Source organism: Xiphophorus maculatus, chromosome 4 (genome assembly GCF_002775205.1).
Source record: "Xiphophorus maculatus strain JP 163 A chromosome 4, X_maculatus-5.0-male, whole genome shotgun sequence".
Lineage (NCBI taxonomy): Eukaryota > Metazoa > Chordata > Actinopteri > Cyprinodontiformes > Poeciliidae > Xiphophorus > Xiphophorus maculatus.
The window spans coordinates 12,622,540-12,683,487 of NC_036446.1; the positions used below are offsets into that span (position 1 = coordinate 12,622,540).

Consider the following 60,948-nt stretch of genomic DNA (forward strand, 5'->3'; position numbering starts at 1 on the left):
AAAGTCTCTAACCTCCAGGCAAACATCCTAAAAATGGTTAATAGTATTTCACAGAAGAAAAAGGGTCAAGTAAACATCAAACAAAATAATAATATGAAAACATAACCTTTCAAGTAAACTCACAAGTAAATGAACTTAGATCATTTTTCTAGCACCTGTTCTTTTTATTTGATTCTACAGCTTGGTTAGCTAAGCAAAATGTTATTTCACTTCAAATTAGAATCACATGGATGCTAACAGTGGAGCATAGCTTATGATTTTGAAGCTTACGAAGACTGGTGTAACAGAGAGAAAAGTGTGTATGAATGTGTATGTGAATTTTGCCCAAAATAATAATAATAGTGTGTATGTGTTTGTAATGAGATTGTTGTATCCATGTGTTTGGAGCCACCTAGTGGTGTGATGAGTGGCTGCATGCAACGGGTCCTTCAGACGCTCTCGCGGCTTCTCCCACCAGAATTCTGAGGAACGCTGGTGGAGGTAGGTGCGAGAGAGGCAGCTGTTCGCTTTTGGTTTTACTTGGGGCCATATTTTTCTAGTTCAACAATTAACGAAATACTGTAAGATCATTTAACAATTACAAATATAATTTATAAAGTTTTCTTGTGGTTGGGCTGGAAAAATATGACCCTATGAGTGGGAGCTGCAACAGTTGGTGTTTGTGGCTGACCGCTCAGTCACGACGTTAACTGTGTCTTTTATTTTTCAGCTGTTGGACCACTTGCATGCAGTCAATCACATTGTGAGAATTTCATTTTATATCACACTAGGTGGGTTCAAAGTGTAAATTTATGAATGTATATATATATTTAGAGAAAAAAAAATTGTTTTGTGAATGTAACTGTTAAATGTTAACTGTTAACTGCTGTAGCAGTTGTCTGTTATTTTACTGTTTGATTTTTGGAATAAGAATGTTTTGTTTTGTTTTTGAAGAATTGTTAAACTATACGATCACATCTAAAAAAAAAAAAAAAAGAAGAAAAATAAAGAATTCTGGGGAACGCTGGTGGAGCTGTTGGACCACTTGCATGCAGTCAATCACATTGTGAGAATTTCATTTTATATCACACTAGGTGACAACAACCAACCAAGACTATACTGGCGTTGTGAAAAGCAAGAAGGGTTACACTGGTGCCGTGACTCCGTGATCCCTGATCGGCTTGATGCTGTTCGCCCGGGTTGCTGTGTCATCTACCTACAAGCTGCCTCTTCACTTCAAGTCGTGTCAACACACCTGTGTTACAAGGTTAAAGGACTGAGAGGAGAATATTTATTGCCAATAAGTGACTGATTTTTACTCGAGTGTGTTTTATTTTCATTATTCCATTTTGTAATGGCAGAAAGATTCCAACCAAACGTTGAAAATGTGAACAGTCAACGCTCCTTTGGGAGAGGTAGAGGTGTAATGGGTCTCACTTTAGAGTCAGGAGTGGCAGTTGGGTCGGATTTTTGTGCCTCACCCATGTTACCTGCAAGTAATAGGCCTCAGAGATTAGCTTTCTATCCAGCTGAGACACCTATGGGACAGATGTCGTTGGGGGGCCCGAGCCACTCTACATTTAATGCTGGCCATGACTTACAAATATTAAATGACATGATTTATCAGTTAGGTTCACAGATTGGAGAGTCCATTGCAAATAGATTGTTGTCTTCTGGTGTTGTTGAGGAAAAAGAAACCCAAAATGCCACCTGTTTGAAACAAGATGGTGCACATATTGGAGACACTTCTGTCTTTGATAGTCAAAAATTCAATATCATTGTAAAATCAGAAACACCACCACCAATTTTTAGAGGTGAGAATACTGACAAACATACTGTTACTGAGTGGGTTGAAATGATGAGAGGTTACTTTAGAAGGCAGAACTATAATAGTTCTATACAAACAGAGGAGATTATGGGGAGGCTAATGGGCAGAGCCAGAGATGTGGTTAAGATTGGTTTTAAAAGTGACCCTTTTTTAAATGCTACATGCTCCCCAGATGTAATTTATAACATGCTGATTCAATACTTCAGTCACACATCCTCCTGTCTGCCGCTGCAAGACTTCTACTCCACACTGCCATTTCAAAAAGAGGACGCCTTTGACTACTGGATTCGCCTCAACAAAGCTGCAGATATGGCTGAAGAAGGTTTAAAGCGTCAGGGGAAACAAACTGATGATATGAGCAGTGAAATTGCTAAAATGTTTGTAAAGCACTGCCCTGATGCAGAACTGGCTTCAGTATTTAAGTACAAGCAAATACATGAATGGACCTCAAAAGACATTCAGGAGAGGCTAGATGAGCACCAGAGAGAGCGTGTGTCCAGGATCACAACACCAATCCACAAACCATCTGCAGCCCCACTGTTCTGCTATGACACACACGTTGAATCCCAAGTCTCTGGTGGTGCACAAAGATCAAATAATGTTTTGTCCTCTTACAATGTACAGCCTGCCTCTGAGGCTCCACCAAATTCATGTTCTCCTGTGATGGTACAGAACCAGCAGCTGGCCACTACATTAGATTCCCCTTCTTCACAGTCTTACATTCCTGCCCTGCAATCTGCAAAGCAGAACAGCCAGTTCTCACAAGTGCAGTGCCAACCTTTCGCTCCAGTCCCACAAAGTCAGCCGCTCAGTCTGCCACAAGAAGGTGCCATGCTTGGAGAGATGATGTCTATGCTCAGGCAGGTACTTGATAAAGTTCAGGTTGGTGGCCAGGTATCATCTGCTCGCCACAAGCGCACATGGGGTCGAGCCAGACCTGTTATAAACTGTCGCATATGCAATGATGACAAGCACACCACTGAAGCCCACTGCCGTTCAGACCGCCTTTGTTTCACATGCTTCAGCCCTGACCACATGAGGCGCTCTTGTCCAAACAGAGCTGTCCCAACAGAAAATGTGCAGGGAAACTAAGTGACCTGTGCCTGGAGGGAGGCCGCATGGGTCAAAGTGATTCCTCCCACATACTTGATGCTGCTGAACTGTACCAAAATATTCAAAGAATAAATGAGTCTGAGAATATTATTATGCAAGACACACAAAAAGTAAAAGAAAGTGACAGTTTATTTTACACAAATGTCAAACTTAATGACAAATTAATTCTTGGTGCCATGCTAGATAACGGCTCGATGGCATGCTCTTTGAGCGATGTAGCCTTACAGTCAATGATTAATGCTGGTGTTGTAATCTCTCACCAGGAGGCTACCAACATTGTATTTGTGGGATGTGGTGGTTCTAGAGTAAGACCGACCTCAATAGTGGATCTGAATATGGAGATCTATGGATGCCAGTTGTCGGTCCCCACCTTTGTAGTGAAAAACCAACAGACTGATCTGCTTCTGGGCTCCAATGTCATCAGGCGACTATTGCACCTGTTAAAGAAAGACTCCTCCTACTGGGCAGCAGTTTCCACACCTCACATAGGTCTCCCAGAACTCGAGGAGTTCCTCTCTCTTCTTGCTGGCCTGGACCGTTGGTCTGGTGAGAATGTCCCAGACAAAGTTGGCACAGTGAGATGTAACACAGCTGTTACTCTGGAGGCTGGCACTGAGTATCTTATATGGGGCAAACTTCCCAAGGGCACAAAGTTATCACCTGGTTTGACTGTGATGTCTGAGCCCACGTCATCACATTCCGCTCCCCGTGGCATTTTGGTGGCGAAAGCTGTGATACCACTCTGGGGAGACAGGTTAGTCCCTCTCAAGATTTTAAATGCTTCCAGTGGTCCTGTCACCATACGTAAGAATGCTAGACTGGCCGATATATACACCTGTCTTGCTATGGAGGACCTAGATATACAAGATGTAACATGCTCATATCAGGCTACCTCTGTCAAACGCACTGAAGTTGATTCTGCAATAGAAAACAATGACAATATACAGGAAAGACTGAGAAGTGCTGGTCTGGGGGATCTGGACCTACAGTCTTGTGATGTGTCAGATGATTGGCGGAGAAAACTAGCAGATCTAGTGATCAGTTATGAGGATGTCTTCTCCCGCCATCACTTAGACTGTGGAGAGGCAAAAGAATTTGTACACAGGATCCGGCTCACAGATGAGAGACCCTTTCGGCTGCCCTATCGCCGCGTGCCTCCTGCTGAGTACCAGAAACTCCGTCAAGTCCTGAATGAGATGGAGGAGAAAGAAATTATACGAAAATCAACGAGTGAATTTGCCTCACCTCTTGTCCTCGTTTGGGAAAAGAACGGTGATTTAAGGATCTGCACAGACTTCAGATGGCTCAACAGACGGACCCTGAAGGATGCTCATCCCCTACCACATCAGGCTGATTGCTTGGCTGCCTTGGGAGGAAACATGTTCTTTAGCACAATGGACCTCACGTCTGGCTTTTACAACATGCCACTCCATGAAGATGACCGTAAATACTCCGCCTTTACAACACCCATGGGGTTGTATGAATACAACAGACTTCCCCAAGGCCTGTGCAACAGCCCAGCCAACTTTATGAGGATGATGACCTCAATATTCGGTGACCAGAACTTTCTCAGCCTGCTATGTTACCTCGATGATTTGCTGGTGTTTGGACCATCTGAGGAGGTGGCTCTCGAGAGGTTAGAGATGGTGTTCGGTCGTCTCCGTTACCATAACCTCAAACTGGCTCCAAAGAAATGTTGGCTGCTGAGAAGATCTGTGAAGTTTCTTGGTCACATAATTGACAAATCTGGTGTTTCTACAGATCCTTCTAAAGTTGAGTCCATCAGCAACATGCTCATTACAGATCTCATGGAGCCAGATGGTATCACTCCATCCCATTCATGCATCCGATCATTTCTCGGCATGGTCAACTACTACCAACATTTCATCCCAAACTATTCTGCAATTGCCAGACCACTGTTTGACCTACTGGCTGGTGCAAAACAGAAACGCAAACCAAAGATACCCACCAAGCGAAAACTCCAGTTCCGCAAACTGACTCCAGCTGATTGGACAGACGAGCATCTCTCTGCATTCATGGAGCTTAAAGCAGCTTTGGTTAACTCAGTAATTCTGGCCCACCCAGACTTTAACCGCCCATTTGTCCTGTCTACCGATGCATCACTAGATGGTTTGGGTGCAGTCCTCTCACAAGTCCAAGAGGGCGAAAGTGTGGCTCGTCCAATAGCATTCGCTAGCAAGTCTCTCACACGCACTCAAAAGAAATATCCAGCCCACCGTCTCGAGTTTTTAGCACTGAAACGGTCGGTGTGTGACAAATTTAGCCACTGGCTGAAAGGACATGTATTTACAGTGTGGACAGACAACAACCCACTCACCCACATTCTCACAAAGCCACGTCTGGATGCCTGTGAACAGAGATGGGTGGCAAAGCTGGCTTCTTACGTCTCTGATATTAAATATATCCCTGGCTCTAAAAATGTGGTGGCAGATGCCTTAAGTCGCCATCCCTTTGTCAAATCTGCTGTGGGAAGGAGGCTGTTGCAGAGCCCATACAGCCAGCTACTTAATGAGGCCCTCCCTGTTTCATCTGGTTCAGTACAAGAGGCTTTCAGACAGTCAAGTGCCAAAGACCAGGACTCCAACGTGTTGCACTTACCTGACAGCACAAAGTTTCAGTCCTTCACAAAAGATGATGTTCATGCTCTTCTTGAGACACACAGTGCATGGGAGTCTGCTGCTAGAGTGCGAGCTGTTGACACCCTTGAACATCTGCCCCAACTGATCCTCCCATCTCAAGATAATCAACCTGTGTTTTCAGAAACTGTATTGAGAGAAAAACAGCATAATGACCCTGTGTTATCAAGAGTGTTATACTATGTTAATCGTGGCCGTCGTCCGTCAAGAAGAGAAAGGTCGAATGAACAAACAATGGTCATTAAATACCTCAAACACTGGGAGAAGTTTGCTGTGTCCAATGACATCCTCTACAGACTGTCTAAAGACCAAATTACCCGTAAGAGACGCCACCAGTTCGTGGTCCCTTATTCTCTCAAGGCTGATGTTCTCAAAGGGATACACGACAATGCTGGTCATCAAGGGCAGTTCAGAAGTTTGGCTATTGCTCGTCAGAGGTTCTTCTGGCCCCATATTGACCGTGATGTCAAAGAGTATGTTCGCCAGTGTCCCAGATGTGTCATCGCAAAGTCCCCCGATCCAGATGGTCGAGCACCTCTTGAGAGTATAAAAACATCTGTACCACTGGAGATTGTGTGTATAGACTTTTGGACAACGGAGGATTCTAACAACAAGTCTATTGATGTGCTGGTTGTAACTGATCATTTTACGTGGCTTGCTCAGGCCTTTCCTTGCCGTGACCAATCTGCAAAACAAGTGGCGAGGCAGCTTTGGGACAAGTACTTTTGCATCTATGGTTTTCCTGAGAGAATCCATTCTGACCAAGGCCCATCCTTTGAAAGTCAGCTCATAAGCGAACTGTTGAAAGTTGCTGGTGTGAGAAAACCCCATACGACCCCCTATCATCCAATGGGTAACAGCAGTGTGGAACGCTTCAACAGAACACTGGGAAACATGATAAGAGCACTTGCATCAGATGCAAAACAGAATTGGCCACAACAACTTCAGACATTGACCTTCATGTACAACTGCACAGTCAATGAAACCACAGGCTATGCCCCTTTTTATCTGATGTATGGGAGAGTGCCATGCCTCCCTGTTGACGTGCTTTTTAAGAACATTCTCCAAGATCCTGAAATTGGTGGATATGATAAGTATGTACTGTCCCTGACTAAAGATCTTCAAGATGCTATGGCCATAGCTCAAAATCATGCAAACAAGGAACAAGATCGACAGGCTGTTCTCTACAATCGCCAAACTAAAGGGAAATCTATTGGGGTTGGCGACCGTGTTTTAGTATCAAACAAGCGTGAAAGAGGCAAATGCAAAACTGCTGACCGCTGGGAGTCTACTGTGTACACCGTTGTGGGCGTGAACCCTACAACTCACACATATCAAATAAAACACCCCACCACCGGTCAAGTTCGAGTTGTGCATCGTAACCTCTTGATGCTAGTGAACTTCCTTCCTGTTGAACATCCAGTCAGCCTGTTGACTCTGCTGCCCTCACAACTGAAAGCTCTGACATTAACTCTATTTCAGATGTTCTGGGATCAGTCATGCAGGAAACGATTCAAGAATCAGAACACAAGACTGGGTCAGCTCCCTATCTGATGAGCCCCTTGATGTTGCCCCTGTGAATGACTCTGATGGAGATGTTGTCTCTGCAGCACAGGCAGACGGGGAATCTCTGTTGCCCCCTAGTGAGATGGACTGTGACAATAATCCCTCAAATGCTTCAGTTGACACACAGAGTGTTTGTCCACACACTTCACTAGTTGCTCAGTCTGTTACTGACACTGACCATGACACTATTTACACAGTCAGAACCCGTGTTGGTAGGATAGTCAAGCCTGTCAATAGACTGATCCAGGTGATGACCAACATAGCTGTTAACGACAATGCTAATCAGCTTTTTGACAGGGTTTCTAATTCAGTTTTTCAAATGTTCCAGCAGAGACATTTATAGTAATACGTTCTTTTGTAAACTGACCTTTCCTTGTTCTGAGTTTATTTATTTATTTATTTATTTTAGTAGTGTATATCACCACTGTTGGTACAGGTCCAGGTTTAGTGACCCCATCTACTTTTTGGGCATGGATTATGTGGGATGTAGGCTGCATCCTGCTTCCAGGAGCTGGCAAGGAATAAGGCGCCACTTTCTTGCCACTTCATCCTTTGTAAAGGATACTATTTCAGTTAGACTTTGTATATCCATATCAGTCTATTCATGTGATTTATTTATTCATTTATTTATTTTCCATTATGGTGATAATTCAGCACTTTAATCATTTTGGTCAAAATTCAGCAGGGGTGGGTGTAACAGAGAGAAAAGTGTGTATGAATGTGTATGTGAATTTTGCCCAAAATAATAATAATAGTGTGTATGTGTTTGTAATGAGATTGTTGTATTCATGTGTTTGGAGCCACCTAGTGGTGTGATGAGTGGCTGCATGCAACGGGTCCTTCAGACGCTCTCGCGGCTTCTCCCACCAGAATTCTGAGGAACGCTGGTGGAGGTAGGTGCGAGAGAGGCAGCTGTTCGCTATTGTTTTTACTTGGGGCCATATTTTTTTAGTTCAACAATTAACGAAATACTGTAAGATCATTTAACAATTACAAATATAATTTATAAAGTTTTCTTGTGGTTGGGCTGGAAAAATATGACCCTATGAGTGGGAGCTGCAACAGTTGGTGTTTGTGGCTGACCGCTCAGTCACGACGGGTTACACTAGTGAGATTTGTTGAGTATCAGTGACGTTAACGTCTGACGAACACGGCCTTTAAGATTCAGGTCACATTTGAAAAGATCGGATACGAATCAAATACACAAGTTGCCTGGGTCGCTTTCGAAAAAATGCGACCTGTATTCAGACTATCAGCTATAGGTCGCATTACAGCAAAAAAAAAAAAAAAAAAAAACAGGAAGTGGAAACTGCAGTGCTTATGATGAGCGTAATATGCTTCACTTAGCTCCTTGATATGAAAAATAGGAAGTTGAATTTTGGGTTTAAATTCAAGTTCCTATCGCTATGCAAACCCTCCACACCTTCTGACCTCCTGTATGCAAAAATCTACATATAATTGCTTTGAATTATACTATTATACTCAATAGCAATCATTGCATGTACACATGCACATAATCACACAAAGAACCGTTGTTCACTTGGAGTTTTCAGGATTTCAACAGGTGATTGTTTTAACTGCAGTTAAATATGAACAAACTGTCTTCAAAAACTCAATAAAGTTCACAGTTTCCTAACGTTGAAGTCCAGAATGAACGTGTTCAAAGCATCCAAGTTTATAGAAAGCCATCAAGCTCACATATACATAAAATATGACTTTTAGCACCTAAACAGCTCTTTATCTGTGAGCGGCACATGTGGTTTTTGTGTTCAACGTCTGCAGGCTGTTCTTGAGAAAACATCTCAACTCATTATCGTTTCTTCCCGTGTGAAGAACTACAGCTAAGCTCCCTCAGCACATTCAGGCTAGCTTGGCTCCGCTTAACCGATCCTAGGAAGACGCCGCTGACCGCAGTACCAGGACAGGCCTGCGCTGTGCTCGGTAAGTGCTTGGAAAGAAACATTTCTTCAGTTAAACAGGCGTTTGAAGCAGCTACCGCGTAAAGGCGGGCTGCTTTTATAGCTACTTTGTTTTAATTAACGGAGCAACTAGCATTTGTGTTGGCTAAGCTAACGCGTTAAGGCGGGCTTGGGCACTTTTAATATTTTTTGCTGCAATAATTAAATACTCAGACTTATAAAAACAATCTAGACAAACATCAAGGATTTTACCAGATAATTATTTTTTCAGAAGAGCTCATATCATACAGCATTTTCCTTGTATTCAATTAGAGCGCTGTGATTGGATAAAAAAATGGCCTGTTTTTCATTGTGCTTCTTTTTGCATCCACTACAAATCTGCCAGTCACAAACAGGAGGATCTGCTTATTTAGGGGAGGTGTAAAACTGGGAGTAGATCCCCTCCAAGGAAATCCTGTGATCCATCAGCAAAATGTTCCTCTTCACTTTGGTGCTGGTGGTGCTGTTTCTACCGGAAGGCAAGTTTTTGATTACGATTAATATTATTCTAACATTGCATTATTTAGTGTGATTTCATTATATTTAGATTTTCTCCCATTAAAAATTACAATAATAATCTCTTTTCTACTTTTCTTGTTAAACCTTTCAAACTTTTTCTTTCCCCTCTCTATTTTGTGCTGATGTGATTCAGCCATTTTGTCTTGGTTAAGAAAAGGATTTTGGCATTTAGAAATAATTTTATATAATAGTTTCCTTCATACTTTTGTTGACAATAAATGTTCATTTTCTCTTTGTTTTAATTAGCTGACAACCTGAAATGTAAATGTGAATCTGACTCCGATGAAACTTGCGCTAATGAAATAACTGAATGTTCCTCAAAGAACGATAGTTGTTCAGTAACAACACAAGTCTATTATTTAGGTACGTATTTGTGAGGTTTCCTGTTGATGATTCTTAGTTTGGGAACTCATCAGTTTAAAATTTGTGTTCTTTAATTACAGGTGGTGCAAAGTCTGAGCACATCTCCAAAGGTTGCATTACGTCTGAACTGTGTATTAATTACTCTGTCAGCTATGGAGCTTACAGAGTTGTACAAAACAGCAAGTGCTGCAGTGAAGATCTCTGCAACGCCCAGATTAACTACACAAAACTTGGTAATTAATTCATTGATTATGTTTTTCAATACTTTGCACAATTTGAATTTGCAGTGCTCACAAACGTTTTTTAACTAACTATAGATTTGGATTAAAAAACAGAATACACGTAGTTTTGTAATTCCAGCTTCATATACATGTTTTAGAAGAAACAAGTTGGTGACAAAAAATTAAAGCTTTTAAGAAAAAATTATAATAATTCTTAATTTCTTTTCAACTGAATAACTATCTCTGTATTTTAGTCTCCACTCCAAATAGAAAAAAGTGCTACAGCTGTGATGAAGAAAACTGCATGAAAACCCTTAAATGTGTAGGGGATGAAAACTACTGCATTGATGTAAAAGGTAAGAGGCCAACATGTTTGCATGCTTCATATTTATCATCACAAGAACATTAAGACCAGATACAAATGTGTTACTTGTATCATAACTTTATTTTCATTTTCGCAGGACATGCAGTAGGAGTAACTATGATGTCGAAGGGATGTGCCTCTAAGTTGGTGTGCTCAGGTCATTATTTTTCAGTGTTGAATCCGTCAGCTTCACGGCCCCCTGGAGCAAAGGTTAGCTGCTGCCGGGGCAACTACTGCAACAGCGCTAGCAGCACCATCAGCCCAGGAAGCAAAAGCAGCGCCAGCAGCACCAGTCCCACCCTGCTGCTCCTGTTGGTGCCTCTGTTGTTTTCTAACTTATTTTCTTAGCTCACAGAAGCTACTGAATTGCTGCCATGTTTTCTTTTTAATCACAATTCATTTTATAAACCTGTTCTTTTTATTTGATTCTATAGCTTGGTTAGCTAAGCAGCATGTTATAATCAACAACATCCTCTATACTTTGTTGTTCTATACTAAAATAATCTTCCTCAATAAACACAATTTTTTTTAATTCTGGGTCCAGTACCGATCTGATTCTAAATGTTTAGTTTTGAAAAAAATAAAATGACTTGAAGTTACAGATGTGGAATAAACATGTTTCATTTTCTTTGATTTAATATTAAAACTTTTTATTAATCAAAGAAAAGTTAAAAGCTTTCAGAGCCCAAGATTGTAGAGTTTGAATGGAAAACTAACCAACATGAATGTAAAATTCAACCTGGAGAGACTCAGAGAGAAAGTAGCTGTCTTACTTTCTTAGCTGATAGAAATAATTGCATTGCTACCAGGTTTTCTTTTTATGCATAATTCATTTAATAAATCAGTTTTTTCTTTTCATTGATTCTCTATAAATTCACTAAGATAAGACCAAGCAAAATTCTGTAAACATCCTCAATACTTCACTGCTGTTGTTCTCTAAAAACAAATCCTGCTGAATAAATGCATTAAAAAAAATTCTGTGTACTTTTCTGATTCTAAATGTTTATTTTTTAAACTGATGCAACTGAGGAAGATTGACTGAAATGATTTAAAAACATGAACTGAAAGGCTGGGGGTAAAAGGAGAGAGGGAATAAAATTAGGTGTGAGTGAAGGATTTTTTTAAGATAACTGAATGGCTGTTGCCACATGAATAATTTGCTTTGTCAAAAAAATGCGTCCCTCCTCAAACATGAAGAAATAAAGAGTTAAGAGTGAAATAGCTTTTTCTACATAATCACCTGTTCTCTGAGCTAAAGGTATGAGTTTCATACCAACAGGACAATATTTGGGGAATATCGTCCAGCTTTAACCTTTTACAATCTAAAATTCTCACCACTTTCAAATACATAATGTTTTGCATTTACTCAATTTAAATAGATTAATTTATCAAACATGTTTTATCCAAATGTTCAGAGGATCTTTGGACACTAATCCTGTCATTAGTGCATAAGTCCTCTATTTGTGCCAGACATAATCTAATTCAATGCAAACTTGTTTATTGCACTTATTATATAAACACGTCTGGCCAAGTTTTACACCAACGTTTCTCCTGCCTGTGATAGAGGCCAACATTCTCCAGGCAAGTTGATCCACACTATCTGGCTTTGTCCTCAGCTTATTGGTCCAAAGCTTCTGATGATGCACATTTATTTAATTTTGAAGCATTTTATGTTAAAATGTGTAAAAACTATTATCATTTTCTGTTTGATCTCTTTAATTAAACAGAATATTGAATAACTTGCTGTTTCTATACGTTTTGGTTAATTCAAGGTTCAAACTACTAACCTTGAGCTATCAAGGTTAGTAGTTTGTTATAAACAACCAGACTACATGGCAAGATGTAATCATGGAACTCTGCTAATAAATATTCAAACTATATCAGTTTTTCCTGTAAAATCAGATCGTTTTGTTATTTTGGGGATCAAACAGATTATTTGTGCTTAAAGTCACAAATGTCTTGAAATGGCTCTTGGCTCACACCTCTGCTTTATTCTCTAACTGCAGCAAAGTGCTGGAAACTGGTTTCACTGGACACAAGATTTCCTCTTCTGCAAGACTAAAGGACCAACAATGAATCATGTTCATTTAAAAATCTGTGAGCTGTAATCATCAGTCTTTAAAATTAAAGCATAAAATGCACTGTGATGAACCTTGGTGTAAATTCAAACTGGAAGATGCTTTTCTTTTCATCTGCTCAGTCAATCACCTCATCATGCGCCTCCTTCCCATCTACGCCGATCTCGTCTGGGTCGGGCCTGGTTAATACTTGAATGGGAGACTGCCTGGGAATACCAGGTGCTGGAAGCTTTTACTGGCTCTTTTACTAAAATGTGAAAGATGATACTAAAGCAAAAATGTATCACAGCAGAGGTAAGAATACATGTAGAAGTGGTCAGTGGTGAGTTAAAGAGTGTGAAAATGCAAAAGTCTTTAGTGCCCCCTGGTGGTGACAAAAGCACCTGATATAGTAATACCAGGTGCGGTAAGATGTAGTCACCACCAGGGGGCACTAACAACTCTTTAACTCCACATTTTCACACTTTATAAATTCGGCACAGATCAAAAACTTCTGCATTTATTCATACCTCTGACACATGTTGCTTCAATGTTATCTTTCACAAAATATATTTTTGCTAATAAACATTTAGAATCAGAATTTTTTATATATATTTTGGTCTTTGTTTACTAAATTTATAGAGAATCAGCTCAAAGAAAAAGAGCAGACTTATTAAATGAAATTTGCTTAAACAGAAAACATGGCAGCATTGCTGTTGTTTCTATAAGCTACGAACATGAGACAGAAAATAACAGTGACAGCAACAGGACCAGCAGGGGGCGTACTGACACTGCTGGTCCTGTTGCAGTAGTCGTCCTGGCAACAGCTAAACTGTTCTGCATCTAATAGATCCATCTCCTGCTGCATTCACTGTGAAGATGAAAATAAAGTTATGTTGTCAGTAACATGTTTGTTTCTGGTCTTAGCAGGATAAATACTCATTATGTAAAAACATGATATTCTTTTTCCTGATACTGTGATGCAGGAGTTTTCATTCCCTTCACAGTTGAGGGATTTCATGCAGTTTTCTCCTTCACAGCTGAAGAACTTTTTTCCATTTGGGTTGAACTTCTAGTCTAAAGAACTGCAGAATCATAACATTTTTTTCTTCACAGCTCTCACTTTTTTTATTGTCACCAGCTCCTTTCACCCAAAATATCTGCATAGGTATGGAGCTAAATTGGGACCACAAAGGTTCTTCAGAAGAAAAAAAAATGAAACTGGGAAAAACGTTTGAAATTAAAAAATAACATTTGAAACTAAGAAAATGTTCAAAACTACTTTTTAGATTTAAGATATTTTTGAGCTTCAGATATGTCCATTTTTTCAGATTCAAACTTCTGGCCCTGTTTTGGCCTGGGTGGCTGGACCTCGGATGACAAGGACATGGACTCATGACTGACAGCTGGACAACTGCAGTCATTGTGTTTGAATCTGTAAAAAATAATAATAATAAATCTCTGGAATCAAAAAAACCTTTAAATCTGAAAAGTAGTTTGGAGTATTTCTGTCAGGTTCAAATCTTTTTCTCCTATTGAACAAACTTTATGGCCCCAATTTAACTTCAAATTAGAATCACGTGGATGCTAACAGTGGAGCATAGATTATGATTTTGAAGCTTACGAAGACTAGTGAGATTTGTTGAGTATCAGTGACGTTAACGTCTGATGAACACGGCCTTTAAGATTCAGGTCACATTTGAAAAGATCGGATACGAATCAAATACACAAGTTGCCTGGGTCGCTTTCGAAAAAATGCGACCTGTATTCAGACTATCAGCTATAGGTCGCATTACAGCAAAAAAAAAAAAAAAAAAAACAGGAAGCGGAAACTGCAGTGCTTATGATGAGCGTAATATGCTTCACTTAGCTCCTTGATATGAAAAATAGGAAGTTGAATTTTGGGTTTAAATTCAAGTTCCTATCGCTATGCAAACCCTCCACACCTTCTGACCTCCTGAATGCAAAAATCTACATATAATTGCTTTGAATTATACTATTATACTCAATAGCAATCATTGCATGTACACATGCACATAATCACACAAAGAACCGTTGTTCACTTGGAGTTTTCAGGATTTCAACAGGTGATTGTTTTAACTGCAGTTAAATATGAACAAACTGTCTTCAAAAACTCAATAAAGTTCACAGTTTCCTAACGTTGAAGTCCAGAATGAACGTGTTCAAAGCATCCAAGTTTATAGAAAGCCATCAAGCTCACATATACATAAAATATGACTTTTAGCACCTAAACAGCTCTTTATCTGTGAGCGGCACATGTGGTTTTTGTGTTCAACGTCTGCAGGCTGTTCTTGAGAAAACATCTCAACTCATTATCGTTTCTTCCCGTGTGAAGAACTACAGCTAAGCTCCCTCAGCACATTCAGGCTAGCTTGGCTCCGCTTAACCGATCCTAGGAAGACGCCGCTGACCGCAGTACCAGGACAGGCCTGCGCTGTGCTCGGTAAGTGCTTGGAAAGAAACATTTCTTCAGTTAAACAGGCGTTTGAAGCAGCTACCGCGTAAAGGCGGGCTGCTTTTATAGCTACTTTGTTTTAATTAACGGAGCAACTAGCATTTGTGTTGGCTAAGCTAACGCGTTAAGGCGGGCTTGGGCACTTTTAATATTTTTTGCTGCAATAATTAAATACTCAGACTTATAAAAAACAATCTAGACAAACATCAAGGATTTTACCAGATAATTATTTTTTCAGAAGAGCTCATATCATACAGCATTTTCCTTGTATTCAATTAGAGCGCTGTGATTGGATAAAAAAAATGGCCTGTTTTTCATTGTGGTTCTTTTTGCATCCACTACAAATCTGCCAGTCACAAACAGGAGGATCTGCTTATTTAGGCGAGGTGTAAAACTGGGAGTAGATCCCCTCCAAGGAAATCCTGTGATCCACCAGCAAAATGTTCCTCTTCACTTTGGTGCTGATGGTGCTGTTTCTACCGGAAGGCAAGTTTTTGATTACGATTAATATTATCCTAACATTGCATTATTTAGTGTGATTTCATTATATTTAGATTTTCTCCCATTAAAAATTACAATAATAATCTCTTTTCTACTTTTCTTGTTAAACCTTTCAAACTTTTTCTTTCCTCTCTCTATTTTGTGCTGATGTGATTCAGCCATTTTGTCTTGGTTAAGAAAAGGATTTTGGCATTTTGAAATAATTCTATATAATAGTTTCCTTCATACTTTTGTTGACAATAAATGTTCATTTTCTCCTTGTTTTAATTAGCTGACAACCTGAAATGTAAATGTGAACCTAGCCGCTACGGAACATGCGCTAAGGAAACAACTGAATGTTCCTCAGAGGACGATAGTTGTTCAGTAAGAACACAAGTCTATTATTTAGGTACGTATTTGTGAGGTTTCCTGTTGATGATTCTTAGTTTGGGAACTCATCAGTTTAAAATTGGTGTTCTTTAATTACAGGTGGTGCAAAGTCTGAGCACAATTCCAAAGGTTGCATTACGTCTGATCTGTGTCTTAATTACTCTATCAGCTATGGAGCTTACAGAATTGTACAAAACACCAAGTGCTGCAGTGAAGATCTCTGCAACGCCCAGATTAACTACACAAAACCTGGTAATTAATTCATTGATTATGTTTTTCAATACTTTGTACAATTTGAATTTGCAGTGCTCACAAACGTTTTTTAACTAACTATAGATTTGGATTAAAAAACAGAATACACGTAGTTTTGTAATTCCAGCTTCATATACATGTTTTAGAAGAAACAAGTTGGTGACAAAAAATTAAAGCTTTTAAGAAAAAATTATAATAATTCTTAATTTCTTTTAAACTGAATAACTATCTCTGTATTTTAGTCTCCACTCCAAATAGAAAAAAGTGCTTCAACTGTGATGAAGAAAACTGCATGAAAACCCTTAAATGTGCAGGGGATGAAAACTACTGCATTAATGTAACAGGTAAGAGGCCAACATGTTTGCATGCTTCATATTTATCATCACAAGAACATTAAGACCAGATCCAAATGTGTTACTTGCATCATAACTATTTTCATTTTCACAGGATATACACAAGGAGAACGTTTCATGATGAAGGGATGTGCCTCTGAGTTGGTGTGCTCAGATCATTTTTCTTCAGTGATGAGTCAGTTTACTACACGGCCCCCTGGAGCAAAGGTTAGCTGCTGCCGGGGCAACTACTGCAACAGCGCTAGCAGCACCATCAGCCCAGGAAGCAAAAGCAGCGCCAGCAGCACCAGTCCCACCCTGCTGCTCCTGTTGGTGCCTCTGTTGTTTTCTATCTTATTTTCTTAGCTCACAGAAGCTACTGAATTGCTGCCATGTTTTCTTTTTAATCACAATTCATTTTATAAACCTGTTCTTTTTATTTGATTCTATAGCTTGGTTAGCTAAGCAGCATGTTATAATCAACAACATCCTCTATACTTTGTTGTTCTATACTAAAATAATCTTCCTCAATAAACACAATTTTTTTTAATTCTGGGTCCAGTACCGATCTGATTCTAAATGTTTAGTTTTGAAAAGATAAAATGATTTGAAGTTACAGATGTGGAATAAACATGTTTCATTTTCTTTGATTTAAAACTTGTTTTAATCAAAGTTAAAAGCTTTCAGAGCCCAAGATTGTAGAGTTTGAATGGAAAACTAACCAACATGAATGTAAAATTCAACCTGGAGAGACTCAGAGAGAAAGTAGCTGTCTTACTTTCTTAGCTGATAGAAATAATTGCATTGCTACCAGGTTTTCTTTTTATGCATAATTCATTTAATAAATCTGTTTTTTTCTTTTCATTGATTCTCTATAAATTCACTAAGATAAGACCAAGCAAAATTCTGTAAACATCCTCAATACTTCACTGCTGTTGTTCTTTAAAAACAATTTTTGCTGAATAAATGCATTAAAAAATAATTCTGTGTACTTTTCTGATTCTAAATGTTTATTTTTGAAACTGATGCAACTGAGGAAGATTGACTGAAATGATTTAAACACATGAACTGAAAGGCTGGGGGTAAAAGGAGAGAGGGAATAAAATTAGGTGTGAGTGAAGGATTTTTTTAAGATAACTGAATGGCTGTTGCCACATGAATAATTTGCTTTGTCAAAAAAATGCGTCCCTCCTCAAACATGAAGAAATAAAGAGTTAAGAGTGAAATAGCTTTTTCTACATAATCACCTGTTCTCTGAGCTAAAGGTATGAGTTTCATACCAACAGGACAATATTTGGGGAATATCGTCCAGCTTTAACCTTTTACAATCTAAAATTCTCACCACTTTCAAATACATAATGTTTTACATTTACTCAATTTAAATAGATTAATTTATCAAACATGTCTTATCCAAATGTTCAGAGGATCTTTGGACACTAATCCTGTCATTAGTGCATAAGTCCTCTATTTGTGCCAGACATAATCTAATTCAATGCAAACTTGTTTATTGCACTTATTATATAAACACGTCTGGCCAAGTTTTACACCAACGTTTCTCCTGCCTGTGATAGAGGCCAACATTCTCCAGGCAAGTTGATCCACACTATCTGGCTTTGTCCTCAGCTTATTGGTCCAAAGCTTCTGATGATGCACATTTATTTAATTTTGAAGCATTTTATGTTAAAATGTGTAAAAACTATTATCATTTTCTGTTTGATCTCTTTAATTAAACAGAATATTGAATAACTTGCTGTTTCTATACGTTTTGGTTAATTCAAGGTTCAAACTACTAACCTTGAGCTATCAAGGGTAGTAGTTTGTTATAAGCAACCAGACTACATGGCAAGATGTAATCATGGAACTCTGCTAATAAATATTCAAACTATATCAGTTTTTCCTGTAAAATCAGATCGTTTTGTTTTTTGGGGATCAAACAGATTATTTGTGCTTAAAGTCACAAATGTCTTGAAATGGCTCTTGGCTCACACCTCTGCTTTATTCTCTAACTGCAGCAAAGTGCTGGAAACTGGTTTCACTGGACACAAGATTTCCTCTTCTGCAAGACTAAAGGACCAACAATGAATCATGTTCATTTAAAAATCTGTGAGCTGTAATCATCAGTCTTTAAAATTAAAGCATAAAATGCACTGTGATGAACCTTGGTGTAAATTCAAACTGGAAGATGCTTTTCTTTTCATCTGCTCAGTCAATCACCTCATCATGCGCCTCCTTCCCATCTACGCCGATCTCGTCTGGGTCGGGCCTGGTTAATACTTGAATGGGAGACTGCCTGGGAATACCAGGTGCTGGAAGCTTTTACTGGCTCTTTTACTAAAATGTGAAAGATGATACTAAAGCAAAAATGTATCACAGCAGAGGTAAGAATACATGTAGAAGTGGTCAGTGGTGAGTTAAACAGTGTGAAAATGCAAAAGTCTTTAGTGCCCCCTGGTGGTGACAAAAGCACCTGATATAGTAATACCAGGTGCGGTAAGATGTAGCCACCACCAGGGGGCACTAACAACTCTTTAACTCCACATTTTCACACTTTATAAATTCGGCACAGATCAAAAACCTCTGCGTTTATTCATACCTCTGACACATGTTGCTTCAATGTTATCTTTCACAAAATATATTTTTGCTAATAAACATTTAGAATCAGATTTTTTTATATATTTTGGTCTTTGTTTACTAAATTTATAGAGAATCAGCTCAACGAAAAAGAGCAGACTTATTAAATGAAATATGCTTAAACATAAAACATGGCAGCAATGCTGTTGTTTCTATAAGCTACGAACATGAGACAGAAAATAACAGTGACAGCAACAGGACCAGCAGGGGGCGTACTGGCACTGCTGGTCCTGTTGCAGTAGTCGCCCTGGCAACAGCTAAACTGTTCTGCATCTAATACACATGTGTCAAACTCAAGGCCCGCGGGCCACATGTGGCCCGCTACGTCATTGTATGTGGCCCTCTCCCCCCACCACCGTTTTACAACCCCATTGATTGACTTAAAATAGGTTTTGAGCTAGAATTGACTACAAACTACATCTCCCATAATGCCTTCCGATGGTTACCAGCCAACATTACGGCTTCTCGCCACTAGAGTGCAACAGAGTCACCTCAAGCTGATTATTTATTTTCCCAGCGAATAAAACATCGACAAGCTAACAAGCTGAAGAGCGAAGTTCCCGTGATGTTTCAATCGAGGACTTTTACCGTCTCCTGCCCCCTGATTTGATGCCGCAGCTTCGACTCCATGCAGCTCGTGTGTTTTGTCCATGTTTGGAAGCACCTATCTGTGCGAACAGATGTTTTCAATAATGAATTTAATCAAGACCAAGACCAGATCGCGCATTACTGACGAAAACCTACATGCCGTTTTGCGGATCGCCACAGCACAAGAACTAAAACCAGACATGACAACTGACCAGGGGAAAACGGTGCCAGACATCCGGCCAGAAAACATTGGTAAGCACAAACAAACTAAATTTAAATAGAATTAATGTAAAACCAAAACTCAGTATACTGGAATATAGTGATGGTGAGATGAAGCCTCATGAGGCATTGAACCACTTGAGCCAACTGGTTCGAGAAAGGGTTCATTTCTTGAGGCTTCATGTGCACACGAAACCACCTACTGGCCAGGTGTATAATCACAGCCAGCTGTATCTTAACACGTGTGATCCATTGAATTTTTGTCTGTTATGGCTCTTGGGAATGACTTCACAAAAGGTGTAGGACGAAATCATTTGTCTACATAAATTATGTATACACATATGTGTATAATAAAATATTGTTTGAATGTATCCTCTGTGTGTAATTATTCCCAAAATAGTCATGTGTCATGTGATGTGGCATGTTGTGTAATAAAGTTTTTCTGTGACTCTAGAAAAATGGCCTGGGCTTAATCAGGCAGAGGACAGTGAAAGTGCTTGTGGAACTAGGGAGGGGTAGTGAATAGGCTAATGCTTGTGTAACTTGGATGATTTCATGCATTTTTATTAAGAAACAACAATTTCTCCACAGATTTTGGTTTCAAACGACTTCTCTTTTTTGACACTACATGGATGAGGTGTTATTATTGTACCCCAACTCCTTGGAGCACAATAAACACCTCACCTTTACAGAAAATAAGAAACAGTGAAAAATACAGTTCCTCATAAGCAAACCTAATGCATCTGCAAATGTTCAGTTCACCTTACCTTGTTAGGGCTTATCAAATCAAAATGTTCCCACATAGGGGAAATCCTCCTCTTTCTCGCCGGCTCCATCCTACTCCTATCCTGTCCTCCTGCTCCTAAATCTCCTATCTACCTATCTATCTCTCTCCTAAACTCTCCAAACACCAAACTAACTGTCTCAAACTAAATAACCACTATCCAAACTCTGCTATCCAAACTATCAAAACTCTATCCACTCTCTCAACTGACCGCAACTCGCCTACAACAACCCACATTTTGAATGGAGCCTGTGGGGTTTCTAAAGCTGTCAAAACCCGCGCCAACATCTGAGCCACTTCCCGAAGCAGTCACGTGGTACAGCCGGGCAGCGAGGCTTCGGACGTCATCGTTTTCGGCTCCTCCCCTAAATGAAGCAAGCCTCGATACGCGCTTTACGGAAACGCCCCCTCCATTACTCGACACACGCCTCGGCACATCACGTAACATCACTACTGGAATATGTTTAATAGTTTATTGATTTTGCTTGTGTTTTGTTTTGTGTTTATTTACAGAACACAACACAATAGGATGTGTGTGAGTTGGTGACAGGGTGAAAAGGATCAGCTTTGTGTTCAAGGACAGGCAGCATCACCTCATTGTTTTGTTCTTATGTGAAATACATGTTCGTTGTGTAATAAATAACGAAAAAGTTTTGTGAATGAAGTTGAGAGTTAATATCGAAACTTGTTTTTAGTCTTTGTCTGCTTATCTTTAAAGCAGACAAAGATTAATTTTCCCAGCGAATAAAACTGAAACATCGACAAGCTAACAAGCTAAAGGGCGAAGTTTAGCTGAGCAGTTTAAAAATACTGAGCATATTTTTAAAGTGCTCAGTTTAAAAATATTGTAATTTTTAAACTAAGCAGTAATTTTACATCCATGCAAACTCAAATGTAATATTTAAAACTTGAATACATAAAATCAGTTATTTAACAATATGAGGTGTTGTTTAATTTATTTTTAACATTGTATTTTCATACATTTATGCTAGGGTTGCCCAAGTCTAGTTTTCCAGACCTATCACTCTGCAACTTTAGATGCGTTCTTTCTCTAACGCACCTGGATCATTGACTCATTCATAGGGCTCTACAGAACTGAGTTGCTGCTAATGAGGGAAGTCAACTTTTTGTCCGGCAAATGTTTTAGCAGGGACGCATCTAAAAGTTGCAGTCTGGAGGACTGCACTTGGGCATTCCTGATTTATACCGTCAATGTCGCCCGTTGAGGGTGGCCAATATGCTGAAGTGGCCCTTGGTGAAATTGAGTTTGACACCCCTGATCTAATAGATCCATCTCCTGCTGCATTCACTGTGAAGATGAAAATAAAGTTATGTTGTCAGTAACATGTTTGTTTCTGGTCTTAGCAGGATAAATACTCATTATGTAAAAACATGATATTCTCTTTCCTGATACTGTGATGCAGGAGTTTTCATTCCCTTCACAGTTGAGGGATTTCATGCAGTTTTCTCCTTCACAGCTGAAGAACTTTTTTCCATTTGGGTTGAACTTCTAGTCTAAAGAACTGCAGAATCATAACATTTTTTTCTTCAAAGCTCTCACTTTTTTTTATTGTCACCAGCTCCTTTCACCCAAAATATCTGCATAGGTATGGAGCTAAATTGGGACCACAAAGGTTCTTCAGAAGAAAAAAAAAATGAAACTGGGAAAAACGTTTGAAATTAAAAAATAGCATTTGAAACTAAGAACATGTTCAAAACTACTTTTTAGATTTAAGATATTTTTGAGCTTCAGATATGTCCATTTTTTCAGATTCAAACTTCTGGCCCTGTTTTGGCCTGGGTGGCTGGACCTCGGATGACAAGGACATGGACTCATGACTGACAGCTGGACAACTGCAGTCATTGTGTTTGAATCTGTAAAAAATAATAATAATAAATCTCTGGAATCAAAAAAACCTTTAAATCTGAAAAGTAGTTTGGAGTATTTCTGTCAGGTTCAAATCTTTTTCTCCTATTGAACAAACTTTATGGCCCCAATTTAACTTCAAATTAGAATCACGTGGATGCTAACAGTGGAGCATAGCTTATGATTTTGAAGCTTACGAAGACTAGTGAGATTTGTTGAGTATCAGTGACGTTAACGTCTGATGAACACGGCCTTTAAGATTCAGGTCACATTTGAAAAGATCGGATACGAATCAAATACACAAGTTGCCTGGGTCGCTTTCGAAAAAATGCGACCTGTATTCAGACTATCAGCTATAGGTCGCATTACAGCAAAAAACAAAAAACAGGAAGTGGAAACTGCAGTGCTTATGATAAGCGTAATATGCTTCACTTAGCTCCTGTTAAGGAATCATGGCTATTTTTGATGGTTTAATATAGTTAAGCTAATGCCATGTGCGTATAAGTAGACCAACATTCCATTTGGACAAAAGCAGATGCAAGGCAGGAGTTCACAGATAAACATTCTTTTGGCAAGGCTGTAATTTAGACCAGCCATAAAACACAAAGCTCTTGAAAGGTTTTAAATTAGGAGGCCATAAAGAATATCTTCCCCGGCTCGCAGGTCAGAGGTCGGGGGTTTCTCAGGAGCTCAGAGTTGCATCTGGAGTTGACCACAACTTAGGAATCTTGGAAAACACTTAGTTTAATTTCTGATATACCTTTTAATATTAATAGCAATAGTGTGTTAGATTAAAATATATTACCCAAGTTACAAGTACTAATCTAGTTAAATTAAATGTATTTGAAAATGTACTAACTATGACAATATCGGAAACCAAAAGGGAATGGTTTGAATGTTATGTTTTACAGGATGAAAAAGACTTCTATCTCATTATTGTTTGTGATAAGGTAAAGATTCAAATCTTTGGAGAAGCTGACTGCAGAGGAGCAAGATAGGTTTTGTGAAAATAACTTATAATTTTAATAACTAAAATGACTCTTGATATTTGTCATTAAAACTCAGGGAAGGTCTAAGTATTTGCCAAGGTAGCTCTTGGTTGGTCAAAACAGAGGTACGCCCTATTTGCATATATTAACAAAGAGAAACGCCTTCACTAGAAAAGGGAATGCTCAGTAATAAGAATTCAGACAACTGCCCTGTTTTGCTTTTAAGCATCAGCTGTCTCCAAAAGCGCTTTTGTTCTTTTTCTTTTAATTCTTTTGTCTCAGGTAAAGAATGTACTTCTGTGTACTCTGAAGTTTTCTTGTTAAATTCATACGGTGTTTTCTATTGAATTAAACTCTGCATTTCTGTGACATCATTGTGCCTCGCCGTCTCCTTGCCAGCCGTGACGACATCCGCTCGCGACCCGGCGAACAGGAGGGAAAGCAGAGCCATGCTGTTTCCAAAACTTAAGCTAACCAAATAACTTTCCTTCCTTAATACTCCTTGATATGAAAAATAGGAAGTTGAATTTTGGGTTTAAATTCAAGTTCCTATCGCTATGCAAACCCTCCACACCTTCTGACCTCCTGTATGCAAAAATCTACATATAATTGCTTTGAATTATACTATTATACTCAATAGCAATCATTGCATGTACACATGCACATAATCACACAAAGAACCGTTGTTCACTTGGAGTTTTCAGGATTTCAACCGGTGATTGTTTTAACTGCAGTTAAATATGAACAAACTGTCTTCAAAAACTCAATAAAGTTCACAGTTTCCTAACGTTGAAGTCCAGAATGAACGTGTTCAAAGCATCCAAGTTTATAGAAAGCCATCAAGCTCACATATACATAAAATATGACTTTTAGCACCTAAACAGCTCTTTATCTGTGAGCGGCACATGTGGTTTTTGTGTTCAACGTCTGCAGGCTGTTCTTGAGAAAACATCTCAACTCATTATCGTTTCTTCCCGTGTGAAGAACTACAGCTAAGCTCCCTCAGCACATTCAGGCTAGCTTGGCTCCGCTTAACCGATCCTAGGAAGACGCCGCTGACCGCAGTACCAGGACAGGCCTGCGCTGTGCTCGGTAAGTGCTTGGAAAGAAACATTTCTTCAGTTAAACAGGCGTTTGAAGCAGCTACCGCGTAAAGGCGGGCTGCTTTTATAGCTACTTTGTTTTAATTAACGGAGCAACTAGCATTTGTGTTGGCTAAGCTAACGCGTTAAGGCGGGCTTGGGCACTTTTAATATTTTTTGCTGCAATAATTAAATACTCAGACTTATAAAAAACAATCTAGACAAACATCAAGGATTTTACCAGATAATTATTTTTTTGAGAAGAGCTCATATCATACAGCATTTTCCTTGTATTCAATTAGAGCGCTGTGATTGGATAAAAAAAATGGCCTGTTTTTCATTGTGCTTCTTTTTGCATCCACTACAAATCTGCCAGTCACAAACAGGAGGATCTGCTTATTTAGGCGAGGTGTAAAACTGGGAGTAGATCCCCTCCAAGGAAATCCTGTGATCCACCAGCAAAATGTTCCTCTTCACTTTGGTGCTGATGGTGCTGTTTTCTACCGGAAGGCAAGTTTTTGATTACGATTAATATTATCCTAACATTGCATTATTTAGTGTGATTTCATTATATTTAGATTTTCTCCCATTAAAAATTACAATAATAATCTCTTTTCTACTTTTCTTGTTAAACTTTCAAACTTTTTCTTTCCCCTCTCTATTTTGTGCTGATGTGATTCAGCCATTTTGTCTTGGTTAAGAAAAGGATTTTGGCATTTAGAAATAATTTTATATAATAGTTTCCTTCATACTTTTGTTGACAATAATTGTTCATTTTCTCTTTGTTTTAATTAGCTGACAACCTGAAATGTAAATGTGAACCTGGCCAATATGGAACTTGCGCTAAGGAAATAACTGAATGTCCCTCAAAGTACGATTGTTGTTCAGTAACATCACAACTCTATTATTTAGGTACGTATTTGTGAGGTTTCCTGTTGATGATTCTTAGTTTGGGAACTCATCAGTTTAAAATTTGTGTTCTTTAATTACAGGTGGTGCAAAGTCTGAGCGGAACTCCAAAGATTGCTTTATGTTTGATCTGTGTCTTAATTACTCTATCAGCTATGGAGCTTACAGAATTGTACAAAACAGCAAGTGCTGCAGTGAAGATCTCTGCAACGCCCAGATTAACTACACAAAACTTGGTAATTAATTCATTGATTATGTTTTTCAATACTTTGCACAATTTGAATTTGCAGTGCTCACAAACGTTTTTTAACTAACTATAGATTTGGATTAAAAAACAGAATACACTTAGTTTTGTAATTCCAGCTTCATATACATGTTTTTAGAAGAAACAAGTTGGTGACAAAAAATTAAAGCTTTTAAGAAAAAATTATAATAATTCTTAATTTCTTTTAAACTGAATAACTATCTCTGTATTTTAGTCTCCACTCCAAATAGAAAAAAGTGCTTCAACTGTGATGAAGAAAACTGCATGAAAAACCCTTAAATGTGCAGGGATGAAAACTACTGCATTGATGTAACAGGTAAGAGGCCAACATTTTGCATGCTTCATATTATCATCACAAGAACATTAAGACCAGATACAAATGTGTTTATGACATCATAACTATTTTCATTTTCACAGGATATACACAAGGAGAACGTTTCATGATGAAGGGATGTGCCTCTGAGTTGGTGTGCTCAGATCATTTTTCTTTAGTGGTGAGTCAGTTTACTACACGGCCCCCTGTAGCAAAGGTTAGCTGCTGCCGGGGCAACTACTGCAACAGCGCTAGCAGCACCATCAGCCCAGAAAGGAAAAGCAGCGCCAGCAGCACCAGTCCCACCCTGCTGCTCCTGTTGGTGCCTCTGTTGTTTTCTAACTTATTTTCTTAGCTCACAGAAGCTACTGAATCGCTGCCATGTTTTCTTTTTAATCACAATTCATTTTCTAAACCTGTTCTTTTTATTTGATTCTATAGCTTAGTTAGCTAAGCAGCATGTTATAATCAACAACATCCTCTATACTTTGTTGTTCTATACTAAAATAATCTTCCTCAATAAACACAATTTTTTTTAATTCTGGGTCCAGTACCGATCTGATTCTAAATGTTTAGTTTTGAAAAGATAAAATGATTTGAAGTTACAGATGTGGAATAAACATGTTTCATTTTCTTTGATTAATATTAAAACTTGTTTTAATCAAAGTTAAAAGCTTTCAGAGCCCAAGATTGTAGAGTTTGAATGGAAAACTAACCAACATGAATGTAAAATTCAACCTGGAGAGACTCAGAGAGAAAGTAGCTGTCTTACTTTCTTAGCTGGTAGAAATAATTGTATTGCTACCAGGTTTTCGTTTTATGCATAATTCATTTAATAAATCTGTTTTTTTCTTTTCATTGATTCTCTATAAATTCACTAAGATAAGACCAAGCAAAATTCTGTAAACATCCTCAATACTTCACTGCTGTTGTTCTTTAAAAACAAATCCTGCTGAATAAATGCATTAAAAAATAATTCTGTGTACTTTTCTGATTCTAAATGTTTATTTTGAAACTGATGCAACTGAGGAAGATTGACTGAAATGATTTAAAACATGAACTGAAAGGCTGGGGGTAAAAGGAGAGAGGGAATAAAATTAGGTGTGAGTGAAGGATTTTTTTAAGATAACTGAATGGCTGTTGCCACATGAATAATTTGCTTTGTCAAAAAATGCGTCCCTCCTCAAACATGAAGAAATAAAGAGTTAAGAGTGAAATAGCTTTTTCTACATAATCACCTGTTCTCTGAGCTAAAGGTATGAGTTTCATACCAACAGGACAATATTTGGGGAATATCGTCCAGCTTTAACCTTTTACAATCTAAAACTCTCACCACTTTCAAATACATAATGTTTTGCATTACTCAATTTAAATAGATTAATTTATCAAACATGTTTTATCCAAATGTTCAGAGGATCTTTGGACACTAATCCTGTCATTAGTGCATAAGTCCTCTATTTGTGCCAGACATAATCTAATTCAATGCAAACTTGTTTATTGCACTTATTATATAAACACGTCTGGCCAAGTTTTACACCAACGTTTCTCCTGCCTGTGATAGAGGCCAACATTCTCCAGGCAAGTTGATCCACACTATCTGGCTTGTCCTCAGCTTATTGGTCCAAAGCTTCTGATGATGCACATTTATTTAATTTTGAAGCATTTTATGTTAAAATGTGTAAAAACTATTATCATTTCTGTTTGATCTCTTTAATTAAACAGAATATTGAATAACTTGCTGTTTCTATATGTTTTGGTTAATTCAAGGTTCAAACTACTAACCTTGAGCTATCAAGGTTAGTAGTTTGTTATAAACAACCAGACTACATGGCAAGATGTAATCATGGAACTGTGCTAATAAATATTCAAACTATATCAGTTTTTCCTGTAAAATCAGATCGTTTTGTTATTTTGGGGATCAAACAGATTATTTGTGCTTAAAGTCACAAATGTCTTGAAATGGCTCTTGGCTCACACCTCTGCTTTATTCTCTAACTGCAGCAAAGTGCTGGAAACTGGTTTCACTGGACACAAGATTTCCTCTTCTGCAAGACTAAAGGACCAACAATGAATCATGTTCATTTAAAAATCTGTGAGCTGTAATCATCAGTCTTTAAAATTAAAGCATAAAGCATAAAATGCACTGTGATGAACCTTGGTGTAAATTCAAACTGGAAGATGCTTTTCTTTTCATCTGCTCAGTCAATCACCTCATCATGCGCCTCCTTCCCATCTACGCCGATCTCGTCTGGGTCGGGCCTGGTTAATACTTGAATGGGAGACTGCCTGGGAATACCAGGTGCTGGAAGCTTTTACTGGCTCTTCGCTAAATGTGAAAGATGATACTAAAGCAAAAATGTATCACAGCAGAGGTAAGAATACATGTAGAAGTGGTCAGTGGTGAGTTAAAGAGTGTGAAAATGCAAAAGTCTTTAGTGCCCCCTGGTGGTGACAAAAGCACCTGATATAGTAATACCAGGTGCGGTAAGATGTAGCCACCATCAGGGGCACTAACAACTCTTTAACTCCACATTTTCACACTTTATAAATTCGGCACAGATCAAAAACTTCTGCATTTATTCATACCTCTGACACATGTTGCTTCAATGTTATCTTTCACAAAATATATTTTTGCTAATAAACATTTAGAATCAGATTTTTTTATATATATTTGGTCTTTGTTTACTAAATTTATAGAGAATCAGCTCAAAGAAAAGAGCAGACTTATTAAATGAAATTTGCTTAAACAGAAAAACATGGCAGCAATGCTGTTGTTTCTATAAGCTACGAACATGAGACAGAAAATAACAGTGACAGCAACAGGACCAGCAGGGGGCGTACTGGCACTGCTGGTCCTGTTGCAGTAGTCGCCCTGGCAACAGCTAAACTGTTCTGCATCTAATAGATCCATCTCCTGCTTGCATTCACTGTGAAGATGAAAATAAAGTTATGTGTCAGTAACATGTTTGTTTCTGGTCTTAGTAGGATAATACTCATTATGTAAAAACATGATATTCTCTTTCCTGATACTGTGATGCAGGAGTTTTCATTCCCTTCACAGTTGAGGGATTTCATGCAGTTTTCTCCTTCACAGCTGAAGACTTTTTTCCATTTGGGTTGAACTTCTAGTCTAAAGAACTGCAGAATCATAACATTTTTTTCTTCAAGCTCTCACTTTTTTTTATTGTCACCAGCTTGTTCACTTCCAAAATATCTGCATAGGTATGGAGCTAAATTGGGACCACAAAGGTTCTTCAGAAGAAAAAATATTGAAACTGGGAAAAACGTTGAAATTAAAAAATAACATTTGAAACGAAGAACATGTTCAAAACTACTTTTCAGATTTAAGATATTTTTGAGCTTCAGATATGTCCATTTTTTCAGATTCAAACTTCTGGCCCTGTTTTGGCATGGGTGGCTGGACCTCGGATGACAAGGACATGGACTCATGACTGACAGCTGGACAACTGCATCAGTGTGTTTGAATCTGTAAAAAATAATAATAATAAATTTCTGGAATAAAAAAAAACTTTTAAATCTGAAAAGTAGTTTTGAGTATTTCTGTCAGGTTCAAATCTTTTTCTCCTATTGAACAAACTTTATGGCCCCAATTTAACTTCAAATTAGAATCACTGGATGCTAACAGTGGAGCATAGCTTATGATTTTGAAGCTTACGAAGACTAGTGAGATTTGTTGAGTATCAGTGACGTTAACGTCTGATGAACACGGCCTTTAAGATTCAGGTCACATTTGAAAAGATCGGATACGAATCAAATACACAAGTTGCCTGGGTCGCTTTCGAAAAAATGCGACCTGTATTCAGACTATCAGCTATAGGTCGCATTACAGCAAAAAAAAAAAAACAGGAAGTGGAAACTGCAGTGCTTATGATAAGCGTAATATGCTTCACTTAGCTCCTTGATATGAAAAATAGGAAGTTGAATTTTGGGTTTAAATTCAAGTTTCCTATCGCTATGCAAACCCTCCACACCTTCTGACCTCCTGTATGCAAAATCTACATATGCTTTGAATTATACTATTATACTCAATAGCAATCATTGCATGTACACATGCACATAATCACACAAAGAACCGTTGTTCACTTGGAGTTTTCAGGATTTCAACCGGTGATTGTTTTAACTGCAGTTAAATATGAACAAACTGTCTTCAAAACTCAATAAAGTTCACAGTTTCCTAACGTTGAAGTCCAGAATGAACGTGTTCAAAGCATCCAAGTTTATAGAAAGCCATCAAGCTCACATATACATAAAATGACTTTTAGCACCTAAACAGCTCTTTATCTGTGAGCGGCACATGTGGTTTTGTGTTCAACGTCTGCAGGCTGTTCTTGAGAAAACTCTCAACTCATTATCGTTTCTTCCCCGTGTGAAGAACTACAGCTAAGCTCCCTCAGCACATTCAGGCTAGCTTGGCTCCGCTTAACCGATCCTAGGAAGACGCCGCTGACCGCAGTACCAGGACAGGCCTGCGCTGTGCTCGGTAAGTGCTTGGAAAGAAACATTTCTTCAGTTAAACAGGCGTTTGAAGCAGCTACCGCGTAAAGGCGGGCTGCTTTTATAGCTACTTTGTTTTAATTAACGGAGCAACTAGCATTTGTGTTGGCTAAGCTAACGCGTTAAGGCGGGCTTGGGCACTTTTAATATTTTTTGCTGCAATAATTAAATACTCAGACTTATAAAAAACAATCTAGACAAACATCAAGATTTTACCAGATAATTATTTTTTGAGAAGAGCTCATATCATCAGCATTTTCCTTGTATTCATTAGAGCGCTGTGATTGGATAAAAAAATGGCCTGTTTTTCATTGTGCTTCTTTTTGCATCCACTACAAATCTGCCAGTCACAAACAGGAGGATCTGCTTATTTAGGCGAGGTGTAAAACTGGGAGTAGATCCCCTCCAAGGAAATCCTGTGATCCACCAGCAAAATGTTCCTCTTCACTTTGGTGCTGATGGTGCTGTTTCTACCGGAAGGCAAGTTTTTGATTACGATTAATTTATCCTAACATTGCATTATTTAGTGTGATTTCATTATATTTAGATTTTCTCCCATTAAAAATTACAATAATAATCTCTTTTCTACTTTTCTTGTTAAACTTTCAAACTTTTTCTTTCCCCTCTCTATTTTGTGCTGATGTGATTCAGCCATTTTGTCTTGGTTAAGAAAAGGATTTTGGCATTTAGAAATAATTTTATATAATAGTTTCCTTCATACTTTTGTTGACAATAATTGTTCATTTTCTCTTTGTTTTAATTAGCTGACAACCTGAAATGTAAATGTGAACCTGGCCAATATGGAACTTGCGCTAAGGAAATAACTGAATGTCCCTCAAAGTACGATTGTTGTTCAGTAACATCACAACTCTATTATTTAGGTACGTATTTGTGAGGTTTCCTGTTGATGATTCTTAGTTTGGGAACTCATCAGTTTAAAATTTGTGTTCTTTAATTACAGGTGGTGCAAAGTCTAAGCGGAACTCCAAAGATTGCATTATGTCTGAACTGTGTGTTAATTACTCTATCAGCTATGGAGCTTACAGAATTGTACAAAACACCAAGTGCTGCAGTGAAGATCTCTGCAACGCCCAGATTAACTACACAAAACTTGGTAATTAATTCATTGATTATGTTTTTCAATACTTTGCACAATTTGAATTTGCAGTGCTCACAAACGTTTTTTAACTAACTATAGATTTGGATTAAAAAACAGAATACACTTAGTTTTGTAATTCCAGCTTCATATACATGTTTTAGGAGAAACAAGTTGGTGACAAAAAATTAAAGCTTTTAAGAAAAAATTATAATAATTCTTAATTTCTTTTAAACTGAATAACTATCTCTGTATTTTAGTCTCCACTCCAAATAGAAAAAAGTGCTTCAGCTGTGATGAAGAAAACTGCATGAAAACCCTTAAATGTGCACGGGATGAAAACTACTGCGTTGATGTAAAAGGTAAGAGGCCAACATGTTTGCATGCTTCATATTTATCATCACAAGAACATTAAGACCAGATCCAAATGTGTTACTTGCATCATAACTATTTTCATTTTCACAGGATATACACAAGGAGAACGTTTCATGATGAAGGGATGTGCCTCTAAGTCGGTGTGCTCAGATAATTTTTCTTTAGTGATGAGTCAGTTAACTTCACGGCCCCCTGTAGCAAAGATTAGCTGCTGCCGGGGCAACTACTGCAACAGCGCTAGCAGCACCATCAGCCCAGGAAGCAAAAGCAGCGCCAGCAGCACCAGTCCCACCCTGCTGCTCCTGTTGGTGCCTCTGTTGTTTTCTAACTTATTTTCTTAGCTCACAGAAGCTACTGAATTGCTGCCATGTTTTCTTTTTAATCACAATTCATTTTATAAACCTGTTCTTTTTAATTGATTCTATAGCTTGGTTAGCTAAGCAGCATGTTATAATCAACAACATCCTCTATACTTTGTTGTTCTATACTAAATAATCTTCCTCAATAAACACAATTTTTTTTAATTCTGGGTCCAGTACCGATCTGATTCTAAATGTTTAGTTTTGAAAAATAAAATGACTTGATGTTATAGATGTGGAATAAACATGTTTCATTTTCTTTGATTTAATATTAAAACTTGTTTTAATCAAAGTTAAAAGCTTTCAGAGCCCAAGATTGTAGAGTTTGAATGGAAAACTAACCAACATGAATGTAAAATTCAACCTGGAGAGACTCAGAGAGAAAGTAGCTGTCTTACTTTCTTAGCTGGTAGAAATAATTGTATTGCTACCAGGTTTTCTTTTTATGCATAATTCATTTAATAAATCTGTTTTTTTCTTTTCATTGATTCTCTATAAATTCACTAAGATAAGACCAAGCAAAATTCTGTAAACATCCTCAATACTTCACTGCTGTTGTTCTCTAAAAACAAATCCTGCTGAATAAATGCATTAAAAAATAATTCTGTGTACTTTTCTGATTCTAAATGTTTATTTTTGAAACTGATGCAACTGAGGAAGATTGACTGAAATGATTTAAAAACATGAACTGAAAGGCTGGGGGTAAAAGGAGAGAGGGAATAAAATTAGGTGTGAGTGAAGGATTTTTTTAAGATAACTGAATGGCTGTTGCCACATGAATAATTTGCTTTGTCAAAAAATGCGTCCCTCCTCAAACATGAAGAAATAAAGAGTTAAGAGTGAAATAGCTTTTTCTACATAATCACCTGTTCTCTGAGCTAAAGGTATGAGTTTCATACCAACAGGACAATATTTGGGGAATATCGTCCAGCTTTAACCTTTTACAATCTAAAACTCTCACCACTTTCAAATACATAATGTTTTACATTTACTCAATTTAAATAGATTAATTTATCAAACATGTTTTATCCAAATGTTCAGAGGATCTTTGGACACTAATCCTGTCATTAGTGCATAAGTCCTCTATTTGTGCCAGACATAATCTAATTCAATGCAAACTTGTTTATTGCACTTATTATATAAACACGTCTGGCCAAGTTTTACACCAACGTTTCTCCTGCCTGTGATAGAGGCCAACATTCTCCAGGCAAGTTGATCCACACTATCTGGCTTTGTCCTCAGCTTATTGGTCCAAAGCTTCTGATGATGCACATTTATTTAATTTTGAAGCATTTTATGTTAAAATGTGTAAAAACTATTATCATTTTCTGTTTGATCTCTTTAATTAAACAGAATATTGAATAACTTGCTGTTTCTATACGTTTTGGTTAATTCAAGGTTCAAACTACTAACCTTGAGCTGGCAAGGTTAGTAGTTTGTTATAAACAACCAGACTACATGGCAAGATGTAATCATGGAACTCTGCTAATAAATATTCAAACTATATCAGTTTTTCCTGTAAAATCAGATCGTTTTGTTATTTTGGGGATCAAACAGATTATTTGTGCTTAAAGTCACAAATGTCTTGAAATGGCTCTTGGCTCACACCTCTGCTTTATTCTCTAACTGCAGCAAAGTGCTGGAAACTGGTTTCACTGGACACAAGATTTCCTCTTCTGCAAGACTAAAGGACCAACAATGAATCATGTTCATGTAAAAATCTGTGAGCTGTAATCATCAGTCTTTAAAATTAAAGCATAAATGCACTGTGATGAACCTTGGTGTAAATTCAACTGGAAGATGCTTTTCTTTTCATCTGCTCAGTCAATCACCTCATCATGCGCCTCCTTCCATCTACGCCGATCTCGTCTGGGTCGGGCCTGGTTAATACTTGAATGGGAGACTGCCTGGGAATACCAGGTGCTGGAAGCTTTTACTGGCTCTTTTACTAAAATGTGAAAGATGATACTAAAGCAAAAATGTATCACAGCAGAGGTAAGAATACATGTAGAATGGTCAGTGGTGAGTTAAAGAGTGTGAAAATGCAAAAGTCTTTAGTGCCCCCCTGGTGGTGACAAAAGCACCTGATATAGTAATACCAGGTGCGGTAAGAGTGTAGTCACCACCAGGGGGCACTAACAACTCTTTAACTCCACATTTTCACACCTTTATAAATTCGGCACAGATCAAAAACTTCTGCCATTTATCATACCTCTGACACATGTTGCTTCAATGTTATCTTTCACAAAATATATTTTTGCTAATAAACATTTAGAATCAGAATTTTTATATATATTTTGGTCTTTGTTTACTAAATTTATAGAGAATCAGCTCAAGAAAAAGAGCAGACTTATTAAATGAAATTTGCTTAAACAGAAAACATGGCAGCATTGCTGTTGTTTCTATAAGCTACGAACATGAGACAGAAAATAACAGTGACAGCAACAGGACCAGCAGGGGGCGTACTGACACTGCTGGTCCTGTTGCAGTAGTCGTCCTGGCAACAGCTAAACTGTTCTGCATCTAATAGATCCATCTCCTGCTGCATTCACTGTGAAGATGAAAATAAAGTTATGTTGTCAGTAACATGTTTGTTTCTGGTCTTAGCAGGATAAATACTCATTATGTAAAAACATGATATTCTTTTTCCTGATACTGTGATGCAGGAGTTTTCATTCCCTTCACAGTTGAGGGATTTCATGCAGTTTTCTCCTTCACAGCTGAAGAACTTTTTTCCATTTGGGTTGAACTTCTAGTCTAAAGAACTGCAGAATCATAACATTTTTTTCTTCACAGCTCTCACTTTTTTTATTGTCACCAGCTCCTTTCACCCAAAATATCTGCATAGGTATGGAGCTAAATTGGGACCACAAAGGTTCTTCAGAAGAAAAAAAAATGAAACTGGGAAAAACGTTTGAAATTAAAAAATAACATTTGAAACTAAGAAAATGTTCAAAACTACTTTTTAGATTTAAGATATTTTTGAGCTTCAGATATGTCCATTTTTCAGATTCAAACTTCTGGCCCTGTTTTGGCCTGGGTGGCTGGACCTCGGATGACAAGGACATGGACTCATGACTGACAGCTGGACAACTGCAGTCATTGTGTTTGAATCTGTAAAAAATAATAATAATAAATCTCTGGAATCAAAAAAACCTTTAAATCTGAAAAGTAGTTTGGAGTATTTCTGTCAGGTTCAAATCTTTTTCTCCTATTGAACAAACTTTATGGCCCCAATTTAACTTCAAATTAGAATCACGTGGATGCTAACAGTGGAGCATAGATTATGATTTTGAAGCTTACGAAGACTAGTGAGATTTGTTGAGTATCAGTGACGTTAACGTCTGATGAACACGGCCTTTAAGATTCAGGTCACATTTGAAAAGATCGGATACGAATCAAATACACAAGTTGCCTGGGTCGCTTTCGAAAAAATGCGACCTGTATTCAGACTATCAGCTATAGGTCGCATTACAGCAAAAAAAAAAAAAAAAAAAACAGGAAGCGGAAACTGCAGTGCTTATGATGAGCGTAATATGCTTCACTTAGCTCCTTGATATGAAAAATAGGAAGTTGAATTTTGGGTTTAAATTCAAGTTCCTATCGCTATGCAAACCCTCCACACCTTCTGACCTCCTGAATGCAAAAATCTACATATAATTGCTTTGAATTATACTATTATACTCAATAGCAATCATTGCATGTACACATGCACATAATCACACAAAGAACCGTTGTTCACTTGGAGTTTTCAGGATTTCAACAGGTGATTGTTTTAACTGCAGTTAAATATGAACAAACTGTCTTCAAAAACTCAATAAAGTTCACAGTTTCCTAACGTTGAAGTCCAGAATGAACGTGTTCAAAGCATCCAAGTTTATAGAAAGCCATCAAGCTCACATATACATAAAATATGACTTTTAGCACCTAAACAGCTCTTTATCTGTGAGCGGCACATGTGGTTTTTGTGTTCAACGTCTGCAGGCTGTTCTTGAGAAAACATCTCAACTCATTATCGTTTCTTCCCGTGTGAAGAACTACAGCTAAGCTCCCTCAGCACATTCAGGCTAGCTTGGCTCCGCTTAACCGATCCTAGGAAGACGCCGCTGACCGCAGTACCAGGACAGGCCTGCGCTGTGCTCGGTAAGTGCTTGGAAAGAAACATTTCTTCAGTTAAACAGGCGTTTGAAGCAGCTACCGCGTAAAGGCGGGCTGCTTTTATAGCTACTTTGTTTTAATTAACGGAGCAACTAGCATTTGTGTTGGCTAAGCTAACGCGTTAAGGCGGGCTTGGGCACTTTTAATATTTTTTGCTGCAATAATTAAATACTCAGACTTATAAAAAACAATCTAGACAAACATCAAGGATTTTACCAGATAATTATTTTTTCAGAAGAGCTCATATCATACAGCATTTTCCTTGTATTCAATTAGAGCGCTGTGATTGGATAAAAAAAATGGCCTGTTTTTCATTGTGGTTCTTTTTGCATCCACTACAAATCTGCCAGTCACAAACAGGAGGATCTGCTTATTTAGGCGAGGTGTAAAACTGGGAGTAGATCCCCTCCAAGGAAATCCTGTGATCCACCAGCAAAATGTTCCTCTTCACTTTGGTGCTGATGGTGCTGTTTCTACCGGAAGGCAAGTTTTTGATTACGATTAATATTATCCTAACATTGCATTATTTAGTGTGATTTCATTATATTTAGATTTTCTCCCATTAAAAATTACAATAATAATCTCTTTTCTACTTTTCTTGTTAAACCTTTCAAACTTTTTCTTTCCTCTCTCTATTTTGTGCTGATGTGATTCAGCCATTTTGTCTTGGTTAAGAAAAGGATTTGGCATTTTGAAATAATTCTATATAATAGTTTCCTTCATACTTTTGTTGACAATAAATGTTCATTTTCTCCTTGTTTTAATTAGCTGACAACCTGAAATGTAAATGTGAACCTAGCCGCTACGGAACATGCGCTAAGGAAACAACTGAATGTTCCTCAGAGGACGATAGTTGTTCAGTAAGAACACAAGTCTATTATTTAGGTACGTATTTGTGAGGTTTCCTGTTGATGATTCTTAGTTTGGGAACTCATCAGTTTAAAATTGGTGTTCTTTAATTACAGGTGGTGCAAAGTCTGAGCACAATTCCAAAGGTTGCATTACGTCTGATCTGTGTCTTAATTACTCTATCAGCTATGGAGCTTACAGAATTGTACAAAACACCAAGTGCTGCAGTGAAGATCTCTGCAACGCCCAGATTAACTACACAAAACCTGGTAATTAATTCATTGATTATGTTTTTCAATACTTTGTACAATTTGAATTTGCAGTGCTCACAAACGTTTTTTAACTAACTATAGATTTGGATTAAAAAACAGAATACACGTAGTTTTGTAATTCCAGCTTCATATACATGTTTTAGAAGAAACAAGTTGGTGACAAAAAATTAAAGCTTTTAAGAAAAAATTATAATAATTCTTAATTTCTTTTAAACTGAATAACTATCTCTGTATTTTAGTCTCCACTCCAAATAGAAAAAAGTGCTTCAACTGTGATGAAGAAAACTGCATGAAAACCCTTAAATGTGCAGGGGATGAAAACTACTGCATTAATGTAACAGGTAAGAGGCCAACATGTTTGCATGCTTCATATTTATCATCACAAGAACATTAAGACCAGATCCAAATGTGTTACTTGCATCATAACTATTTTCATTTTCACAGGATATACACAAGGAGAACGTTTCATGATGAAGGGATGTGCCTCTGAGTTGGTGTGCTCAGATCATTTTTCTTCAGTGATGAGTCAGTTTACTACACGGCCCCCTGGAGCAAAGGTTAGCTGCTGCCGGGGCAACTACTGCAACAGCGCTAGCAGCACCATCAGCCCAGGAAGCAAAAGCAGCGCCAGCAGCACCAGTCCCACCCTGCTGCTCCTGTTGGTGCCTCTGTTGTTTTCTATCTTATTTTCTTAGCTCACAGAAGCTACTGAATTGCTGCCATGTTTTCTTTTTAATCACAATTCATTTTATAAACCTGTTCTTTTTATTTGATTCTATAGCTTGGTTAGCTAAGCAGCATGTTATAATCAACAACATCCTCTATACTTTGTTGTTCTATACTAAAATAATCTTCCTCAATAAACACAATTTTTTTTAATTCTGGGTCCAGTACCGATCTGATTCTAAATGTTTAGTTTTGAAAAGATAAAATGATTTGAAGTTACAGATGTGGAATAAACATGTTTCATTTTCTTTGATTTAAAACTTGTTTTAATCAAAGTTAAAAGCTTTCAGAGCCCAAGATTGTAGAGTTTGAATGGAAAACTAACCAACATGAATGTAAAATTCAACCTGGAGAGACTCAGAGAGAAAGTAGCTGTCTTACTTTCTTAGCTGATAGAAATAATTGCATTGCTACCAGGTTTTCTTTTTATGCATAATTCATTTAATAAATCTGTTTTTTTCTTTTCATTGATTCTCTATAAATTCACTAAGATAAGACCAAGCAAAATTCTGTAAACATCCTCAATACTTCACTGCTGTTGTTCTTTAAAAACAATTTTTGCTGAATAAATGCATTAAAAAATAATTCTGTGTACTTTTCTGATTCTAAATGTTTATTTTTGAAACTGATGCAACTGAGGAAGATTGACTGAAATGATTTAAACACATGAACTGAAAGGCTGGGGGTAAAAGGAGAGAGGGAATAAAATTAGGTGTGAGTGAAGGATTTTTTTAAGATAACTGAATGGCTGTTGCCACATGAATAATTTGCTTTGTCAAAAAAATGCGTCCCTCCTCAAACATGAAGAAATAAAGAGTTAAGAGTGAAATAGCTTTTTCTACATAATCACCTGTTCTCTGAGCTAAAGGTATGAGTTTCATACCAACAGGACAATATTTGGGGAATATCGTCCAGCTTTAACCTTTTACAATCTAAAATTCTCACCACTTTCAAATACATAATGTTTTACATTTACTCAATTTAAATAGATTAATTTATCAAACATGTCTTATCCAAATGTTCAGAGGATCTTTGGACACTAATCCTGTCATTAGTGCATAAGTCCTCTATTTGTGCCAGACATAATCTAATTCAATGCAAACTTGTTTATTGCACTTATTATATAAACACGTCTGGCCAAGTTTTACACCAACGTTTCTCCTGCCTGTGATAGAGGCCAACATTCTCCAGGCAAGTTGATCCACACTATCTGGCTTTGTCCTCAGCTTATTGGTCCAAAGCTTCTGATGATGCACATTTATTTAATTTTGAAGCATTTTATGTTAAAATGTGTAAAAACTATTATCATTTTCTGTTTGATCTCTTTAATTAAACAGAATATTGAATAACTTGCTGTTTCTATACGTTTTGGTTAATTCAAGGTTCAAACTACTAACCTTGAGCTATCAAGGGTAGTAGTTTGTTATAAGCAACCAGACTACATGGCAAGATGTAATCATGGAACTCTGCTAATAAATATTCAAACTATATCAGTTTTTCCTGTAAAATCAGATCGTTTTGTTTTTTGGGGATCAAACAGATTATTTGTGCTTAAAGTCACAAATGTCTTGAAATGGCTCTTGGCTCACACCTCTGCTTTATTCTCTAACTGCAGCAAAGTGCTGGAAACTGGTTTCACTGGACACAAGATTTCCTCTTCTGCAAGACTAAAGGACCAACAATGAATCATGTTCATTTAAAAATCTGTGAGCTGTAATCATCAGTCTTTAAAATTAAAGCATAAAATGCACTGTGATGAACCTTGGTGTAAATTCAAACTGGAAGATGCTTTTCTTTTCATCTGCTCAGTCAATCACCTCATCATGCGCCTCCTTCCCATCTACGCCGATCTCGTCTGGGTCGGGCCTGGTTAATACTTGAATGGGAGACTGCCTGGGAATACCAGGTGCTGGAAGCTTTTACTGGCTCTTTTACTAAAATGTGAAAGATGATACTAAAGCAAAAATGTATCACAGCAGAGGTAAGAATACATGTAGAAGTGGTCAGTGGTGAGTTAAACAGTGTGAAAATGCAAAAGTCTTTAGTGCCCCCTGGTGGTGACAAAAGCACCTGATATAGTAATACCAGGTGCGGTAAGATGTAGCCACCACCAGGGGGCACTAACAACTCTTTAACTCCACATTTTCACACTTTATAAATTCGGCACAGATCAAAAACCTCTGCGTTTATTCATACCTCTGACACATGTTGCTTCAATGTTATCTTTCACAAAATATATTTTTGCTAATAAACATTTAGAATCAGATTTTTTTATATATTTTGGTCTTTGTTTACTAAATTTATAGAGAATCAGCTCAACGAAAAAGAGCAGACTTATTAAATGAAATATGCTTAAACATAAAACATGGCAGCAATGCTGTTGTTTCTATAAGCTACGAACATGAGACAGAAAATAACAGTGACAGCAACAGGACCAGCAGGGGGCGTACTGGCACTGCTGGTCCTGTTGCAGTAGTCGCCCTGGCAACAGCTAAACTGTTCTGCATCTAATACACATGTGTCAAACTCAAGGCCCGCGGGCCACATGTGGCCCGCTACGTCATTGTATGTGGCCCTCTCCCCCCACCACCGTTTTACAACCCCATTGATTGACTTAAAATAGGTTTTGAGCTAGAATTGACTACAAACTACATCTCCCATAATGCCTTCCGATGGTTACCAGCCAACATTACGGCTTCTCGCCACTAGAGTGCAACAGAGTCACCTCAAGCTGATTATTTATTTTCCCAGCGAATAAAACATCGACAAGCTAACAAGCTGAAGAGCGAAGTTCCCGTGATGTTTCAATCGAGGACTTTTACCGTCTCCTGCCCCCTGATTTGATGCCGCAGCTTCGACTCCATGCAGCTCGTGTGTTTTGTCCATGTTTGGAAGCACCTATCTGTGCGAACAGATGTTTTCAATAATGAATTTAATCAAGACCAAGACCAGATCGCGCATTACTGACGAAAACCTACATGCCGTTTTGCGGATCGCCACAGCACAAGAACTAAAACCAGACATGACAACTGACCAGGGGAAAACGGTGCCAGACATCCGGCCAGAAAACATTGGTAAGCACAAACAAACTAAATTTAAATAGAATTAATGTAAAACCAAAACTCAGTATACTGGAATATAGTGATGGTGAGATGAAGCCTCATGAGGCATTGAACCACTTGAGCCAACTGGTTCGAGAAAGGGTTCATTTCTTGAGGCTTCATGTGCACACGAAACCACCTACTGGCCAGGTGTATAATCACAGCCAGCTGTATCTTAACACGTGTGATCCATTGAATTTTTGTCTGTTATGGCTCTTGGGAATGACTTCACAAAAGGTGTAGGACGAAATCATTTGTCTACATAAATTATGTATACACATATGTGTATAATAAAATATTGTTTGAATGTATCCTCTGTGTGTAATTATTCCCAAAATAGTCATGTGTCATGTGATGTGGCATGTTGTGTAATAAAGTTTTTCTGTGACTCTAGAAAAATGGCCTGGGCTTAATCAGGCAGAGGACAGTGAAAGTGCTTGTGGAACTAGGGAGGGGTAGTGAATAGGCTAATGCTTGTGTAACTTGGATGATTTCATGCATTTTTATTAAGAAACAACAATTTCTCCACAGATTTTGGTTTCAAACGACTTCTCTTTTTTGACACTACATGGATGAGGTGTTATTATTGTACCCCAACTCCTTGGAGCACAATAAACACCTCACCTTTACAGAAAATAAGAAACAGTGAAAAATACAGTTCCTCATAAGCAAACCTAATGCATCTGCAAATGTTCAGTTCACCTTACCTTGTTAGGGCTTATCAAATCAAAATGTTCCCACATAGGGGAAATCCTCCTCTTTCTCGCCGGCTCCATCCTACTCCTATCCTGTCCTCCTGCTCCTAAATCTCCTATCTACCTATCTATCTCTCTCCTAAACTCTCCAAACACCAAACTAACTGTCTCAAACTAAATAACCACTATCCAAACTCTGCTATCCAAACTATCAAAACTCTATCCACTCTCTCAACTGACCGCAACTCGCCTACAACAACCCACATTTTGAATGGAGCCTGTGGGGTTTCTAAAGCTGTCAAAACCCGCGCCAACATCTGAGCCACTTCCCGAAGCAGTCACGTGGTACAGCCGGGCAGCGAGGCTTCGGACGTCATCGTTTTCGGCTCCTCCCCTAAATGAAGCAAGCCTCGATACGCGCTTTACGGAAACGCCCCCTCCATTACTCGACACACGCCTCGGCACATCACGTAACATCACTACTGGAATATGTTTAATAGTTTATTGATTTTGCTTGTGTTTTGTTTTGTGTTTATTTACAGAACACAACACAATAGGATGTGTGTGAGTTGGTGACAGGGTGAAAAGGATCAGCTTTGTGTTCAAGGACAGGCAGCATCACCTCATTGTTTTGTTCTTATGTGAAATACATGTTCGTTGTGTAATAAATAACGAAAAAGTTTTGTGAATGAAGTTGAGAGTTAATATCGAAACTTGTTTTTAGTCTTTGTCTGCTTATCTTTAAAGCAGACAAAGATTAATTTTCCCAGCGAATAAAACTGAAACATCGACAAGCTAACAAGCTAAAGGGCGAAGTTTAGCTGAGCAGTTTAAAAATACTGAGCATATTTTTAAAGTGCTCAGTTTAAAAATATTGTAATTTTTAAACTAAGCAGTAATTTTACATCCATGCAAACTCAAATGTAATATTTAAAACTTGAATACATAAAATCAGTTATTTAACAATATGAGGTGTTGTTTAATTTATTTTTAACATTGTATTTTCATACATTTATGCTAGGGTTGCCCAAGTCTAGTTTTCCAGACCTATCACTCTGCAACTTTAGATGCGTTCTTTCTCTAACGCACCTGGATCATTGACTCATTCATAGGGCTCTACAGAACTGAGTTGCTGCTAATGAGGGAAGTCAACTTTTTGTCCGGCAAATGTTTTAGCAGGGACGCATCTAAAAGTTGCAGTCTGGAGGACTGCACTTGGGCATTCCTGATTTATACCGTCAATGTCGCCCGTTGAGGGTGGCCAATATGCTGAAGTGGCCCTTGGTGAAATTGAGTTTGACACCCCTGATCTAATAGATCCATCTCCTGCTGCATTCACTGTGAAGATGAAAATAAAGTTATGTTGTCAGTAACATGTTTGTTTCTGGTCTTAGCAGGATAAATACTCATTATGTAAAAACATGATATTCTCTTTCCTGATACTGTGATGCAGGAGTTTTCATTCCCTTCACAGTTGAGGGATTTCATGCAGTTTTCTCCTTCACAGCTGAAGAACTTTTTTCCATTTGGGTTGAACTTCTAGTCTAAAGAACTGCAGAATCATAACATTTTTTTCTTCAAAGCTCTCACTTTTTTTTATTGTCACCAGCTCCTTTCACCCAAAATATCTGCATAGGTATGGAGCTAAATTGGGACCACAAAGGTTCTTCAGAAGAAAAAAAAAATGAAACTGGGAAAAACGTTTGAAATTAAAAAATAGCATTTGAAACTAAGAACATGTTCAAAACTACTTTTTAGATTTAAGATATTTTTGAGCTTCAGATATGTCCATTTTTTCAGATTCAAACTTCTGGCCCTGTTTTGGCCTGGGTGGCTGGACCTCGGATGACAAGGACATGGACTCATGACTGACAGCTGGACAACTGCAGTCATTGTGTTTGAATCTGTAAAAAATAATAATAATAAATCTCTGGAATCAAAAAAACCTTTAAATCTGAAAAGTAGTTTGGAGTATTTCTGTCAGGTTCAAATCTTTTTCTCCTATTGAACAAACTTTATGGCCCCAATTTAACTTCAAATTAGAATCACGTGGATGCTAACAGTGGAGCATAGCTTATGATTTTGAAGCTTACGAAGACTAGTGAGATTTGTTGAGTATCAGTGACGTTAACGTCTGATGAACACGGCCTTTAAGATTCAGGTCACATTTGAAAAGATCGGATACGAATCAAATACACAAGTTGCCTGGGTCGCTTTCGAAAAAATGCGACCTGTATTCAGACTATCAGCTATAGGTCGCATTACAGCAAAAAACAAAAAACAGGAAGTGGAAACTGCAGTGCTTATGATAAGCGTAATATGCTTCACTTAGCTCCTGTTAAGGAATCATGGCTATTTTTGATGGTTTAATATAGTTAAGCTAATGCCATGTGCGTATAAGTAGACCAACATTCCATTTGGACAAAAGCAGATGCAAGGCAGGAGTTCACAGATAAACATTCTTTTGGCAAGGCTGTAATTTAGACCAGCCATAAAACACAAAGCTCTTGAAAGGTTTTAAATTAGGAGGCCATAAAGAATATCTTCCCCGGCTCGCAGGTCAGAGGTCGGGGGTTTCTCAGGAGCTCAGAGTTGCATCTGGAGTTGACCACAACTTAGGAATCTTGGAAAACACTTAGTTTAATTTCTGATATACCTTTTAATATTAATAGCAATAGTGTGTTAGATTAAAATATATTACCCAAGTTACAAGTACTAATCTAGTTAAATTAAATGTATTTGAAAATGTACTAACTATGACAATATCGGAAACCAAAAGGGAATGGTTTGAATGTTATGTTTTACAGGATGAAAAAGACTTCTATCTCATTATTGTTTGTGATAAGGTAAAGATTCAAATCTTTGGAGAAGCTGACTGCAGAGGAGCAAGATAGGTTTTGTGAAAATAACTTATAATTTTAATAACTAAAATGACTCTTGATATTTGTCATTAAAACTCAGGGGAAGGTCTAAGTATTTGCCAAGGTAGCTCTTGGTTGGTCAAAACAGAGGTACGCCCTATTTGCATATATTAACAAAGAGAAACGCCTTCACTAGAAAAGGGAATGCTCAGTAATAAGAATTCAGACAACTGCCCTGTTTTGCTTTTAAGCATCAGCTGTCTCCAAAAGCGCTTTTGTTCTTTTTCTTTTAATTCTTTTGTCTCAGGTAAAGAATGTACTTCTGTGTACTCTGAAGTTTTCTTGTTAAATTCATACGGTGTTTTCTATTGAATTAAACTCTGCATTTCTGTGACATCATTGTGCCTCGCCGTCTCCTTGCCAGCCGTGACGACATCCGCTCGCGACCCGGCGAACAGGAGGGAAAGCAGAGCCATGCTGTTTCCAAAACTTAAGCTAACCAAATAACTTTCCTTCCTTAATACTCCTTGATATGAAAAATAGGAAGTTGAATTTTGGGTTTAAATTCAAGTTCCTATCGCTATGCAAACCCTCCACACCTTCTGACCTCCTGTATGCAAAAATCTACATATAATTGCTTTGAATTATACTATTATACTCAATAGCAATCATTGCATGTACACATGCACATAATCACACAAAGAACCGTTGTTCACTTGGAGTTTTCAGGATTTCAACCGGTGATTGTTTTAACTGCAGTTAAATATGAACAAACTGTCTTCAAAAACTCAATAAAGTTCACAGTTTCCTAACGTTGAAGTCCAGAATGAACGTGTTCAAAGCATCCAAGTTTATAGAAAGCCATCAAGCTCACATATACATAAAATATGACTTTTAGCACCTAAACAGCTCTTTATCTGTGAGCGGCACATGTGGTTTTTGTGTTCAACGTCTGCAGGCTGTTCTTGAGAAAACATCTCAACTCATTATCGTTTCTTCCCGTGTGAAGAACTACAGCTAAGCTCCCTCAGCACATTCAGGCTAGCTTGGCTCCGCTTAACCGATCCTAGGAAGACGCCGCTGACCGCAGTACCAGGACAGGCCTGCGCTGTGCTCGGTAAGTGCTTGGAAAGAAACATTTCTTCAGTTAAACAGGCGTTTGAAGCAGCTACCGCGTAAAGGCGGGCTGCTTTTATAGCTACTTTGTTTTAATTAACGGAGCAACTAGCATTTGTGTTGGCTAAGCTAACGCGTTAAGGCGGGCTTGGGCACTTTTAATATTTTTTGCTGCAATAATTAAATACTCAGACTTATAAAAAACAATCTAGACAAACATCAAGGATTTTACCAGATAATTATTTTTTTGAGAAGAGCTCATATCATACAGCATTTTCCTTGTATTCAATTAGAGCGCTGTGATTGGATAAAAAAAATGGCCTGTTTTTCATTGTGCTTCTTTTTGCATCCACTACAAATCTGCCAGTCACAAACAGGAGGATCTGCTTATTTAGGCGAGGTGTAAAACTGGGAGTAGATCCCCTCCAAGGAAATCCTGTGATCCACCAGCAAAATGTTCCTCTTCACTTTGGTGCTGATGGTGCTGTTTCTACCGGAAGGCAAGTTTTTGATTACGATTAATATTATCCTAACATTGCATTATTTAGTGTGATTTCATTATATTTAGATTTTCTCCCATTAAAAATTACAATAATAATCTCTTTTCTACTTTTCTTGTTAAACTTTCAAACTTTTTCTTTCCCCTCTCTATTTTGTGCTGATGTGATTCAGCCATTTTGTCTTGGTTAAGAAAAGGATTTTGGCATTTAGAAATAATTTTATATAATAGTTTCCTTCATACTTTTGTTGACAATAATTGTTCATTTTCTCTTTGTTTTAATTAGCTGACAACCTGAAATGTAAATGTGAACCTGGCCAATATGGAACTTGCGCTAAGGAAATAACTGAATGTCCCTCAAAGTACGATTGTTGTTCAGTAACATCACAACTCTATTATTTAGGTACGTATTTGTGAGGTTTCCTGTTGATGATTCTTAGTTTGGGAACTCATCAGTTTAAAATTTGTGTTCTTTAATTACAGGTGGTGCAAAGTCTGAGCGGAACTCCAAAGATTGCTTTATGTTTGATCTGTGTCTTAATTACTCTATCAGCTATGGAGCTTACAGAATTGTACAAAACAGCAAGTGCTGCAGTGAAGATCTCTGCAACGCCCAGATTAACTACACAAAACTTGGTAATTAATTCATTGATTATGTTTTTCAATACTTTGCACAATTTGAATTTGCAGTGCTCACAAACGTTTTTTAACTAACTATAGATTTGGATTAAAAAACAGAATACACTTAGTTTTGTAATTCCAGCTTCATATACATGTTTTAGAAGAAACAAGTTGGTGACAAAAAATTAAAGCTTTTAAGAAAAAATTATAATAATTCTTAATTTCTTTTAAACTGAATAACTATCTCTGTATTTTAGTCTCCACTCCAAATAGAAAAAAGTGCTTCAACTGTGATGAAGAAAACTGCATGAAAACCCTTAAATGTGCAGGGGATGAAAACTACTGCATTGATGTAACAGGTAAGAGGCCAACATTTTTGCATGCTTCATATTTATCATCACAAGAACATTAAGACCAGATACAAATGTGTTTATGACATCATAACTATTTTCATTTTCACAGGATATACACAAGGAGAACGTTTCATGATGAAGGGATGTGCCTCTGAGTTGGTGTGCTCAGATCATTTTTCTTTAGTGGTGAGTCAGTTTACTACACGGCCCCCTGTAGCAAAGGTTAGCTGCTGCCGGGGCAACTACTGCAACAGCGCTAGCAGCACCATCAGCCCAGAAAGGAAAAGCAGCGCCAGCAGCACCAGTCCCACCCTGCTGCTCCTGTTGGTGCCTCTGTTGTTTTCTAACTTATTTTCTTAGCTCACAGAAGCTACTGAATCGCTGCCATGTTTTCTTTTTAATCACAATTCATTTTCTAAACCTGTTCTTTTTATTTGATTCTATAGCTTAGTTAGCTAAGCAGCATGTTATAATCAACAACATCCTCTATACTTTGTTGTTCTATACTAAAATAATCTTCCTCAATAAACACAATTTTTTTTAATTCTGGGTCCAGTACCGATCTGATTCTAAATGTTTAGTTTTGAAAAGATAAAATGATTTGAAGTTACAGATGTGGAATAAACATGTTTCATTTTCTTTGATTTAATATTAAAACTTGTTTTAATCAAAGTTAAAAGCTTTCAGAGCCCAAGATTGTAGAGTTTGAATGGAAAACTAACCAACATGAATGTAAAATTCAACCTGGAGAGACTCAGAGAGAAAGTAGCTGTCTTACTTTCTTAGCTGGTAGAAATAATTGTATTGCTACCAGGTTTTCGTTTTATGCATAATTCATTTAATAAATCTGTTTTTTTCTTTTCATTGATTCTCTATAAATTCACTAAGATAAGACCAAGCAAAATTCTGTAAACATCCTCAATACTTCACTGCTGTTGTTCTTTAAAAACAAATCCTGCTGAATAAATGCATTAAAAAATAATTCTGTGTACTTTTCTGATTCTAAATGTTTATTTTTGAAACTGATGCAACTGAGGAAGATTGACTGAAATGATTTAAAAACATGAACTGAAAGGCTGGGGGTAAAAGGAGAGAGGGAATAAAATTAGGTGTGAGTGAAGGATTTTTTTAAGATAACTGAATGGCTGTTGCCACATGAATAATTTGCTTTGTCAAAAAAATGCGTCCCTCCTCAAACATGAAGAAATAAAGAGTTAAGAGTGAAATAGCTTTTTCTACATAATCACCTGTTCTCTGAGCTAAAGGTATGAGTTTCATACCAACAGGACAATATTTGGGGAATATCGTCCAGCTTTAACCTTTTACAATCTAAAACTCTCACCACTTTCAAATACATAATGTTTTGCATTTACTCAATTTAAATAGATTAATTTATCAAACATGTTTTATCCAAATGTTCAGAGGATCTTTGGACACTAATCCTGTCATTAGTGCATAAGTCCTCTATTTGTGCCAGACATAATCTAATTCAATGCAAACTTGTTTATTGCACTTATTATATAAACACGTCTGGCCAAGTTTTACACCAACGTTTCTCCTGCCTGTGATAGAGGCCAACATTCTCCAGGCAAGTTGATCCACACTATCTGGCTTTGTCCTCAGCTTATTGGTCCAAAGCTTCTGATGATGCACATTTATTTAATTTTGAAGCATTTTATGTTAAAATGTGTAAAAACTATTATCATTTTCTGTTTGATCTCTTTAATTAAACAGAATATTGAATAACTTGCTGTTTCTATATGTTTTGGTTAATTCAAGGTTCAAACTACTAACCTTGAGCTATCAAGGTTAGTAGTTTGTTATAAACAACCAGACTACATGGCAAGATGTAATCATGGAACTGTGCTAATAAATATTCAAACTATATCAGTTTTTCCTGTAAAATCAGATCGTTTTGTTATTTTGGGGATCAAACAGATTATTTGTGCTTAAAGTCACAAATGTCTTGAAATGGCTCTTGGCTCACACCTCTGCTTTATTCTCTAACTGCAGCAAAGTGCTGGAAACTGGTTTCACTGGACACAAGATTTCCTCTTCTGCAAGACTAAAGGACCAACAATGAATCATGTTCATTTAAAAATCTGTGAGCTGTAATCATCAGTCTTTAAAATTAAAGCATAAAGCATAAAATGCACTGTGATGAACCTTGGTGTAAATTCAAACTGGAAGATGCTTTTCTTTTCATCTGCTCAGTCAATCACCTCATCATGCGCCTCCTTCCCATCTACGCCGATCTCGTCTGGGTCGGGCCTGGTTAATACTTGAATGGGAGACTGCCTGGGAATACCAGGTGCTGGAAGCTTTTACTGGCTCTTTCGCTAAAATGTGAAAGATGATACTAAAGCAAAAATGTATCACAGCAGAGGTAAGAATACATGTAGAAGTGGTCAGTGGTGAGTTAAAGAGTGTGAAAATGCAAAAGTCTTTAGTGCCCCCTGGTGGTGACAAAAGCACCTGATATAGTAATACCAGGTGCGGTAAGATGTAGCCACCATCAGGGGGCACTAACAACTCTTTAACTCCACATTTTCACACTTTATAAATTCGGCACAGATCAAAAACTTCTGCATTTATTCATACCTCTGACACATGTTGCTTCAATGTTATCTTTCACAAAATATATTTTTGCTAATAAACATTTAGAATCAGATTTTTTTATATATATTTTGGTCTTTGTTTACTAAATTTATAGAGAATCAGCTCAAAGAAAAAGAGCAGACTTATTAAATGAAATTTGCTTAAACAGAAAACATGGCAGCAATGCTGTTGTTTCTATAAGCTACGAACATGAGACAGAAAATAACAGTGACAGCAACAGGACCAGCAGGGGGCGTACTGGCACTGCTGGTCCTGTTGCAGTAGTCGCCCTGGCAACAGCTAAACTGTTCTGCATCTAATAGATCCATCTCCTGCTGCATTCACTGTGAAGATGAAAATAAAGTTATGTTGTCAGTAACATGTTTGTTTCTGGTCTTAGTAGGATAAATACTCATTATGTAAAAACATGATATTCTCTTTCCTGATACTGTGATGCAGGAGTTTTCATTCCCTTCACAGTTGAGGGATTTCATGCAGTTTTCTCCTTCACAGCTGAAGAACTTTTTTCCATTTGGGTTGAACTTCTAGTCTAAAGAACTGCAGAATCATAACATTTTTTTCTTCAAAGCTCTCACTTTTTTTTATTGTCACCAGCTTGTTTCACCCAAAATATCTGCATAGGTATGGAGCTAAATTGGGACCACAAAGGTTCTTCAGAAGAAAAAATATTGAAACTGGGAAAAACGTTTGAAATTAAAAAATAACATTTGAAACTAAGAACATGTTCAAAACTACTTTTCAGATTTAAGATATTTTTGAGCTTCAGATATGTCCATTTTTTCAGATTCAAACTTCTGGCCCTGTTTTGGCCTGGGTGGCTGGACCTCGGATGACAAGGACATGGACTCATGACTGACAGCTGGACAACTGCAGTCATTGTGTTTGAATCTGTAAAAAATAATAATAATAAATTTCTGGAATAAAAAAAAACTTTTAAATCTGAAAAGTAGTTTTGAGTATTTCTGTCAGGTTCAAATCTTTTTCTCCTATTGAACAAACTTTATGGCCCCAATTTAACTTCAAATTAGAATCACATGGATGCTAACAGTGGAGCATAGCTTATGATTTTGAAGCTTACGAAGACTAGTGAGATTTGTTGAGTATCAGTGACGTTAACGTCTGATGAACACGGCCTTTAAGATTCAGGTCACATTTGAAAAGATCGGATACGAATCAAATACACAAGTTGCCTGGGTCGCTTTCGAAAAAATGCGACCTGTATTCAGACTATCAGCTATAGGTCGCATTACAGCAAAAAAAAAAAAACAGGAAGTGGAAACTGCAGTGCTTATGATAAGCGTAATATGCTTCACTTAGCTCCTTGATATGAAAAATAGGAAGTTGAATTTTGGGTTTAAATTCAAGTTCCTATCGCTATGCAAACCCTCCACACCTTCTGACCTCCTGTATGCAAAAATCTACATATAATTGCTTTGAATTATACTATTATACTCAATAGCAATCATTGCATGTACACATGCACATAATCACACAAAGAACCGTTGTTCACTTGGAGTTTTCAGGATTTCAACCGGTGATTGTTTTAACTGCAGTTAAATATGAACAAACTGTCTTCAAAAACTCAATAAAGTTCACAGTTTCCTAACGTTGAAGTCCAGAATGAACGTGTTCAAAGCATCCAAGTTTATAGAAAGCCATCAAGCTCACATATACATAAAATATGACTTTTAGCACCTAAACAGCTCTTTATCTGTGAGCGGCACATGTGGTTTTTGTGTTCAACGTCTGCAGGCTGTTCTTGAGAAAACATCTCAACTCATTATCGTTTCTTCCCGTGTGAAGAACTACAGCTAAGCTCCCTCAGCACATTCAGGCTAGCTTGGCTCCGCTTAACCGATCCTAGGAAGACGCCGCTGACCGCAGTACCAGGACAGGCCTGCGCTGTGCTCGGTAAGTGCTTGGAAAGAAACATTTCTTCAGTTAAACAGGCGTTTGAAGCAGCTACCGCGTAAAGGCGGGCTGCTTTTATAGCTACTTTGTTTTAATTAACGGAGCAACTAGCATTTGTGTTGGCTAAGCTAACGCGTTAAGGCGGGCTTGGGCACTTTTAATATTTTTTGCTGCAATAATTAAATACTCAGACTTATAAAAAACAATCTAGACAAACATCAAGGATTTTACCAGATAATTATTTTTTTGAGAAGAGCTCATATCATACAGCATTTTCCTTGTATTCAATTAGAGCGCTGTGATTGGATAAAAAAATGGCCTGTTTTTCATTGTGCTTCTTTTTGCATCCACTACAAATCTGCCAGTCACAAACAGGAGGATCTGCTTATTTAGGCGAGGTGTAAAACTGGGAGTAGATCCCCTCCAAGGAAATCCTGTGATCCACCAGCAAAATGTTCCTCTTCACTTTGGTGCTGATGGTGCTGTTTCTACCGGAAGGCAAGTTTTTGATTACGATTAATATTATCCTAACATTGCATTATTTAGTGTGATTTCATTATATTTAGATTTTCTCCCATTAAAAATTACAATAATAATCTCTTTTCTACTTTTCTTGTTAAACTTTCAAACTTTTTCTTTCCCCTCTCTATTTTGTGCTGATGTGATTCAGCCATTTTGTCTTGGTTAAGAAAAGGATTTTGGCATTTAGAAATAATTTTATATAATAGTTTCCTTCATACTTTTGTTGACAATAATTGTTCATTTTCTCTTTGTTTTAATTAGCTGACAACCTGAAATGTAAATGTGAACCTGGCCAATATGGAACTTGCGCTAAGGAAATAACTGAATGTCCCTCAAAGTACGATTGTTGTTCAGTAACATCACAACTCTATTATTTAGGTACGTATTTGTGAGGTTTCCTGTTGATGATTCTTAGTTTGGGAACTCATCAGTTTAAAATTTGTGTTCTTTAATTACAGGTGGTGCAAAGTCTAAGCGGAACTCCAAAGATTGCATTATGTCTGAACTGTGTGTTAATTACTCTATCAGCTATGGAGCTTACAGAATTGTACAAAACACCAAGTGCTGCAGTGAAGATCTCTGCAACGCCCAGATTAACTACACAAAACTTGGTAATTAATTCATTGATTATGTTTTTCAATACTTTGCACAATTTGAATTTGCAGTGCTCACAAACGTTTTTTAACTAACTATAGATTTGGATTAAAAAACAGAATACACTTAGTTTTGTAATTCCAGCTTCATATACATGTTTTAGGAGAAACAAGTTGGTGACAAAAAATTAAAGCTTTTAAGAAAAAATTATAATAATTCTTAATTTCTTTTAAACTGAATAACTATCTCTGTATTTTAGTCTCCACTCCAAATAGAAAAAAGTGCTTCAGCTGTGATGAAGAAAACTGCATGAAAACCCTTAAATGTGCACGGGATGAAAACTACTGCGTTGATGTAAAAGGTAAGAGGCCAACATGTTTGCATGCTTCATATTTATCATCACAAGAACATTAAGACCAGATCCAAATGTGTTACTTGCATCATAACTATTTTCATTTTCACAGGATATACACAAGGAGAACGTTTCATGATGAAGGGATGTGCCTCTAAGTCGGTGTGCTCAGATAATTTTTCTTTAGTGATGAGTCAGTTAACTTCACGGCCCCCTGTAGCAAAGATTAGCTGCTGCCGGGGCAACTACTGCAACAGCGCTAGCAGCACCATCAGCCCAGGAAGCAAAAGCAGCGCCAGCAGCACCAGTCCCACCCTGCTGCTCCTGTTGGTGCCTCTGTTGTTTTCTAACTTATTTTCTTAGCTCACAGAAGCTACTGAATTGCTGCCATGTTTTCTTTTTAATCACAATTCATTTTATAAACCTGTTCTTTTTAATTGATTCTATAGCTTGGTTAGCTAAGCAGCATGTTATAATCAACAACATCCTCTATACTTTGTTGTTCTATACTAAAATAATCTTCCTCAATAAACACAATTTTTTTTAATTCTGGGTCCAGTACCGATCTGATTCTAAATGTTTAGTTTTGAAAAAATAAAATGACTTGATGTTATAGATGTGGAATAAACATGTTTCATTTTCTTTGATTTAATATTAAAACTTGTTTTAATCAAAGTTAAAAGCTTTCAGAGCCCAAGATTGTAGAGTTTGAATGGAAAACTAACCAACATGAATGTAAAATTCAACCTGGAGAGACTCAGAGAGAAAGTAGCTGTCTTACTTTCTTAGCTGGTAGAAATAATTGTATTGCTACCAGGTTTTCTTTTTATGCATAATTCATTTAATAAATCTGTTTTTTTCTTTTCATTGATTCTCTATAAATTCACTAAGATAAGACCAAGCAAAATTCTGTAAACATCCTCAATACTTCACTGCTGTTGTTCTCTAAAAACAAATCCTGCTGAATAAATGCATTAAAAAATAATTCTGTGTACTTTTCTGATTCTAAATGTTTATTTTTTGAAACTGATGCAACTGAGGAAGATTGACTGAAATGATTTAAAAACATGAACTGAAAGGCTGGGGGTAAAAGGAGAGAGGGAATAAAATTAGGTGTGAGTGAAGGATTTTTTTAAGATAACTGAATGGCTGTTGCCACATGAATAATTTGCTTTGTCAAAAAATGCGTCCCTCCTCAAACATGAAGAAATAAAGAGTTAAGAGTGAAATAGCTTTTTCTACATAATCACCTGTTCTCTGAGCTAAAGGTATGAGTTTCATACCAACAGGACAATATTTGGGGAATATCGTCCAGCTTTAACCTTTTACAATCTAAAACTCTCACCACTTTCAAATACATAATGTTTTACATTTACTCAATTTAAATAGATTAATTTATCAAACATGTTTTATCCAAATGTTCAGAGGATCTTTGGACACTAATCCTGTCATTAGTGCATAAGTCCTCTATTTGTGCCAGACATAATCTAATTCAATGCAAACTTGTTTATTGCACTTATTATATAAACACGTCTGGCCAAGTTTTACACCAACGTTTCTCCTGCCTGTGATAGAGGCCAACATTCTCCAGGCAAGTTGATCCACACTATCTGGCTTTGTCCTCAGCTTATTGGTCCAAAGCTTCTGATGATGCACATTTATTTAATTTTGAAGCATTTTATGTTAAAATGTGTAAAAACTATTATCATTTTCTGTTTGATCTCTTTAATTAAACAGAATATTGAATAACTTGCTGTTTCTATACGTTTTGGTTAATTCAAGGTTCAAACTACTAACCTTGAGCTGGCAAGGTTAGTAGTTTGTTATAAACAACCAGACTACATGGCAAGATGTAATCATGGAACTCTGCTAATAAATATTCAAACTATATCAGTTTTTCCTGTAAAATCAGATCGTTTTGTTATTTTGGGGATCAAACAGATTATTTGTGCTTAAAGTCACAAATGTCTTGAAATGGCTCTTGGCTCACACCTCTGCTTTATTCTCTAACTGCAGCAAAGTGCTGGAAACTGGTTTCACTGGACACAAGATTTCCTCTTCTGCAAGACTAAAGGACCAACAATGAATCATGTTCATTTAAAAATCTGTGAGCTGTAATCATCAGTCTTTAAAATTAAAGCATAAAATGCACTGTGATGAACCTTGGTGTAAATTCAAACTGGAAGATGCTTTTCTTTTCATCTGCTCAGTCAATCACCTCATCATGCGCCTCCTTCCCATCTACGCCGATCTCGTCTGGGTCGGGCCTGGTTAATACTTGAATGGGAGACTGCCTGGGAATACCAGGTGCTGGAAGCTTTTACTGGCTCTTTCGCTAAAATGTGAAAGATGATACTAAAGCAAAAATGTATCACAGCAGAGGTAAGAATACATGTAGAAGTGGTCAGTGGTGAGTTAAAGAGTGTGAAAATCCAAAAGTCTTTAGTGCCCCCTGGTGGTGACAAAAGCACCTGATATAGTAATACCAGGTGCGGTAAGATGTAGCCACCATCAGGGGGCACTAACAACTCTTTAACTCCACATTTTCACACTTTATAAATTCGGCACAGATCAAAAACTTCTGCATTTATTCATACCTCTGACACATGTTGCTTCAATGTTATCTTTCACAAAATATATTTTTGCTAATAAACATTTAGAATCAGAATTTTTTATATATATTTTGGTCTTTGTTTACTAAATTTATAGAGAATCAGCTCAACGAAAAAGAGCAGACTTATTAAATGAAATTTGCTTAAACAGAAAACATGGCAGCAATGCTGTTGTTTCTATAAGCTACGAACATGAGACAGAAAATAACAGTGACAGCAACAGGACCAGCAGGGGGCGTACTGGCACTGCTGGTCCTGTTGCAGTAGTCGCCCTGGCAACAGCTAAACTGTTCTGCATCTAATAGATCCATCTCCTGCTGAATTCACTGTGAAGATGAAAATAAAGTTATGTTGTCAGTAACATGTTTGTTTCTGGTCTTAGCAGGATAAATACTCATTATGTAAAAACATGATATTCTCTTTCCTGATACTGTGATGCAGGAGTTTTCATTCCCTTCACAGTTGAGGGATTTCATGCAGTTTTCTCCTTCACAGCTGAAGAACTTTTTTCCATTTGGGTTGAACTTCTAGTCTAAAGAACTGCAGAATCATAACATTTTTTTCTTCACAGCTCTCACTTTTTTTATTGTCACCAGCTTGTTTCACCCAAAATATCTGCATAGGTATGGAGCTAAATTGGGACCACAAAGGTTCTTCAGAAGAAAAAAAAATGAAACTGGGAAAAACGTTTGAAATTAAAAAATAGCATTTGAAACTAAGAACATGTTCAAAACTACTTTTTAGATTTAAGATATTTTTGAGCTTCAGATATGTCCATTTTTTCAGATTCAAACTTCTGGCCCTGTTTTGGCCTGGGTGGCTGGACCTCGGATGACAAGGACATGGACTCATGACTGACAGCTGGACAACTGCAGTCATTGTGTTTGAATCTGTAAAAAATAATAATAATAAATCTCTGGAATCAAAAAAAACTTTAAATCTGAAAAGTAGTTTGGAGTATTTCTGTCAGGTTCAAATCTTTTTCTCCTATTGAACAAACTTTATGGCCCCAATTTAACTTCAAATTAGAATCACGTGGATGCTAACAGTGGAGCATAGATTATGATTTTGAAGCTTACGAAGACTAGTGAGATTTGTTGAGTATCAGTGACGTTAACGTCTGATGAACACGGCCTTTAAGATTCAGGTCACATTTGAAAAGATCGGATACGAATCAAATACACAAGTTGCCTGGGTCGCTTTCGAAAAAATGCGACCTGTATTCAGACTATCAGCTATAGGTCGCATTACAGCAAAAAAAAAAAAAAAAAAAAAAAACAGTAAGTGGAAACTGCAGTGCTTATGATGAGCGTAATATGCTTCACTTAGCTCCTTGATATGAAAAATAGGAAGTTGAATTTTGGGTTTAAATTCAAGTTCCTATCGCTATGCAAACCCTCCACACCTTCTGACCTCCTGTATGCAAAAATCTACATATAATTGCTTTGAATTATACTATTATACTCAATAGCAATCATTGCATGTACACATGCACATAATCACACAAAGAACCGTTGTTCACTTGGAGTTTTCAGGATTTCAACAGGTGATTGTTTTAACTGCAGTTAAATATGAACAAACTGTCTTCAAAAACTCAATAAAGTTCACAGTTTCCTAACGTTGAAGTCCAGAATGAACGTGTTCAAAGCATCCAAGTTTATAGAAAGCCATCAAGCTCACATATACATAAAATATGACTTTTAGCACCTAAACAGCTCTTTATCTGTGAGCGGCACATGTGGTTTTTGTGTTCAACGTCTGCAGGCTGTTCTTGAGAAAACATCTCAACTCATTATCGTTTCTTCCCGTGTGAAGAACTACAGCTAAGCTCCCTCAGCACATTCAGGCTAGCTTGGCTCCGCTTAACCGATCCTAGGAAGACGCCGCTGACCGCAGTACCAGGACAGGCCTGCGCTGTGCTCGGTAAGTGCTTGGAAAGAAACATTTCTTCAGTTAAACAGGCGTTTGAAGCAGCTACCGCGTAAAGGCGGGCTGCTTTTATAGCTACTTTGTTTTAATTAACGGAGCAACTAGCATTTGTGTTGGCTAAGCTAACGCGTTAAGGCGGGCTTGGGCACTTTTAATATTTTTTGCTGCAATAATTAAATACTCAGACTTATAAAAAACAATCTAGACAAACATCAAGGATTTTACCAGATAATTATTTTTTCAGAAGAGCTCATATCATACAGCATTTTCCTTGTATTCAATTAGAGCGCTGTGATTGGATAAAAAAAATGGCCTGTTTTTCATTGTGCTTCTTTTTGCATCCACTACAAATCTGCCAGTCACAAACAGGAGGATCTGCTTATTTAGGGGAGGTGTAAAACTGGGAGTAGATCCCCTCCAAGGAAATCCTGTGATCCATCAGCAAAATGTTCCTCTTCACTTTGGTGCTGGTGGTGCTGTTTCTACCGGAAGGCAAGTTTTTGATTACGATTAATATTATTCTAACATTGCATTATTTAGTGTGATTTCATTATATTTAGATTTTCTCCCATTAAAAATTACAATAATAATCTCTTTTCTACTTTTCTTGTTAAACCTTTCAAACTTTTTCTTTCCTCTCTCTATTTTGTGCTGATGTGATTCAGCCATTTTGTCTTGGTTAAGAAAAGGATTTTGGCATTTTGAAATAATTTTATATAATAGTTTCCTTCATACTTTTGTTGACAATAAATGTTCATTTTCTCTTTGTTTTAATTAGCTGACAACCTGAAATGTAAATGTGAACCTAGCCGCTACGGAACATGCGCTAAGGAAACAACTGAATGTTCCTCAGAGGACGATAGTTGTTCAGTAAGAACACAAGTCTATTATTTAGGTACGTATTTGTGAGGTTTCCTGTTGATGATTCTTAGTTTGGGAACTCATCAGTTTAAAATTGGTGTTCTTTAATTACAGGTGGTGCAAAGTCTGAGCACAACTCCAAAGGTTGCATTACGTCTGATCTGTGTCTTAATTACTCTATCAGCTATGGAGCTTACAGAATTGTACAAAACACCAAGTGCTGCAGTGAAGATCTCTGCAACGCCCAGATTAACTACACAAAACCTGGTAATTAATTCATTGATTATGTTTTTCAATACTTTGTACAATTTGAATTTGCAGTGCTCACAAACGTTTTTTAACTAACTATAGATTTGGATTAAAAAACAGAATACACTTAGTTTTGTAATTCCAGCTTCATATACATGTTTTAGAAGAAACAAGTTGGTGACAAAAAATTAAAGCTTTTAAGAAAAAATTATAATAATTCTTAATTTCTTTTAAACTGAATAACTATCTCTGTATTTTAGTCTCCACTCCAAATAGAAAAAAGTGCTTCAACTGTGATGAAGAAAACTGCATGAAAACCGTTAAATGTGCAGGGGATGAAAACTACTGCATTAATGTAACAGGTAAGAGGCCAACATGTTTGCATGCTTCATATTTATCATCACAAGAACATTAAGACCAGATCCAAATGTGTTACTTGCATCATAACTATTTTCATTTTCACAGGATATACACAAGGAGAACGTTTCATGATGAAGGGATGTGCCTCTGAGTTGGTGTGCTCAGATCATTTTTCTTCAGTGATGAGTCAGTTTACTACACGGCCCCCTGGAGCAAAGGTTAGCTGCTGCCGGGGCAACTACTGCAACAGCGCTAGCAGCACCATCAGCCCAGGAAGCAAAAGCAGCGCCAGCAGCACCAGTCCCACCCTGCTGCTCCTGTTGGTGCCTCTGTTGTTTTCTATCTTATTTTCTTAGCTCACAGAAGCTACTGAATTGCTGCCATGTTTTCTTTTTAATCACAATTCATTTTATAAACCTGTTCTTTTTATTTGATTCTATAGCTTGGTTAGCTAAGCAGCATGTTATAATCAACAACATCCTCTATACTTTGTTGTTCTATACTAAAATAATATTCCTCAATAAACACTTTTTTTTAGTTCTGGGTCCAGTACCAATCTGATTCTAAATGTTTAGTTTTGAAAAGATAAAATGATTTGAAGTTACAGATGTGGAATAAACATGTTTCATTTTCTTTGATTTAATATTAAAACTTGTTTTAATCAAAGTTAAAAGCTTTCAGAGCCCAAGATTGTAGAGTTTGAATGGAAAACTAACCAACATGAATGTAAAATTCAACCTGGAGAGACTCAGAGAGAAAGTAGCTGTCTTACCTTCTTAGCTGATAGAAATAATTGCATTGCTACCAGGTTTTCTTTTTATGCATAATTCATTTAATAAATCTGTTTTTTCTTTTCATTGATTCTCTATAAATTCACTAAGATAAGACCAAGCAAAATTCTGTAAACATCCTCAATACTTCACTGCTGTTGTTCTTTAAAAACAAATTTTGCTGAATAAATGCATTAAAAAATAATTCTGTGTACTTTTCTGATTCTAAATGTTTATTTTTGAAACTGATGCAACTGAGGAAGATTGACTGAAATGATTTAAAAACATGAACTGAAAGGCTGGGGGTAAAAGGAGAGAGGGAATAAAATTAGGTGTGAGTGAAGGATTTTTTTAAGATAACTGAATGGCTG

General features: G+C 37.3%; 5 protein-coding genes, 2 long non-coding RNA genes and 1 pseudogene across 7 annotated transcripts; all 8 read left to right on the forward strand.

Moving 5' to 3' along the window:
- Window positions 1-8,928: 8,928 nt before the first annotated feature.
- On the forward strand, window positions 8,929-11,111 carry LOC111608402 (phospholipase A2 inhibitor and Ly6/PLAUR domain-containing protein-like). Its single transcript, XM_023332370.1, has 6 exons — window positions 8,929-9,084; window positions 9,448-9,580; window positions 9,867-9,983; window positions 10,064-10,216; window positions 10,459-10,560; window positions 10,666-11,111. The coding sequence occupies exons 2-6, from the start codon at window positions 9,535-9,537 to the stop codon at window positions 10,914-10,916; spliced, it is 669 nt and encodes a 222-aa protein (XP_023188138.1). The 5' UTR covers window positions 8,929-9,084; window positions 9,448-9,534; the 3' UTR covers window positions 10,917-11,111.
- Window positions 11,112-15,875: 4,764 nt separating this feature from the next.
- LOC111608392 (phospholipase A2 inhibitor and Ly6/PLAUR domain-containing protein-like) lies at window positions 15,876-17,192 on the forward strand (the record flags this gene model as incomplete). Its single annotated transcript, XM_023332338.1, has 4 exons — window positions 15,876-15,990; window positions 16,071-16,223; window positions 16,466-16,567; window positions 16,671-17,192. Coding segments are annotated over 4 exons (621 nt in total), but the record flags the coding sequence as incomplete, so codon positions are not given.
- A 7,986-nt stretch (window positions 17,193-25,178) lies between these two features.
- Window positions 25,179-26,579, forward strand: LOC111608393 (annotated as a pseudogene).
- Window positions 26,580-31,485: 4,906 nt separating this feature from the next.
- On the forward strand, window positions 31,486-32,631 carry LOC111608411. Its single transcript, XR_002752644.1, has 4 exons — window positions 31,486-31,598; window positions 31,679-31,831; window positions 32,074-32,175; window positions 32,279-32,631. It is a non-coding gene; the product is annotated as an uncharacterized LOC111608411 (long non-coding RNA).
- Window positions 32,632-37,475: 4,844 nt separating this feature from the next.
- LOC111608394 (phospholipase A2 inhibitor and Ly6/PLAUR domain-containing protein-like) lies at window positions 37,476-38,792 on the forward strand (the record flags this gene model as incomplete). The annotated part of the gene is made up of 4 exons (XM_023332339.1): window positions 37,476-37,590; window positions 37,671-37,823; window positions 38,066-38,167; window positions 38,271-38,792. Coding segments are annotated over 4 exons (621 nt in total), but the record flags the coding sequence as incomplete, so codon positions are not given.
- Window positions 38,793-46,185: 7,393 nt separating this feature from the next.
- LOC111608408 (phospholipase A2 inhibitor and Ly6/PLAUR domain-containing protein-like) lies at window positions 46,186-48,180 on the forward strand. The gene is made up of 6 exons (XM_023332379.1): window positions 46,186-46,326; window positions 46,693-46,825; window positions 47,111-47,227; window positions 47,308-47,460; window positions 47,703-47,804; window positions 47,908-48,180. The coding sequence occupies exons 2-6, from the start codon at window positions 46,780-46,782 to the stop codon at window positions 48,156-48,158; spliced, it is 669 nt and encodes a 222-aa protein (XP_023188147.1). The 5' UTR covers window positions 46,186-46,326; window positions 46,693-46,779; the 3' UTR covers window positions 48,159-48,180.
- A 4,935-nt stretch (window positions 48,181-53,115) lies between these two features.
- Window positions 53,116-54,354, forward strand: LOC111608410. Its single transcript, XR_002752643.1, has 4 exons — window positions 53,116-53,228; window positions 53,309-53,461; window positions 53,704-53,805; window positions 53,909-54,354. It is a non-coding gene; the product is annotated as an uncharacterized LOC111608410 (long non-coding RNA).
- A 4,763-nt stretch (window positions 54,355-59,117) lies between these two features.
- Window positions 59,118-60,727, forward strand: LOC111608395 (phospholipase A2 inhibitor and Ly6/PLAUR domain-containing protein-like; the record flags this gene model as incomplete). The annotated part of the gene is made up of 4 exons (XM_023332341.1): window positions 59,118-59,232; window positions 59,313-59,465; window positions 59,708-59,809; window positions 59,913-60,727. Coding segments are annotated over 4 exons (621 nt in total), but the record flags the coding sequence as incomplete, so codon positions are not given.
- Window positions 60,728-60,948: the final 221 nt, after the last annotated feature.

Excerpts from the sequence above, each read along its gene's own strand:
- LOC111608402 (XM_023332370.1), top strand. The coding sequence starts at position 9,535 with ATGTTCCTCTTCACTTTGGTGCTGGTGGTGCTGTTTCTACCGGAAG. Across the intron at positions 9,984-10,063 it reads AACACAAGTCTATTATTTAG|GTGGTGCAAAGTCTGAGCAC; the intron begins GTACGTATTTGT and ends CTTTAATTACAG. Across the intron at positions 10,561-10,665 it reads CTACTGCATTGATGTAAAAG|GACATGCAGTAGGAGTAACT; the intron begins GTAAGAGGCCAA and ends TCATTTTCGCAG.
- LOC111608408 (XM_023332379.1), top strand. The coding sequence starts at position 46,780 with ATGTTCCTCTTCACTTTGGTGCTGATGGTGCTGTTTCTACCGGAAG. Across the intron at positions 47,228-47,307 it reads ATCACAACTCTATTATTTAG|GTGGTGCAAAGTCTGAGCGG; the intron begins GTACGTATTTGT and ends CTTTAATTACAG. Across the intron at positions 47,805-47,907 it reads CTACTGCATTGATGTAACAG|GATATACACAAGGAGAACGT; the intron begins GTAAGAGGCCAA and ends TCATTTTCACAG.